The 72,089-nt window shown below is 43.9% G+C and overlaps 3 long non-coding RNA genes across 3 annotated transcripts; 1 reads left to right on the forward strand and 2 right to left on the reverse strand.

Annotated features, from left to right (window-relative positions):
* Window positions 1-31,048: 31,048 nt before the first annotated feature.
* LOC141108627 (uncharacterized) lies at window positions 31,049-34,676 on the reverse strand. Its single transcript, XR_012236095.1, has 5 exons — window positions 34,218-34,676; window positions 33,600-33,847; window positions 32,227-33,491; window positions 31,612-31,859; window positions 31,049-31,503 (listed from the first exon to the last, which is right to left on the reverse strand). It is a non-coding gene; the product is annotated as an uncharacterized lncRNA (long non-coding RNA).
* Window positions 34,677-34,742: 66 nt separating this feature from the next.
* On the reverse strand, window positions 34,743-36,649 carry LOC141108632 (uncharacterized). The gene is made up of 3 exons (XR_012236098.1): window positions 36,195-36,649; window positions 35,591-35,838; window positions 34,743-35,482 (listed from the first exon to the last, which is right to left on the reverse strand). It is a non-coding gene; the product is annotated as an uncharacterized lncRNA (long non-coding RNA).
* A 1,433-nt stretch (window positions 36,650-38,082) lies between these two features.
* On the forward strand, window positions 38,083-40,467 carry LOC141109143 (uncharacterized). Its single transcript, XR_012236179.1, has 3 exons — window positions 38,083-39,199; window positions 39,565-39,812; window positions 39,921-40,467. It is a non-coding gene; the product is annotated as an uncharacterized lncRNA (long non-coding RNA).
* The last annotated feature ends 31,622 nt before the right edge of the window (window positions 40,468-72,089 follow it).

Below are 72,089 nucleotides of genomic sequence, written 5' to 3' on the forward strand. Positions count from 1 at the left end.
TCATCTCTGGAAAAAAGGATAAGCTTGTATGTATATATATATATATATATATATATATATATATATATATATATATGGAAGAAACCTACTTTCCCAAATCGCTCCCGTTAGCATCCTCCTAAAAAATGGGTCAGTTTTTCTTACTTGGAAAATGACAGTATGAACGACACCATGGCGGCTACTGCTTCCGATTCTTCTCCCGATTCAGCTGGTCGGCCGATCAGCGCTAACCATCACTTGAATGCACCAAATACCTCAAGTACACAGGGCTCCAGCAAAAAGAAAAAGGAAAAGTTCAGAAGAAAACAAGAAGGGGCGGCCAGAGACACAGACGGGGGCCAACGAGGATTGCTATTCATTGAGAGATCGGACACGGAAATAACATCGAATGTAGTGAATTTATCAAACAGAATTATCACTACTATCAAAGGGTTTGAATTTCTGCCCAGATCGGCATTTTGATTTATTTGGCACCATTTTGGATATTAACAAATTTGTGCATACTCTTACCTTGAAAAAACATTATTTTGGTGACTCTGATGATGGATTGGCTACAGATGCTGGAGATCACGATGCTGTGGCCGCCGCTATCTTGGGTGAGTCCTGTCCCCCTCCCCTTAGCTTCTCTGAGCTATGTGCTCTTTGCGATTTAGAGGAACTTGCTATTGAGCCTGCACCTGCCCCTATGGAGGTGTCGGGTGGTCGCACGACCATCCCTTTTCGGTTGAGGTCGGACTTCTACCCGATTAACTCCAGGGGTAAAAATATGGACCTTTTCCAGAGGTTAGTAGAGAGGGACTTGACTCAACTGGCGCGCTGCTGCAGGGATCGCTCCAGATCTGACAATTTAACTAGTTTGGAGAAGGAGGCTCTTATTCATCTCAGTAAAGATAAAAGTATTGTGCTAAAAAAATGCAGACAAAGGGGGCTCTGTAGTAGTGCTAGATTCTGATACATATAGGAATGAAGCAATTCGTCAGTTGTCGGATGACAACACTTACTTGAAGTTAAGGGGGATCCTACGTCCACTTTCAAGAAGGATCTGAATGCACTTTTAGACAGAGCAGCGACAGCAGGCATTTTTTTCCAAAGTGAGAGAGAGATGTTCATCCCTGATGCCCCAATTATGCCCATTTTTCATCACTTACCGAAGCTACATAAAGGATGTCAACCACTGCTAGGTAGACCCATAGTGGCAGGCATTGGGTCATTAAATGAGCGATTGGGTGAATGGGTCGATCACCAGCTACAGCCGCTGGTTTCTGCTTTACCTGGTTTTCTTAGGGACACCAAGCAGCTTCTATCAGATATCCAGGGCCTTAAATGGGACCCAGATTATGTCTGGGTTACCTGTGATGTAGCTAGTCTATACTCCTCCATCCCCCACTCCCTGGGACTCCAGGCTGTTGCCTTTTTTCTTAAACATCATAGCCACTACTCCTTGGTACATCAAGAGTTCGTTTTATGTTGTTTAGAGTATTTATTAACCCACAATTTCTTTATGTTCGATGGGGACCACTACCTCCAGAAATGTGGGGCCTCAATGGGTGCCAAATTTTCCCCCTCCCTTGCCAATCTATACATGGGATCATGGGAGAGGTCCTGCATTTTTGGTGCTGGTTGTCCCCATCATTCAAAGGTTAAGTGTTTTTGTTGTTACATAGATGATTTGATCTTTATATGTACCAAGGATGTGGGTGGTATTGATGAATAGCTCCTATACCTTAATGACAACGGTCTTAATCTTAAATTTACAGGTATTATGGACCATAAACAGATAGAATTTTTGGACGTTGTTCTAGTAGGTGAAGGAGAGTGTATCTCCTCTAAACTTTATGGGAAGCCATCAGCTGGCAACTCCCTGCTGAGGGCAGACTCAGGCCACCCTAAACACACCATTAAAGGCATCCCAGTGGGTCAATTTTTAAGGCTGAGGCGTGTGTGTAGTGACGAGTCAGTTTTCCTGGAAGAAGCTTAACCCATGAGGACACAGTTCATGGAGAGGGGATACACAGCCTCTGCTCTTGATAGGGCGTTCTATATAGCCTATAAGACTGAAAGAAGTCACCTTCTTCGTGACAATATCAAGAACAGAGATGGAGGAAAACACAGAGTTGATAAATCCATCAATGTTCCTGTTTTCTCCACCCCCTATAGTCTAGAGTTTAATAAGATCAGAAGTACGATAGAAAAATATTTGCCAATCTTGTATAATGAATAAATTAAGGGACGGGTTTCCGCGCTCACGGACTTGAAGGCTTGCAGCCTCCCCTTACACTTACCCCCGAGGGGGTGAGTTAATTAGTAAAAGAAAATTAATTAGGGGTAGATGGCGCTACCTTACCAGGGTACCTTGATTTATAATATAATGAACCTCAAAAGAATATTAAAATCAGAAAAGATAATAATAATAATAATAAATGCAACCCCTTAATCACTCATTGAGTAGTGAATCTAAGTGTCCAGCATTACCTGAATGGACTGTACTAGCAAGTCAGTCTCATACCTTCATGCAGGTATACACCGTGTGGCTAATCATCATAAATTCATTAGGTGACAACTTATAAAAATTAATATATGACACTACAAGAAAAATAATAAATAAAACACCACGGTCAAAACCTATGCTGATCCCCAATTGTGTCCAAATGTGCTTTTATGCATAAGGTGAATTAACATATATCATAAATAGTCCCAACATTAAGCATACAGTGCAGGACTGCACATTGAAATATATAAAAAATAATAAAATGGTGAAAAAAATATATTAAAAAATTTGGTGAAAGAGTTATATATTGACTTGTAAAAAATTTAAAGTGTATCAAAGTCCAACATCAGAAAGTAAAAAACGTCTGTGGTAAGTGACTTTCGTGAAAAACAGCTGATCAGGTCCAGTGACTTGCGGTGCTCCCCCTCAAAGATCCCCACTCACCAGCTCCCTGCACCCCTGCAGGGGTAGTAGGCATGTTGTACCAGGCAGCAATAGGCGCCTTTGATAACGTCGATGACGAAACGCGCAAGGCGGAGCTACGCACTGACGTCACATGCGGAAGTAGGAGAGTGTGGAACGCAGCTGAGGCGCACGCCGCGCAGCTGATGGTTCTAGATGCACGAGCTCTCTCCATACGAAACAGATTACACGCTGTGTGACTATTTGGCTGTTTTAGAAAGAGCCTGGATTTTAATCTATTTATTTTAGTTATTTTTATTTGCCTTATTTTATGTGCTGTTATGATAGCTAAATAAACTATTTAAAACGTATCACACTATGGAGCCCTGTTTCTTCTATATGAGGATATACTGAAGGATACTTCACAGTTGGAGCGGAGGACCCCGAGGACCCATACACATCATATTGCTGCCTGGTACTACATGCCTACTACCCCTGCAGGGGTGCAGGGAGCTGGTGAGTGGGGATCTTTGAGGGGGAGTACCGCAAGTCACTGGACCTGATCAGCTGTTTTTCACGAAAGTCACTTACCACAGACGTTTTTTACTTTCTGATGTTGGACTTTGATACACTTTAAATTTTTTACAAGTCAATATATAACTCTTTCACCAATTTTTTAATATATTTTTTTCACCATTTTATTATTTTTTATATATTTCAATGTGCAGTCCTGCACTGTATGTTTAATGTTGGGACTATTTATGATATATGTTAATTCACCTTATGCATAAAAGCACATTTGGACACAATTGGGGATCAGCATAGGTTTTGACCGTGGTGTTTTATTTATTATTTTTCTTGTAGTGTCATATATTAATTTTTATAAGTTGTCACCTAATGAATTTATGATGATTAGCCACACAGTGTATACCTGCATGAAGGTATGAGACTGACTTGCTAGTACAGTCCATTCAGGTAATGCTGGACACTTAGATTCACTACTCAATGAGTGATTAAGGGGTTGCATTTATTATTATTATTATCTTTTCTGATTTTAATATTCTTTTGAGGTTCATTATATTATAAATCAAGGTACCCTGGTAAGGTAGCGCCATCTACCCCTAATTAATTTTCTTTTATTAATCTTGTATAATGATCCTACATATGCTCAAATTTTGTCTAAAGGCATTAGAGCCCTTGCACACTGGGGCGGTTTGCAGGCGCTATTGCGCTAATAATAGCGCCTGCAAACCGCCCCGAAAGTGCCGCTACTTTCATTCGAGTGTGCAAGCCCCGAGGGCTTGCACACTGGAACGATGCGCTGGCAGGATGGTAAAAAAAGTCCTGCTAGCAGCATCTTCGGAGCGGTGAAGGAGCGGTGTGTATACCGCTCCTTTACCGCTCCTGCCCATTGAAATCAATGCAGAGGCGCTTTGCGGTGGTATTTAACCCTTTCTCGGCCGCTAGCGGGGGGTAAAACCGCCCCGATAGTGGCCGCATACCGACGGTAAAACGCCGCTAATAATAGCGGCCTTTTTCCGCCGACGCCGCCCCCCGCCCCAGTGTGCAAGGGCTCTAAAAGCAGTGTCACGTAGGGCCCCCACTATTGGTGGAACACTGTCCCCTAGCCTTTATACAAGTAGGTCCCAATGTTCACATTGGTTACAGTTTAAAGGATTGTTTCGATGTGGGGGCAGTTCTTGCCCGTGTTGCCCCCACATTTTACGAGGCAAAATGATTCACTCTAGATCCTTAAATAGAGATTTTAAGGCAACTTCATTCATCAATTGTAACACTAGATATGTAGTGTATGTAGTCACTTGTGAACAATGTTCCATTCAATACGTGGGACGCACGACTCGTAGGCTAGGGGGTAGGCTATATGATCATCTTTATGATATACCGTATTTATCTGCGTATAACATGCACAGGCGTATAACACGCACATTCATTTTAAGAGGGAAGTTTCAGGAAAAAACTTAAATTTTAAATAAGGAACTTTGAAGCAAAATAAGGGTCAGTGCCCATCTGCAGCCTCACAAGTGCCATCAATGCAGCCTGATTGATGCCCACCTGCAGCCTCACAAGTGCCATCAATGTAGCTTTATTAGTCCACATCAATGCAACAGCCTCACCATTGCCATCAATGCAGCAGCCTCACTATTGCCATCATTGCAGCAGCCCCGCCATTGCCATAAATGCAGCAGCCTCGCCATTGCCATCTATTGACTTCCTATTACAGAGGCCGCCAAGTAAACAGGAGATTCTCACTGTATGTAATCTGACGGCACTCGCCCCCCCCCCCCCCCCCACCCCCCTACCGTTGCCTCCGAGGCAGCTGAAATTGAAGTATTGGCATATAACACGCACACGCTATTTGCACCCGATTTTCATGGTGAAAAAGTGAGTGTTATACGCCAATAAATACAGTATCTAGAAACCATTCCACCAACATAGCCAGGCATTGGAATTTATGCCACGATAAAGATGTCAGTAGCCTACGCATCCAGGGGGTTGAAAAAGTTATGTCATCAAAAAAGGGGAGGTGATAAGTTCATTTTACTCTGCAAGAGAGAGGTTTACTGGATACTCCATATCCATACGAGGCAGCCCACGACCTCAATTTTGAGAGGGATGTCTCACACTTCTATGAGTGACTTTCATACCCTCGTACACTAGTTGTTCTATACTTGCTTTGACATGTTAGCGTTGTTGGTAAATATATATTTTTTGTTTGAGATTTCCCTATCTTGGTATGTTCATGTATTTTGATTTTGATTTTTATGATGCTTTTTGATAGGGGGTCATGGTTGTCCGTTGTGTGCTAGTATATTCCATCTTAGTTCTGCTTGGCTTATCTTTTTTCTTTTCCTGCTATGTTCCCTCTTTTCTTTCTTACTTTTTTTAGCAGGGAATAGAAAAATAGAAGAATTTTAGTAATCTAAACTTTGTCACTGTACAATTATATGGATATGAACTAATATTGAGGAGGGATTGTATCATCTTTTAGCGGATTAGATATCTTTGAGCTACATGCACCAGTATTAATACATGGGGGATGGGCGTTTTGGTCTTTTCCCTCGTTGTATATTTGTTGGTGCATGATACAGTATATTTTTTATTACATACATTATTATTTTATATGTTATGTCTTTCTTTTTTAGGTTGCACCGGTGTCTCTTTTCTCTAAGTGTGGGATTGTTCATGTCCTTTATTATTACATATATCTTTGATATGTGGAATCTCCAGGATGGAGAATTTTTCCATCTGTTTAATGGTTAAACTTTGGATTTTAGATGTTCACAGGTGCTTCCCATTACATTACTTATGGTATACACGTCTTGTCTATTTGTTTAAAGCGGTTGTAAAGGTGTTTTTTTTTTTTTTTTAAAATAACAAACATGTTATACTTACCTTCACTGTGCAGCTCGTTCTGCACAGAGTGGCCCCGAACCTCGTCTTCTGGGGTCCCTCGGCGGCTGTTTCAGCTCCTCCCCGCAAGCATTCACCACCTTCATGCGAGCTCCCTCGCACGGTGGTGAGTGCTTGCGGGCGCGCTCCCGTGATACAGCCGGCGGCTATAGCCGCTCGCTGTATCACTCGGCCCCGCCCCCCGGCGCGTCGCGTCATCGGATGTGATTGACAGCAGCGCGAGCCAATGGCTGCGCTGCTTTCAATCCATCCACTGCAGCCAATCAGCGGCCAGGGTGAGCGGAGGAACAGATGTCGGGAACGCGAAGCTGACTTTCGAGGCGTCAGGTAAGTAAAACGGGGGGCCTGGGGGCGGCGGTTCTGTCAGAAGTTTTTTCACCTTAATGCATAGAATGCATTAAGGTGAAAAAATTTTTACCTTTACAACCCCTTTAATTACTCAGGTGTATATAATGTCTGTATGTAAACTCAGCACTCTAGCTATGACTAAGCACCGTGCCTGGTGTGAAACATGTCAGCAGCAGTGCAGTTAGTCTGTACTTACCTTTGATGCCTTGATTTTACTTTTCAATAAAGGTGAATATTTGGAGTGCGGCTATCCAGCCTTTCATTTTTTCCATTATCTCTGTTGCAAACAGAGCCAGCACCCTGTTTAACTGTGGAGACAGCTGACCTCAGGAGAGGTAATCATCCTGGAGCGGTGAACACCCACAGATCGAGGGTAGTAATTCTAGCAGTAGATCTCCTCTGTAAAGTGGTAACTTGTAAAGGCATTTAAAGGCTTTTAAAAAATGTATGTACTTTGTTGCCGCTGCTCGGGCGTGCGCAATTTAAAAAAATGCTGTGTTTGGTATCTATGTACTTGACATAAGATCATCTTTTATATTTTACCAAACATTTGGGCAGTATAGTGTGTTTTTGTGCATTAACATTCAAAAAAGTGTTTTTTTTCCAAAAAAATGCGTTTGAAAATCGATGTGCAAATACTGTGTGAAAAAAAAATTGCAACACCCACCATTTTAATCTGTAGGACCTCTGCTCAAAAAAACATATATAATGTTTGGGGAGTTCAAAGTAATTTTCTAGCAAAAAAAAAAAACAAAAAAAGTTTGTTGTTCAACTGAGTTGTACAGTTTATAGGTCACATTAAAGGTGGAAAAAGTTCTGAAATCATTTATCTTTGTCTCATTTTTATACATCACAGAAACCTGACATTTTAACAGGGATGTGTAGACTTTTTATATCCACTGTAGGTGCACCAGCGCAGGATGGTGCTGCGTGTGTACAAAATTAGCAAAGTGCCACATCCTAATATACTATGAATTTCCCTCCCGATGCCCTGCTCGTGACTTTGGATGCTCGAGTATAAAGCCTCGACATCCAAAGTCACGAGCAGGGTGTCGGGAGGAACCACCATACCCTCTATATCAGTGGTCATCAACCCTGTCCTCAGGGCCCACTAACAGGCCAGGTTTGCAAGATAACTGAAATGCATCACAGGTGAAAACATTTGCTGCTCGGTAATTGCAGTATTCTAGTCTGCATCTCCCCAAGGTAATACATAAAACCTGGCCTGTTAGTGGGCCCTGAGGACAGGGTTGATGACCACTGCTCTATATGTTTAAACATCTTATCTTATTTGTGATACTATCTATGCTGCACTGATGTGCATCTCAGATACTGCTTGGAGCTGAGAGCCCTGTTAATACCTACCATCCAACCTATAGCTTTATAGATTTTTCTACTTGCTTCGATGATGTTTGAATTTTTAATTTGGCTGTGTATATGGCATGTCCCATCTATGCCCCTATTGATTATCCACATAAGAGAGTTCTGGACAACTATATTTTCAATGCTGTGGAAGAATTTAGCTGTTTTGGTTTGATCATCTATAACAGTGTCAGAGGTGAGTCTGCATGCAATTAGGTGATATTGTCTATCACTACTGCGGGTGTAAAAAAAACCCTAGTGGTGAAGTAGCTGTCCTACCCCCCTTTTTTCTCACTATCTTTCTTTTTCCCTAAAGAGGCATTACAGGTTTTATGATGAAGCTTTTCTAACCTAATATACCCTATGATACATGGCATGTCCCACATTCATCCATAGCTCACTTGCATGTGCATGTATGGGGTGCTGCTTTATAGACACAATATTTGTTAGGCTTGTATGTCACACCGGTGGATGAGTATGTAATCTCATGCATGTTCTGTTGAACTTTATCTTTACATATATGTAGCGCTGGTAGATTTAAGATCTACCATTTGATAGGTAAATTTAGTGAATTGTTCGTCATAGGAAGTTAGATTTGCCTCTGTTCCAGCTTGGCTGACGTTGCGTGTGGTTCCGCATTGTGCCGGTGGGTGTCGTTGTCACCATCGGCGGGTGTTGGAAAAGCAACGTGTTGAAGCGGATGAGTGCTCCTCTGTCCTGGAGACAACTCGGTGGAGGTGGTCCTCCGAGTTGCATTCTGGGAGAGGGTATTTATGGGACAGACGCCATGTTTGGGGGTTCATTTTCAACCACCTGCTGGCCCTCCTGGCCGACAGGTATGTGTTAGAGTACCACCTCGTGGTCCTCCGTTCCGGAGGCCCGCGTCACTGCGGCGCGTGGGTGGGCCCAGAAGCCTGTCTGGAGCCTACCACAGCAGCCGAGGAATGGTCCTGAGCTGTCTATCCAGAGGGAAGAAGCTGGACAACTGAGAAGATCCTAGGGGAGGACCCGTCATGGAAGGATCATGCAGATTGCTGGTCTGGAGAGGGGCCCAGTTGGAGGACGTATCCTGAAGTAGTTTTATTACATGGTACTGCCGGGTTGGCTTAGAGGTCCAAGTACTGTGTCTGACATTCACCGTGAACCAATACATCCTGTGGCAGAGGATCATACGGGTTTATTTCAAGCAAGTCTGTAGCAGAGACTTTTGTTCGTGCTACGTACTGGCTGCTAGGCAAATGAGAGAGGCCTATCCAGGCGAGCAAAGATCGTGTCCCACAAAGGGGGATTGCATTCAATTACAGTATTCAACTTTAAAGGATGTTCTAAAGAAACCTAAAGAAAGGTATTTGAGCTTCCCTGCCGTTTTCCTCCTGCCTCTTTTCTGCTACTTCCTTTGTTACTTGGTTCAATAAAGCATTGAAAACGTACTCAAGTGTTGGTGCTTATATCGTCCAGAGGTAAACTCAACGGAACCCTAGACCCGGTGCCGGTGAAACAGAGGTATCGAGAGTGAAGGTAACAGCCCGCTTAAACCAGCAGCTCCACCGAGAGTTAGTGCTACATATATGTTTAATGAATGTCTCTTCATTTCCATTTAGAAATTATATATAAGCTCCCGAAGAAGCGGTTCCCCGCGAAACATGTCGAGCTTCCTGTAATTATTACCTTGTAACTAGCCGTAATGCAACTATTGGGGCTGTCAGCTGGGCATCCCTAATTTAGGCGGCTGTTTTTGGAGACATATATTTCACTACTGTGTGTTTTTCTATTGCTGTTTTTAACCTGTGATTTTATATTCTACGTGGTGTGTTTCAATAAAATGTAATATTTTTTTTATCAGTGGTGCCTTTAAAGTCCATTTTTCCAGTTATCCTCTCTTCCAAATACAAATTTCGTTTGGGTACAGCATTGCATGACTACGCAATTTCCAGTTAAAACAGCGCAGTGCCAAATTGCAAAAAGTGCCCTGGTCATTAAGGGGGTAAAACCTTCCGGGGCTGAAGTGGTTAATAAAAAATATTGAAAGAAAATAACAGGCATGCATATCATTTAACCACTTGACGACCGCCTCACGCCGATGTACGTCGGCAAAGTGGCACGGACAGGCAAAATCACGTACATGTACGTGATTTGCCTTCCGCGGGTGGGGGGTCCGATCGGACCCCCCCCCGGTGCCCGAGGCGGTCGTCTTTTGTCCAGCGGCGATCCGTGATGAGGGGGAGACCATCCGTTCGTGGCCCCCCCCTCGCGATCGCCGCCGGCCAATGAGAACACTCCTTTGCTGCTGTATGCTAAACAGCAGCAAAGGAAGTGATGTCATCTCCCCTCGGGTCGGTATTTTCCGTTCCGGCCCGAGGAGAGAAGACATCTATGTGAGTGCACAACACACACACACACAGTAGAACATGCCAGGCACACAAAACACCCCGATCCCCCCCCCGATCGCCCCCCGATCCCCCCCCAATCACCCCCCCCCCTGTCACAAACTGACACCAGCAGTTTTTTTTTTTTTTTTTTTTTTTTTTTTTTCTGATTACTGCATAGTGTCAGTTTGTGACAGTTACAGTGTTGGGACAGTGAGTATTACCCCCCTTTAGGTCTAGGGTACCCCCCTAACCCCCCCTAATAAAGTTTTAACCCCTTGATCACCCCCTGTCACCAGTGTCACTAAGCGATCATTTTTCTGATCGCTGTATTAGTGTCGCTGGTGATGCTAGTTAGTGAGGTAAATATTTAGGTTCGCCGTCAGCGTTTTATAGCGTCAGGGACCCCCATATACTACCTAATAAATGTTTTAACCCCTTGATTGCCCCCTAGTTAACCCTTTCACCACTGATCACTGTATAACTGTTACGGGTGACGCTGGTTAGTTCGTTTATTTTTTATAGTGTCAGGGCACCCGCCGTTTATTACCGAATAAAGGTTTAGCCCCCTGATCGCCCGGCGGTGATATGCGTCGCCCCAGGCAGCGTCAGATTAGCGCCAGTACCGCTAACACCCACGCACGCAGCATACGCCTCCCTTAGTGGTATAGTATCTGATCGGATCAATATCTGATCCGATCAGATCTATACTAGCGTCCCCAGCAGTTTAGGGTTCCCAAAAACGCAGTGTTAGCGGGATCAGCCCAGATACCTGCTAGCACCTGCGTTTTGTGCCTCCGCCCAGCCCACCCAAGTGCAGTATCGATCGATCACTGTCACTTACAAAACACTAAACGCATAACTGCAGCGTTCGCAGAGTCAGGCCTGATCCCTGCGATCGCTAACAGTTTTTTTGGTAGCATTTTGGTGAACTGGCAAGCACCAGCCCCAGGCGTCAGGTTAGCGCCAGTACCGCTAACACCCATGCACGCAGCGTACACCTCCCTTAGTGGTATAGTATCTGATCGCATCAATATCTGATCCGATCAGATCTATACTAGCGTCCCCAGCAGTTTAGGGTTCCCAAAAACGCAGTGTTAGCGGAATCAGCCCAGATACCTGCTAGCACCTGCGTTTTGCCCCTCCGCCCGGCCCAGCCCACCCAAGTGCAGTATCGATCGATCACTGACACTTACAAAACACTAAACGCATAACTGCAGCGTTCGCAGAGTCAGGCCTGATCCCTGCGATCGCTAACAGTTTTTTTTGTAGCGTTTTGGTGAACTGGCAAGCACCAGCCCCAGGCAGCGTCAGATTAGCGCCAGTACCGCTAACACCCACGCACGCACCGTACACCTCCCTTAGTGGTATAGTATCTGATCGCATCAATATCTGATCCGATCAGATCTATACTAGCGTCACCAGCAGTTTAGGGTTCCCAAAAACGCAGTGTTAGCGGGATCAGCCCAGATACCTGCTAGCACCTGCGTTTTGCCCCTCCGCCCGGCCCGGCACAGCCCACCCAAGTGCAGTATCGATCGATCACTGACACTTACAAAACACTAAACGCATAACTGCAGCGTTCGCAGAGTCAGGCCTGATCCCTGCGATCGCTAACGTTTTTTGGTAGCGTTTTGGTGAACTGGCAAGCGCCAGTGGCCTAGTACACCCCGGTCGTAGTCAAACCAGCACTGCAGTAACACTTGGTGACGTGGCGAGTCCCATAAGTGCAGTTCAAGCTGGTGAGGTGGCAAGCACAAGTAGTGTCCCGCTGCCACCAAAAAGACAAACACAGGCCCATCGTGCCCATAGTGCCCTTCCTGCTGCATTCGCCAATCCTAATTGGGAACCCACCGCTTCTGCAGCGCCCGTACTTCCCCCATTCACATCCCCAACCAAATGCAGTCGGCTGCATGAGAGGCATTTTTATGTCCTCCCGAGTACCCCTACCCAACGAACCCCCCAAAAAGATGTCGTGTCTGCAGCAAGCGCGGATATAGGCGTGACACCCGCTATTATTGTCCCTCCTGTCCTGACAATCCTGGTCTTGCATTGGTGAATGTTTTGAACGCTACCATTCACTAGTTGAGTATTAGCGTAGGGTACAGCATTGCACAGACTAGGCACACTTTCACAGGGTCTCCCAAGATGCCATCGCATTTTGAGAGACCCGAACCTGGAACCGGTTACAGTTATAAAAGTTAGTTACAAAAAAAGTGTAAAAAAAAAAAAAAATATGAAATAAAAAAAAATAGTTGTTGTTTTATTGTTCTCTCTCTCTCTATTCTCTCTCTCTATTGTTCTGCTCTTTTTTACTGTATTCTATTCTGCAATGTTTTATTGTTATTGTTATTGTTATTGTTATTATGTTTTATCATGTTTGTTTTTCAGGTGTGTAATTATTTACACTTTACTGTGCTTTATTGTTAACCATTGTTAACCAATTTTTTGTCTTCAGGTACGCCATTCACGACTTTGAGTGGTTATACCAGAATGATGCCTGCAGGTTTAGGTATCATCTTGGTATCATTCTTTTCAGCCAGCGGTCGGCTTTCATGTAAAAGCAATCCTAGCGGCTAATTAGCCTCTAGACTGCTTTTACAAGCCGTGGGAGGGAATGCCCCCCCCCCCCCACCGTCTTCCGTGTTTTTCTCTGGCTCTCCTGTCTCAACAGGGAACCTGAGAATGCAGCCGGTGATTCAGCCAGCTGACCATAGAGCTGATCAGAGACCAGAGTGGCTCCAAACATCTCTATGGCCTAAGAAACCGGAAGCTACGAGTATTTCATGACTTAGATTTCGCCGGATGTAAATAGCGCCATTGGGAAATTGGGGAAGCATTTTATCACACCGATCTTGGTGTGGTCAGATGCTTTGAGGGCAGAGGAGAGATCTAGGGTCTAATAGACCACAATTTTTTCAAAAAAGAGTACCTGTCACTACCTATTGCTATCATAGGGGATATTTACATTCCCCGAGATAACAATAAAAATGATTAAAAAAAAAAATATGAAAGGAACAGTTTAAAAGTAAGATTAAAAAAGCAAAAAAATAATAAAGAAAAAAAAAACAAAAAAAAAACACCCCTGTCGCCCCCTGCTCTCGCGCTAAGGCGAACGCAAGCGGCGGTCTGTCGTCAAACATAAACAGCAATTGCACCATGCATGTGAGGTATCACCGCGAAGGCCAGATTGAGTGCAGTAATTTTTCCAGTAGACCTCCTCTGTAGATCTAAAGTGGTAACCTGTAAAGGCTTTTGAAGGCTTTTAAACATGTATTTATTTTGTTGCCACTGCACGTTTGTGCGCAATTTTAAAGCATGTCATGTTTGGTATCCATGTACTCGGCCTAAGATCATCTTTTTTATTTCATCAAACATTTGGGCAATATAGCGTGTTTTAGTGCATTAAAATTAAAAAAAGTGTGTTTTTTCCCCAAAAAATGCGTTTGAAAAATCGCTGCGCAATTACTGTGTGAAAAAAAAAAATGAAACACCCACCATTTTAATCTGTAGGGCATTTGCTTTAAAAAAATATATAATGTTTGGGGGTTCAAAGTAATTTTTTTGCAAAAAAAAAAAAACTTTTTCATGTAAACAATAAGTGTCAGAAAGGGCTTTGTCTTCAAGTGGTTAGAAGAGTGGGTGATGTGTGACATAAGCTTCTAAATGTTGTGCATAAAATGCCAGGACAGTTCAAAACCCCCCCAAATGACCCCATTTTGGAAAGTAGACACCCCAAGCTATTTGCTGAGAGGCATGTCGAGTCCATGGAATATTTTATATTGCGACACAAGTTGCGGGAAAGAGACAAATTTTTTTTTTTTTTTTTTTTTTTTTGCACAAAGTTGTCACTAAATGATATATTGCTCAAACATGCCATGGAAATATGTGAAATTACACCCCAAAATACATTCTGCTGCTTCTCCTGAGTACAGGGATACCACATGTGTGAGACTTTTTGGGAGCCTAGCCGCGTACGGGACCCCGAAAACCAAGCACCGCCTTCAGGCTTTCTAAGGGCGTGAATTTTTGATTTCACTCTTCACTGCCTATCACAGTTTCGGAGGCCATGGAATGCCCAGGTGGCACAAAACCCCCCCAAATGACCCCATTTTGGAAAGTAGACACCCCAAGCTATTTGCTGAGAGGTATAGTGAGTATTTTGCAGACCTCACTTTTTGTCACAAAGTTTTGAAAATTGAAAAAAGAAAAAAAAAAATGTTTTTTCTTGTCTTTCTTCATTTTCAAAAACAAATGAGAGCTGCAAAATACTCACCATGCCTTTCAGCAAATAGCTTGGGGTGTCTACTTTCCAAAATGGGGTCATTTGGGGGGGTTTTGTGCCACCTGGGCATTCCATGGCCTCCGAAACTGTGATAGGCAGTAAAGAGTGAAATCAAAAATTTTCACCCTTAGAAATCCTGAAGGCAGTGATTGGTTTTCGGGGTCCAGTACGCGGCTAGGCTCCCAAAAAGTCCCACACATGTGGTATCCCCGTACTCAGGAGAAGCAGCTAAATGTATTTTGGGGTGCAATTCCACATATGCCCATGGCCTGTGTGAGCAATATATCATTTAGTGACAACTTTATGAAAAAAAAAAAAAAAAGTGTCACTTTCCCGCAACTTGTGTCAAAATATAAAATATTCCATGGACTCAATATGCCTCTCAGCAAATAGCTTGGGGTGTCTACTTTCCAAAATGGGGTCATTTTGGGGGGTTTTGTGCCACCTGGGCATTCCATGGCCTCCGAAACTGTGATAGGCAGTGAAGAGTGAAAGCAAAAATTTACACCCTTAGAAATCCTGAAGGCGGTGATTGGTTTTCGGGGCCCCGTACGCGGCTAGGCTCCCAAAAAGTCCCACACATGTGGTATCCCCGTACTCAGGAGAAGCAGCTAAATGTATTTTGGGGTGCAATTCCACATATGCCCATGGCCTGTGTGAGCAATATATCATTTAGTGACAACTTTATGAAAAAAAAAAAAAAAAAAGTGTCACTTTCCCGCAACTTGTGTCAAAATATAAAATATTCCATGGACTCAATATGCCTCTCAGCAAATAGCTTGGGGTGTCTACTTTCCAAAATGGGGTCATTTTGGGGGGTTTTGTGCCACCTGGGCATTCCATGGCCTCCGAAACTGTGATAGGCAGTGAAGAGTGAAAGCAAAAATTTACACCCTTAGAAATCCTGAAGGCGGTGATTGGTTTTCGGGGCCCCGTACGCGGCTAGGCTCCCAAAAAGTCCCACACATGTGGTATCCCCATACTCAGGAGAAGCAGCTAAATGTATTTTGGGGTGCAATTCCACATAGGCCCATGGCCTGTGTGAGCAATATATCATTTAGTGACGACTTTTTGTAAATATTTTTTTTTTTTTTTGTCATTTTTCAATCACTTGGGACAAAAAAAATAAATATTCAATGGGTTCAACATGCCTCTCAGCAATTTCCTTGGGGTGTCTACTTTCCAAAATGGGGTCATTTGGGGGGGTTTTGTACTGCCCTGCCATTTTAGCACCTCAAGAAATGACATAGGCAGTCATAAACTAAAAGCTGTGTAAATTCCAGAAAATGTACCCTAGTTTGTAGACGCTATAACTTTTGCGCAAACCAATAAATATACGCTTATTGACATTTTTTTTACCAAAGACATGTGGCCGAATACATTTTGGCCTAAATGTATGACTAAAATTGAGTTTATTGGATTTTTTTTATAACAAAAAGTAGAAAATATCATTTTTTTTCAAAATTTTCGGTCTTTTTCCGTTTATAGCGCAAAAAATAAAAACCGCAGAGGTGATCAAATACCATCAAAAGAAAGCTCTATTTGTGGGAAGAAAAGGACGCAAATTTCGTTTGGGTACAGCATTGCATGACCGCGCAATTAGCAGTTAAAGCAACGCAGTGCCAAATTGGAAAAAGACCTCTGGTCCTTAGGCAGCATAATGGTCCGGGGCTCAAGTGGTTAAACACTTCACTACTGCCATACATTTTAAAAGGGGCCGAATAGCGGATCGTGTCTACGGCAGCTAGTCTGGCTTCTGTCGAGGGAGCATGCCCGAAAAAGCTCTGCTGATCGGAATCCGATCAGCTTTCTCAGCCAACGGCTGAGAGCACTAACCGGTGTGTTAGCGGGGTAGATCACTGCACCAACATCGAATAGTTAGTACACAATCTCCTCCTCATCTGTCAGTTTTTTTTTTCATTCAGCCCACTGGGTTGAATGAAAAAAAAAAACAGATATTGTGTACCAGGCTATAGATAGCTTAGATCACAGACAAAATGTACAGAGCCAAAGCAAATGCCTTGCATTATGATCACTGTGATGACTGATCACAACAATCTCAAACGTAAACACTCCAGTGATTGAATTTGAGAGCCCTACCCTTCTTCTTACAGCTGACTTAAGGGGAATGACTGAAGTGATGATAAGGAGCAGCAGATCACAGTGAGAAGTTTATCTAATTGTGGGAATGCTTTTTTTATTAAAGCATAAGTTTAGCACACTTTTGGGGAACACAGCACCAAACACATGTGTAATGGTGTGTATCCCATTACCTGCAGGCAGCTGTTTCTGGTAAGAAAATCCCTCCAGTGCCCCCTTCGTAGCTCCAGGAGGCTGTCCAGAGAGGCTGTCCTCCAGTGCTGTGATAGTCAACTGCCATCAATGCTGCAGAGAAACGTTGCTCCGCTCGCCAGTCCCCAGGTAATACATCATATTCCTATCGCACACATTCCTGGATGAGCTCACGAGTGTGGGTGCTGCAGCAACAACCAGCTCGCCAGTCCCCTTCTGTTCTCTCCACCATTCATACTGCGTGTATTACTATTCTCACACAATGCATTGCGTTTTGTGAATAGATGGTGGAGATGCTGTCATTCAGCTGCTATTCCTCTTTTCCTCTATTCCTTTCCTGTACACCTCCCCTCTCCATCCTGTCTTTACATTAAAGTGACACTAAACAATATTCTTTTTCTCCACACATAATCCACACACATCTGCTACTTAAAGTGGTTCGAAAAGGTTTGTTTTAAGGTAAAAAACCTTCAATATGCAGCTCCCCCAATACTTACCCGAGCCTGATCGAGTGATGTGCACGACAGACGCTCCTGTCAATCACAGTAAGTAAGGAGGGAGCAGGGGCAGTCCAAGCCCTGTTCTGTGTGTCTTATGGACACACACATCAGCACTCAGGAGCGAGCACGCATGAGTGCCTTCATAGCAAGCCGCAAGCACTCGAAGAAGATGAGTAGCCAGGAGTGCTGGTGGGGGACCCATTACACAGAGCAGGTAAGTATGACGTTTGTTATTTAAAAAAAAAAAATTTACCTTTAATTTCATCACTTTAATGGCTCTGTAATCTACAGTATTTTTCGTTAAATCATTTTTTAACTGTGTTTTTCTGCATCCCTGTAATGTCCTCTGTGAGCTCCTGAACCTCTCCTTTTCCTTCTTCTTTAGAATGAGAAGTGCACATTTGTTATGGTCATGTGCAATGCTCTATATTATTATTTAGGATTTACAGTATATAGCGCCAGCAGCATAGTACTTTAGAACATGGGCAGACAGTACAGTTAAAATACAATTAAATACAGGAGGAATCAGAGGGCCCTGCTCATTAGAGCTTACAATCGTAAAGGGAGCATATACACTACACATCCCATAGTACCTAGTCTATTCTGAGAGTGAGCAAGAGAGGATACATGCCTACATACAGTGGGGTCATGGAGAATGAATGTAGCTACTCTTTAACAGGTAGTCAGATCACAGCAGCAAAAGAACTTTTTTGAGTTAAGAATACATACTTCAATACAATATATTTTTTAATCACTTAAAGACCCACCACATATATACTGCAACATATACCTGTACGTCGTTTCATGCAATAGATAGTGTGGGCGTGCGCCTGCTGCACGGAGGAGCCAATGCGTGTGCCCGGCGAACCTGATGTCTGACGACCACCCGCGATCACTTCAGAGAGGCAGAACGGGGATCTGCCTATGTAAACAAGGCAGATCCTCATTCTGACAGGGGACAACATGGAGATCTGCTGTTCCTAGTGATTAGGAACAGCGATCTCTGTGTTGTTCCTGTCAGCACTTCCCCCACACAGTAAGAAAGCAGAACACATTTAACCCTTTGATCACCCCTGATGTTAACCCCTCCCTGCCAAAGTCATTTATACAGTAATCAGTGAATTTTTTTACCACTGTATTGGTATCACTGGTCCCCAAAAAGTGTCACTTAGGGTCAGATTTGTCCACCGCAATGTCGCAGTCCTGCTAAAAATCGCTGATTACCGCCATTACTAGTAAAAAAAAAAAAAAAAAAAATTTAAAGTCTATAAATCTATCCTGTAGTTTGTACATGTTATAACTTTTGCGCAAACCAATCAATATATGCTCTATTTGTGGGGAAAAAAGTACATCAATTTTATTTGGGTACAGCGTCACACACCCACACAATTGTCAGTTAAAGTAACGCAGTGCAGTATCCCAAAAAATGGCCTGGTCATTGAGGGGGTAAATCCTTCCGGGGCTGAAGTGGTTAAACCAGAGTTTACTGTCTTGTAAAGATGTGCAGAGCTAAAATAATGAAGACAGGATATATGGGAACCCTATCAAAAAAGCACCCTCAAAGAGCCTATTATAAGTCACAAAAACATCTTGTGCACTAATGTTAAATCAAATGAAATGACAAAACAAATAAGTTAAAAAACATATTATATGGACTATGTAGACTCTATAATATGTCCAAATATATATAAATCAATAGGATGTAAACAGACCTCCACTGTTTGGTGCCTATAACAATCCTATTGTAAATTTCTCACACATAATAGTTAACAAGATAACAAAAACAAGCACACATGAAACATAATGTGATTTAACACAATACCTAGTGCACTAAAATATAATCAACACATATTGTAAAAATGTAATGTGTCAATGGCATATCAAATTTGTCACTATACAATGTTTGAGGAAAGCTGTAAAGAAGTCCGAGGTGGTGTAACAAAAGGATTTCAAGGATAATAATGCAATAGAAATGTTTGGCTGTCCCAGCAATAGCAGAAAGGAGTCACCACCGTGCGGGGTATCTACCACCAACAAGAATTAAGGAGGCTTACCAGAGCTTATGGACCCAATCAGCATATAGGTCAAACAGGCAGAGGTGAATATACACCGATTAAGGGATGTTTTCACAGCCATTCTCTGTGGAACACTCCTTGTAGCAACTCTAGGGAACCCTCAGCTCCACCACTTTTTTAGGGGTGACCAGCTCCATAAACAAACTCAAACAATTTCTTCTTGATAACTCTCAAAAGATATTTCATCCGAAAAGAGAAACAGAACACCTTCACATAGTGTAAAACCGTATGGTTAAGATTTATTAAAAGTCAGAACACCCCAGATGATGTCTAAGTAGACAAAATGCGTTGGGTTGAGTCCTGTCCAAGCCATTGTGTTCTCCATACTGTTTGCCAAGAGATAATATGATAAGCACTTTTTTATCTGCTGAATGTAAGTGTTTTGACTTTTAATAAATCTTCTTAACCAAACGGTTTTATACTATGTGTAGGTGTTCTGTTTCTCTTTTTGGATGAAATATCTTTTAAGAGTTATCAAGAAGAAATATTTGAGTTTGTTTGTGGAGCTGGTGGCCTTCTATAGTCGCCCCTAAAAAAGTGGTGGAGCTGGTGGAGGAGCTGAGTCACTACAAGGAGTGTCCCACGGAGAATGGCTACGAAAACATCCCTTCATCTGTATATTTATTTCTTCCTATTTGACCCATTAGGCATATGCCGATTGGGTACATAAGCTCTGGTAAGCCTCCTTAATTCTTGTTGGTGGTGGATACCCCTTCACAGTGGTGACTCCTTTCTGCGATTGCTGGGACAGCCAAACATTTTGATTGGATTATTATCCTTGGGATCCTTTTGTTACATCAGCTCAGACTTCTTTACAGCTTTCCTCAAACATTGTATAGTGAGAAATTTGACACATGACATTTTTACAATATGTGTTGATTATATTTTAGTGCACTAGGTATTGTGTTAAATCACATTATGGTTTATGTGTGTTTGTTCTTGTTATATTGTTCACTATTATGTGTGAGACATTTACCATAGGATTGTTCAGGGCACCAAACAGTGGAGGTCTCTTTACACCTTATTGATTTATATATATTTGGACATATTATAGAGTCCACATAGTCCATATAATATGTTTTTTTAGATTTTTTGTTTTGTCATTTGACTTAACATTAGTGCAATAATAGGATAGGATAGGATCATCAAGGGTACTTTTTTCCCATATATTCCCATATATCCTATCTTCATTATATTAGCGCTTCACATCTTTGTAAGTTTTCACACACAAATCTGTTTGTCCTTTGTGTTGCTGGCTGTTTTTTTTTTCACATTGGGACATAAGGGCAGTATTCTACACTTTACAGAGTTTACTGTCACTTTGGCTGCTTGTGGTGCTGACAGGGCTGGAGAAGATGCATAGGCATGTATAGGCAGTCTTCCCTCAAGCTGACATAATTTCTGCCCTATATCCATGTGCGCGCTCCAAGCTGGCTTACAGGGGTCCCAGAACTTCCTACATTTCCTCCAACTCTGTGAGCACTGCAAGCAGCCATGGTTTTTCATCACATATTACAGATACAGTATGTAGTTTTAACATGTCAGTTGCTATAACATTTTCTTAATAAACTCTTTGCCCGTTGCTGCACTTAGATGGCACTTCTGTCTTTCACACAATAAAAGACAGGTAATTGGGTGTGGGGGGGTGCAGTGAAGTGTCCTCAGGGCCGGCGCGACCGCTAGGCAAACGAGGCACTGCCGCCTAGGTCACAGCCATGGCCGCTGGCTTCTCTATTCTCCGCCAGATGACATCTCCCGAGCAGATCGGACTGACCATAATAAACATCTGTGCAGAGTGTGCAGTGGCACCGCCCCGGCCAGGATGCAGCTCAGAGTCAGTGCAGCTAATCAGAGCACTCAAGGAAGGGAGGTGGGATCAGGACACCAATGGGCGGTTATGATCCTTCTCCCTTCCCCTCCTGGCTGCTTGATGTCATTTCGCTCCTCCCCAGGGGTTACTCCGCCACCTCCGCCCCTCCCTTCCCGTCCAGCTCCGATTCTGTAGCTCGCCCCCAAGTATTCCTTGCTCCTCCCTCAGCTCACCCGGGCACCTTGGCTCCGCCCCTCCCCGGTCCGGCTCAGAGAATGGAGCTCGCTCCCGGGTATTCCTGACTCCTCCTCCGGCTCACCCCTGCGCCTCAGCTTTGCCCCTCCCTCCCCAGCTCGGCACCTGAGTATGGAGCTCGCGCCCAGGTATTAATGGCTCCTCCCCCGGCACCTCAGCTCTGCCCCTCTCTCCCTGGGTTGGCTCCCGAGTGTTCCTGAGTGTGCTCTCCCGCCCCAGCAGCGCATCTGACCCGGGGTCCCATCAATCTCCAAGTCCTCCTCCTCCTCTCCAGGGAAGGATGCTGGGGGTGTCAGGACCAATCAGGCTCTGCCAGGATCTGCCTTCTTCTCTAGTACCCAGGATGAAGAAGAACCAGGAGCTGCTCCAGGCTGTCAAGACTGAGGACCTGGGCACCATGGTGCAGAAGCTGCTGTAGTGACCCAAGGCAGGTAAAGCCTACAGACATACCTACCTACTCTGATGATGAGTTTAATGGGATCAGTCATTAGATGAGATTAGAGCGAGGGGGGGGTGCTCAGGACAGGCTGGGGGCAGGGGTGGACTAACCATTTGGGCACTTGAACACTGCTCTGGGTCCCCATTACCACTGGAGTCCCAGAGCCCAGTGCCGGAACAAGGCACTTGGCTCCACTAATTCACCTCCTACTGCAGGGAAGAATACACTGCAAGGGATTACATTGGGGGATTTATATGGGGGGGGATTACACTGCAGGGAGTACACTAGGGGGATTTACATGGTGAGGGTGGGATTATACTGGGGGGGGGGGATTTACCACTTGTGTTAACCTCTTCAGCTCCAGAAGATTTTACCCCTTTAATGATCAGGCTATTTTTTGCAATACCGCGCCGCGCTGCTTTAACTGACAATTGCGGGGTCATGCGACGCTGTACCCAAATACAATTTATGTCCTTTTTTCCCACAAATAGAGCTTTATTTTGGTGGTATTTGATCACCTCTGCGGTTTTTATTTTTTACGCTATAAACAAAAAATAGCGACAATTTTTCCATTATTATTTCAAAGTGCCTCCAATAAATATAATTAAAATGTGTGCGTGAACTCTGTTTCTATTGCATTAAACCTAATTGAATTTGTATTGTTTTAAGTATATTCTTGTTTTGAAATGACATTGATTCTTTCTTAAAAACGGGGGGGGGGCGCAGTTTGCCATCTTCGCGCTGGGCACCAAATGGCCTTGTCCTAGCACTGCCGATGCCCATATATACCTGTCACTGTATGGTGGGGGAAGTCATCTCCTACACATGTGGCTTTTATTGATACTGGAGCTGAAGTTACACTTTTGCAAGGAAATCCTTCCCATCACAAAGGAAAATTTATTTATGTAGAAGGTTTGGGAGGACAAACCACACCAGCAGTTATGACACGTGTCAAATTGGCTTTTGGCAAGCGACCAGGATGTTGGACAAATGTTTTGGTATCAGAGTTACCCGAAAATATTCTTGTGGTGGATGTACTTCAAGGTCAGTCAGTTCAGACTGAAAGGGGTACATTCACATTCTGGTATCCTGATAAAGCGTATTTGGTTAGGGCGGTGAAGGCTGTGGTCAGAGGTCATGCGAAACGGACCCCTGTTTACATTCCTCCACCAGAGAAGCCAGCCTGTCTCAAGCTGTACAGACTTCCTGGAGGCCACAAAGAAATTGGGGAGACTATTCAAGAACTGTTGAGAGTAGGGATCCTTAGACCTGTTGTAAGTCCTTTCTCATCTCCGGTGTTCCTAGTAAAGAAACCTGATGGGACATATAGAATGACTATGGATTACAGAGGTCTAAACAAAGTGGCTCCTCCATTGAAGTCAGCTATACCTGATATGATCTCAATTGTTGAGAAAATTGCTAAAGAGGCAGGAGAATATCATGCTGTGATAGACCTGGCTAATGCTTTCTTTTCAATTTTGATAGACCCAGAGTGTCAAGACCAGTTTGCTATGGTGTGGGACGGCTGCCAGTACACTTCCACTGTGCTTCCTGAAGACTATGTTCATTCTCTAATAATTTGTCATGGACTGATTGCCCGAGATTTAAGTACCCTGAATTTGAAAGTCGCTGTGTTTCACTACATTGATGACATCATGATCTCTGGGACATAAGAAGATGTAACTGAAGCACTGCACCTGCTGATACAGCACATGGAGAACAGAGGGTGTTCTATCAACAGAGACAAAGGCCAACTACCTGCCACAGAGGAGAAATTCCTAGGAATGATGTGGACTGGGCCACAGTGGAAAATTCCAGAGACAGTTGTGCAAACTATCCAGGCGCTGTTGCCCCCTACTACCAAAAAGGAGGCACAGAAGTTCATTGGAGTTGTGGGATTCTGGAGATCATTCATCCCACATCTTGGACTGATTCTGAGACCTATATACAATGTTACCAGAAAAAAAGACTGAGTTCTCATGGAGTTCAGAGCAGCGGACCGCATTCCTTGCTACTAAAGAAGCCATTTTGCAGCATCAGGGATTGGGACCCTTAAGACAAGTACCATTTCAGCTGGATGTAGTGGAGCAGGATGGTACCATATCTTGGAGTCTGTGACAGCCAAATGAAAAGAAAGGACTGAAAGCAATACTCATTGGATTTTGGTCCAAACAACTGACAGGGGCACAGAAGAGATACAAGCCCCTAGAGAAGTACCTGTTTGGGGCCTACACAGCACTTCAACAAGTAGAGACCATTACAAGAAAAGACACAGTCACCATCCATACTGCATTGCCAATAGCAGGATGGGTGACAGAACCAGACAGCCATACACTGATGAAATGGAAGTGGTACCTTCAAGAAAGAGGGGGTATTGCAGCTGGGGATGTTAGAGACATTTCAAAACAGTTGGCAGGGCTTGTTACTTTTACCAGCACCCAGCCAGAAGAAGAAATTCCTGTGCTGCAGTCATCCCCCATTCATGAGGCTCCACCCTTTGAGTCTCTGTCAGAAGAAAGGAAGGAGTCAGCGTGGTTCACTGATGGTTCAGCCATAGTCGCCTCGTCTGGGTGTAAATGGACAGCAGCAGCCTACAACCCAAGTACAGACACAGTCCTGGAGGAGACCAGAATTGGGGGGTCCAGCCAGTATGCAGAGTTGAAAGCTGTAGTGATGACTCTTCAGGAGGATCCTTCTTCCCATTTCACTATCTACACTGACAGCTGCGCGTTTTTTTAAGGACTGACAACTTGGATGCTCACGTGGAAGTCCAATGAATAAATGATTCATGGAAAGATGGTGTGGGGAGGCAAGGAAGTCTGGGACTATATCTAGAAGGAAGCTCACTTCCGCACCATAAAAATTAGGGCATGTTGATGCACATGTGCCCCTAGTCCCAGACTTTGAGAACTATAACAGAGTTGCAGATGAAATCGCCAAAGTGAAGGCAGTTTTGCCAATTGATCCTGTCTTGATGAACTTGGCCAACTGGGCCCACAAGCAATCTGGATATTTGGGGCAGAAAGCAACATATGACTAGGCACAGCAGAGAGGATTGCCTATATCCATGGACATGATAAAGACTGTAATAGGGAATTGTACAGTGTGTGGAGAAGTGCGACAAAGACCATTGCAAAAGTACTCCAGGGGGGTCAATTAAAAGGGGTGAGAGGGCTGCTGAGATTTGGCAGATTTACTTCATCGGTCCCCTGCCCCAGGGGAAACAATGGACTGAGATATTGTTTTACTGTAGTGGATACATATTCAGGACTTTTGCTTGTTCATCCTTGCAAAGGTGCAGATCAAGCCGCAACGTTTCAACTGCTCCAGAAACTTGTCATTGCTTATGGTTGTCCCAAACAAGTTCAAAGTGATAATGGCTCACACTTCACCGGATCAACAGTACAGCAGTGGGCCAATGATTCTGGAGTGTACTGATTGTGCCACATCCGATACCATACACAAGCAGCTGGTTTAATTGAAAGATACAACAGGCTATTGAAGGACCAGATACGCAAACTTACACCCACACATACACTAAGGGGGTGGGATCGGGGACACACACAGGCAGTCATGTTGTTAAATTCTAGGCCAATAGCCAAGAGCACACCATATGAGAGGATGGTTGGGGCTGAGGTGCAGGTTCCACAGCTTGAGTGCAGAGTTCAGTATTTACATAAGGGTCCTGAAAGAACAGGGCTTAACAGGTACCATGTTACTGCTTCCCATGACATAGAAACCATGTCTGAAGCTGAAGCCTATCTAGGAATGAGAGGGAATCTGGCAGAAAGGTTTGAAGTTATATTTGCATTGGCAGATAAGCTTCAGGATAGTGGCTGGGACTCTGAATGGTTAGTGGATACTTCTCAGCAAGAATAGAAAGCGAGGTTGTATAACCTCAAACTTTCCAAAATAAACAGCAGTGATCTTCTGGGAAATATTAGTATATTTCCTATCCCCCCTATTCATGGTTTTTGGGAGGGTCAGAAGTGGATACAGGCAGGTGGCAAAGTGTTGGTCAGAGATCCATGCAAGAAGCTAGTTAGAGGAGAGATTGTAGCTGAAGGGCCGGGGTCTACTGTTTATGTATTATTAGAAGGAACAGATAATCCGCTTTGTTTTCCACTCCACAGGCTGTCTCCTATTTGATCCATAGGAAGACCAGAGAAAAGTGGTTACATGATGGACAGAAAGATGGAAGACCGCAAGAGCTGTGGAGAGCAACGCCTTTGATGTATTACAAGCCTGGACTTGTTTCTAAAGAACTTTAGAATGGACTTTCTAATGAACTTTAAGCCAAAGACTGAAACACCTTCTCAGTAACAGAAATATGGGAGGGGGTTGCATTCAAGGAAAATAATGTGTAGAATGAGTTCTTAGTAATGAACACATTTTTTGTGTGTGTGTGTGTGTAGTCTGAGAGAAAAATCAAGGGCGGAATTTGTTGCGTTTGATATAAAATATACAATTTTTATATAAGACTGATAGAATAGCAATCAGACTAGTTTTTAACAGAGATTCAGGTTTGTCTAAGGATGTTTCTCAAATGAATGCCTTTTTTAAAAAAAAGATATTTTTATTAGGTTTAAGACAAACCAACAAACATATAAAAAAATACAGACACAAACAAAGAAAAAAAAAAAAAAAACAACAATAGCACCAGGCAATCTGGTCATACAGAGGTAAGAACCGATATGCAACATGTTCAAGCATAGAAAAATAGACAGAAATCAATGCAAAGGCATAAAATAGATACAATAGTAAGGGGTACAGGTATACTATCAGGGCATAGCAGTAGTGGAGGACCAAATATTAGAGATCACTGGGGCATGGCCCATCAGTGGTCAATCAAGGGTAGTAAAATCAGTGTTGAGAGGGGGTTAACAGACTAGCCAACCATTTACCCCAAATTTAGTGAAAGGTTTTGCTCCGTTTCCGGAGTTCGAAAGTCAGTTTATATAAGGGGATAGAATCATTAAAAAGTTTTAACCAGAGGGATTTCAGAGAGGTCTGTGCACCCTTCCAGGACAGTAAGATAGTCTTTTTAACATAGAAATAAAGTATGTGGAGCAGTCTCTTAGCATGGGACAATATGAGTAAGTCACCAAAAACGCCTAACAGGCAATTCTTGGGGTGAATTATGTTAGGGAAGCCTAACGCTGATGAGATGAAAGCACCCACTTCCTCCCAGAAGTCCCGGACTATTGTGCACGACCAGAAGCAATGTAGGAAGTCAGCCTCCTGGCCACAGCCGCGGAAACAGACAGCCGAGGGCAAGAGACCCATCTAATGCAGCCTAGCCGGAGTAAGGTGAGTCTGATGAAAAAATCTTTACCTGTATGATGCGGTCTCGGGAAGCAATAACAGAAGTTTTATACATGTCACTAAATTCTGACCAGTCCTTGTCTACCATGGAAATGTCCATCGAGGTCCATTTTACTTGAGCTTTATGAAACCTAGGGTTAAAGTCAGTCATTAGGGCTGCATAGTAGGTGGAGACTAGTTTAGTGGGAACTTGCTGTCTGAGCATTTTTTCCAACGGGGACAGGTCAGTGGGATCATCTAGGGAGCCAAATTGGGCATGGATAGCATGTCTGAGCTGGTAGTAATAAAATAAGTACGATCTTGGTAGGTCAAAGTCCAAACGTAGCTGAAAGAAAGTTTTAAAGCCCTGTGCATTGTACAGGTGGCATAAATATTTAACCCCTTTGGAGTACCGACTGGTATCTGGAAGGGAGTACAATTCCTGCAGATTAAGGTTAAACCACAGGGGGTTGTTGGGGGACTTCAGCCAGGTATGTTTAGATATCTTCATGACAATATATCTGAATGATGAAAGGGAAGTGGCGAGTATGGAGGCCCGGCCCCTGTATATTATATTATGTAGGGTTTCCAGGGAAGATGCCATGGCCCCCTCCGTGGATGTACAGGCATTAGCCGGGACTGGGCACAGCCAGCCGTGTATGTGCACCAGCTGGGATGCCAAATAGTATAGGAAGAAGTTGGGAAAAGCTAGGCCCACCAAATGCGCTGGTAAACTCAGCGTTTCATGTGCCACCTTGGGGGATCCACCCCTCCACAGGAAAGTAGTACATATCGTGTCTATGCGCTTGAAAATAGATTTAGGTATTTTACATGGGGAGTTAGTAAGGATATAGAGCAATCTTGGTAGATATATCATCTTAAGAATATTGGCCCTCCCCATGAGGTCCAGAGGCAAATCCATCCACTGTATGGTCTGTTCCTGAAGGCGGACCAACAGAGGATCTAAATTATTGGTGACATATAAAGATAAAGGGGTCTGCACCAAAACTCCGAGGTATCTAAAGGAGGACACCACCTGGAGTTTGGAGTTCGGGTGAATCTGGAGGGGGGCTCAAATGAATGCCTTGGTAACAACGGGAACTGTTGACAGTTGGCAGTTTGGTTGTTAAGGTAAACAAGTTTGTAACCATTGTCAACAAACTGGTAAACAAAACCCCAAATAAAAGGAGCAGGAGAGACTGATAGTGAGGGTCACTCATCATGCTTTAACACCAGAAGCCACTCATCATGCAAGAAGATGCCAGAGCTCAAGAAGAATCATTGTCAATGGAGATCATCGTTTTGGATCCAGACAAATGTCTGTACAATTACCTGCACCTGCCCTAATTTCAAATGTAAATATATACGTGCACGTAGAAGAAACACATCTGACACCTTTGTTCAGTTTGAATAAATCTTCCTTTTATTGCTTTGGGTGTATGGTGGCTTTATAGTAAAACATAAGCCATTGTTTGCAAAAGCATCATGGTCTAGTTGTGCTGTCATCTGTGGATTGGACGACCCTTATCTAAGGCTCTCCTGGCCAGTTTCATCCAGGTTTTCTGCTGATGTGAGGCTTGTGGACTCCTGGACTCACTCAATGGGAGGGGGTCTCTAGTTACCTAAGGAGTAAGGAGATTCAGCATTTATATGTATACATAATAGAAATAGTAATTTTATCAAAGCATTAATCAATCCATAACAGTCCCCCCTTGAAATGTCTATTTCCTATTCTGTCCCTAGTAGGTGGTCTAATGCCCCGTACACATGGTCGGACTTTGTTCGGACATTCCGACAACAAAATCCTAGGATTTTTTCCGACGGATGTTGGCTCAAACTTGTTTTGCCTACACACGGTCGCACAAAGTTGTCGGAATTTCCGATCGCCAACCACGCGGTCACGTACACCACGTACGACGAGACTAGAAAAGGCCGGTTCAGAACCAAGCGCGGCACCCTTTGGGCTCCTTTTGCTAATCTCGTGTTAGTAAAAGTTTGGTGAGAGACGATTCGCGCTTTTTCAGACTCGTGGCTTTCAGAACGTTTTCTGCCATTCAGTTTGTGCTTGTGGGTTTGTATCTGCTCTTCAGTGCGTGCAGTCAGTTCGTATCAGAGTTTTCTGTGTGATCTTGCCTGCTCGTTGCTGTTTTTCAGGTCGCTCTTCACAGGCCTTGCTGTTCTTCAGTGCGTTCTGTTACTTCGTTCTGAGCAGCCGACCGTTTTCTAGCCATGTTTCGTATGCGTACTCCTCGTAGAGTTCGTGCTGTGCGGGGGCTTGGTGTTTGGGTCCTGGCCTTGACACAAGTCCAGTCCATGAACAGGGTGGGGAGGAGTTCATGGACCAAGAATTGGTTGCTTCAGCGTGACCAGTTGCTCCGTGAGATCCGTGAGAATAATCCTGATGATTTCAGGAACTTTCTCAGGATGACGGACCCCGTGTTTCACCGTCTGTTGGCTTCGCTGACCCCCTATATCAGCAGGCAGGATACCTGCATGAGGCAAGCCATCACTCCGGAGCAGAGGTTGGTCGCTACCTTGCGGTATTTGGCGACAGGGAGAAGTCTGCAGGACTTGAAGTTCTCGACAGGCATCTCCCCCCAGGCTCTGGGGATCATTATCCCAGAGACCTGTTCTGCCATCATCCAGGTCCTACAGAAGGAGTATATGAAGGTAAGATTTTTATCCTTTTATATCACATTTTATTGTCTTTAATGTTTGATAATATATTGTATTTCTTTCCTCATTCCCTAATTACCATGCTTGTAATATGCTGTGAATGTCCCCTTTGTCCTCATGCATGCTGGATTTTTATGTAATTATTATTTTAGGTCCTTCATACATATTTGCCCTTCAATAACCTCCCCAGCATGGTGTCTCCTGCCCCTATATTCACCTCATGTAGTCACTTAACAATGTATTTTATCAGCTCCATAGTAGTGCTTTACCCCAAACACCCCTAAAATGTTTGGTAATGTTATTTTTTATTTAAATTCAGGCAGAGTGCCAGAGGCTTTTTTTTGTGGTGTCCCCAAATAATTTTTAGTAACCCTCCCTCCCCCAACTGCTAAGTCAGCTGATCCCAATTCTCTATCTATCCTCAATCATCTATCTGCTGACTTTGCCAAACCCATACACACTATACCCACCTCTTTACTGGTCAGATTTATGGCTGAATTACCAAAAGCATGTAGTGCAAGGGCCTGCCTGTATACTTTACAATGTTACTGTTTAAAGTTTTTGTATCCTATTATTATCTTGATAGGTAATAGCAGAATGTCCAAATGTTCTCAAATGTGTATAATGTGTATTTATATCTTTGTATTATGACACTTCTTACCTGTCCAGTGGGCTGCCAATAGTGTAACTAAGGAGGGGCTGTTCCAAGTAATACCCATTATTTAGGCATTCATCTCTCAATGAAGTGAAGAGGGTTACCTGTCCAAGATTTCCACACATCCCATAATGTTAGAAATGGCCCATGAGAGGGGGGGGGGGGGGAATATGATAGGGGTACCTTATACTTTGGCCTTGTTAAATTCCCCTTAATAAATGCTATCTGGAGGTTGCCCCATAATGTTGGTGTCTAATCTGCTTGCCATGTTTCAGAGTAAAAATAGTAATGTTTATTGTTTTTTCAATAAAAAGCAAAAGAGAGGGGCAATGGGACTTTAAATGAGGCATGGGTAGGTCTTTGAAAAAGTCTAGGATACCTTATGTTAAATTAACTATCACCACCCCATTAAGGGGCTTAAAAGCTGTATAGCCATAGAGAAATGCTAATCAAAGAAATGCATAGACATCAATTCATGAGTAATATAATAATCATAGTATAATGCATCATAATATACAATACATAAATCATGCACATCGAGGCACAATAAAAATAGTAAAAATAGTAGTCATGTTGATAGAAACGTTGTTTATAAACGCTGTTTGAAAATAATTGATACAAGCAATCACAGTTCTACAATGGGTATACAAAAAAGGTGAACAAGGTACTCCGAATAACAATGTTAATAAGTATAAATGGTATACGATAGAATTCATAGATGAACCAAACTTGAAATGGCAACCCTGAGTGTAGACTCTACGCGTTTCATGGCGTTTAAAGCCAATCATCAGGAGTGGGATGCATCAAGAGATGACTAGAAAAATAAATAAAACAAATCAATAAGTAGATCATTGGAGTCTCGATTAAAATCATGCTTACACAAGGTAAAGCAGGTATTTTAGAATATATAAATGCACATTACCTTTTGGCAACAACCCAGTACATAACCCAAACAGTCCAATTGTGGAATAATGAAGGTGGCCCTGAGAGAGCTGTCTCCCCCGGGGTTGAGGCCAAGGACACACAAGGCTAACCCCCAAACCGAAACTCCACATGGGGGCTGGAGAATCAGAGAGGGGGTAGAGAGGAACAGCAGCCAGGGAGAAAGACAGACAGCCAAAACACACTTCCCAAGTAGGAGGCATACATGTATGGGCCACAGATGAAGTTCTGCAATAAATGAAAGAAAAAGAATAATAATGAGGAGATGTGTAACAAAGAGATGGGGATGAGTGTGTCAAAAAAAAAAAAAAAAAAAAAAAAAATATGGAACAATGTTATGAATAAAGAAAAGTAAAATGTAAAACCAAGCAGGCGCTAGAGTGTGTCTGACACCTGCCCCAAAAAAATAACTGGGTGGTGAGAACCAACAAACAAAAGATATATATAAATGAAGTATACTAGCAATGTTGCCAATGTATTGGTATTTAAATGAGAGGCATAAAAATAAAATAAATAAATAATGCACACCTGTGTACAGAGAAATCAAGCATGATGTGAATAGGTGTGTAATAATGAAGAGAAACAGCCTGATTACCTGAGGTGTGGATGAAGACCCATATATCCTCTCCTCCTGAGAGAAAAGTGTGGAATGAACTGCCAGCTCATCCCGACCTTTGTATCCTCAGCCTAAGGGCGTGTCCCAGCCAACGTCATGCAATCACGTTTGGCCAAAGAAATAGACGGGGCAAACAACCAACTGAGGCACAGAGATCTCAGCAGCAGTTCATCCCCGCCCATCAAGCCTGAGTGAGATGGAGGGAGCATAAACGCAGGTCGGCGTCGGAAGGACACCGCACCAGCGGCATGCTGGGCATGACGCCGATGCGCCAAGATCCAGCCCCGCCCCCATCGCTGAAGAGATGGGTGGGGGGAGAAGGAGCTGGGCGCATCGCAACCCCGGGGGAAGAGAGATCAATCAGAAAGGACCACCCACCCTGTGGGTGGGGCGTGCCAAACAGGCAATGGAAAAAACAACAACAAAAGGAAGAGATAAAGAGTGGACTGTATCTCTAAACTAACAGAGGGTAGAGACTAAATAGAAATAGCCAGTGATCCAAAGAACGAGTAGGTTACTGAATGGACCAAATGAAGAGGAAGTAAGAAAACGGATGCCAGCGTAAAAATAGCTCTTGGGACTAAAAGCCCAGATTAAGTAGTTGCGTTAGTGAAGTGGGGCATGACAGGTCAAAGAGGGAAACGGGTGTCTTCCACCCAAATAAACATATTGTAAAGCAATTGACCTGATTGGGCTCCACAGTTACCATAACCATGTCTCCATCCCTGTATATACATTAAAAAGCAAAAGAGAGGGGCAATGGGACTTTAAATGAGGCATGGGTAGGTCTTTGAAAAAGTCTAGGATACCTTATGTTAAATTAACTATCACCACCCCATTAAGGGGCTTAAAAGCTGTATAGCCATAGAGAAATGCTAATCAAAGAAATGCATAGACATCAATTCATGAGTAATATAATAATCATAGTATAATGCATCATAATATACAATACATAAATCATGCACATCGAGGCACAATAAAAATAGTAAAAATAGTAGTCATGTTGATAGAAACGTTGTTTATAAACGCTGTTTGAAAATAATTGATACAAGCAATCACAGTTCTACAATGGGTATACAAAAAAGGTGAACAAGGTACTCCGAATAACAATGTTAATAAGTATAAATGGTATACGATAGAATTCATAGATGAACCAAACTTGAAATGGCAACCCTGAGTGTAGACTCTACGCGTTTCATGGCGTTTAAAGCCAATCATCAGGAGTGGGATGCATCAAGAGATGACTAGAAAAATAAATAAAACAAATCAATAAGTAGATCATTGGAGTCTCGATTAAAATCATGCTTACACAAGGTAAAGCAGGTATTTTAGAATATATAAATGCACATTACCTTTTGGCAACAACCCAGTACATAACCCAAACAGTCCAATTGTGGAATAATGAAGGTGGCCCTGAGAGAGCTGTCTCCCCCGGGGTTGAGGCCAAGGACACACAAGGCTAACCCCCAAACCGAAACTCCACATGGGGGCTGGAGAATCAGAGAGGGGGTAGAGAGGAACAGCAGCCAGGGAGAAAGACAGACAGCCAAAACACACTTCCCAAGTAGGAGGCATACATGTATGGGCCACAGATGAAGTTCTGCAATAAATGAAAGAAAAAGAATAATAATGAGGAGATGTGTAACAAAGAGATGGGGATGAGTGTGTCAAAAAAAAAAAAAAAAAAAAAAAAAAAAAAATGGAACAATGTTATGAATAAAGAAAAGTAAAATGTAAAACCAAGCAGGCGCTAGAGTGTGTCTGACACCTGCCCCAAAAAAATAACTGGGTGGTGAGAACCAACAAACAAAAGATATATATAAATAACGTATACTAGCAATGTTGCCAATGTATTGGTATTTAAATGAGAGGCATAAAAATAAAATAAATAAATAATGCACACCTGTGTACAGAGAAATCAAGCATGATGTGAATAGGTGTGTAATAATGAAGAGAAACAGCCTGATTACCTGAGGTGTGGATGAAGACCCATATATCCTCTCCTCCTGAGAGAAAAGTGTGGAATGAACTGCCAGCTCATCCCGACCTTTGTATCCTCAGCCTAAGGGCGTGTCCCAGCCAACGTCATGCAATCACGTTTGGCCAAAGAAATAGACGGGGCAAACAACCAACTGAGGCACAGAGATCTCAGCAGCAGTTCATCCCCGCCCATCAAGCCTGAGTGAGATGGAGGGAGCATAAACGCAGGTCGGCGTCGGAAGGACACCGCACCAGCGGCATGCTGGGCATGACGCCGATGCGCCAAGATCCAGCCCCGCCCCCATCGCTGAAGAGATGGGTGGGGGGAGAAGGAGCTGGGCGCATCGCAACCCCGGGGGAAGAGAGATCAATCAGAAAGGACCACCCACCCTGTGGGTGGGGCGTGCCAAACAGGCAATGGAAAAAACAACAACAAAAGGAAGAGATAAAGAGTGGACTGTATCTCTAAACTAAACGAGGGTAGAGACTAAATAGAAATAGCCAGTGATCCAAAGAACGAGTAGGTTACTGAATGGACCAAATGAAGAGGAAGTAAGAAAACGGATGCCAGCGTAAAAATAGCTCTTGGGACTAAAAGCCCAGATTAAGTAGTTGCGTTAGTGAAGTGGGGCATGACAGGTCAAAGAGGGAAACGGGTGTCTTCCACCCAAATAAACATATTGTAAAGCAATTGACCTGATTGGGCTCCACAGTTACCATAACCATGTCTCCATCCCTGTATATACATTAAAAAGCAAAAGAGAGGGGCAATGGGACTTTAAATGAGGCATGGGTAGGTCTTTGAAAAAGTCTAGGATACCTTATGTTAAATTAACTATCACCACCCCATTAAGGGGCTTAAAAGCTGTATAGCCATAGAGAAATGCTAATCAAAGAAATGCATAGACATCAATTCATGAGTAATATAATAATCATAGTATAATGCATCATAATATACAATACATAAATCATGCACATCGAGGCACAATAAAAATAGTAAAAATAGTAGTCATGTTGATAGAAACGTTGTTTATAAACGCTGTTTGAAAATAATTGATACAAGCAATCACAGTTCTACAATGGGTATACAAAAAAGGTGAACAAGGTACTCCGAATAACAATGTTAATAAGTATAAATGGTATACGATAGAATTCATAGATGAACCAAACTTGAAATGGCAACCCTGAGTGTAGACTCTACGCGTTTCATGGCGTTTAAAGCCAATCATCAGGAGTGGGATGCATCAAGAGATGACTAGAAAAATAAATAAAACAAATCAATAAGTAGATCATTGGAGTCTCGATTAAAATCATGCTTACACAAGGTAAAGCAGGTATTTTAGAATATATAAATGCACATTACCTTTTGGCAACAACCCAGTACATAACCCAAACAGTCCAATTGTGGAATAATGAAGGTGGCCCTGAGAGAGCTGTCTCCCCCGGGGTTGAGGCCAAGGACACACAAGGCTAACCCCCAAACCGAAACTCCACATGGGGGCTGGAGAATCAGAGAGGGGGTAGAGAGGAACAGCAGCCAGGGAGAAAGACAGACAGCCAAAACACACTTCCCAAGTAGGAGGCATACATGTATGGGCCACAGATGAAGTTCTGCAATAAATGAAAGAAAAAGAATAATAATGAGGAGATGTGTAACAAAGAGATGGGGATGAGTGTGTCAAAAAAAAAAAAAAAAATGGAACAATGTTATGAATAAAGAAAAGTAAAATGTAAAACCAAGCAGGCGCTAGAGTGTGTCTGACACCTGCCCCAAAAAAATAACTGGGTGGTGAGAACCAACAAACAAAAGATATATATAAATAACGTATACTAGCAATGTTGCCAATGTATTGGTATTTAAATGAGAGGCATAAAAATAAAATAAATAAATAATGCACACCTGTGTACAGAGAAATCAAGCATGATGTGAATAGGTGTGTAATAATGAAGAGAAACAGCCTGATTACCTGAGGTGTGGATGAAGACCCATATATCCTCTCCTCCTGAGAGAAAAGTGTGGAATGAACTGCCAGCTCATCCCGACCTTTGTATCCTCAGCCTAAGGGCGTGTCCCAGCCAACGTCATGCAATCACGTTTGGCCAAAGAAATAGACGGGGCAAACAACCAACTGAGGCACAGAGATCTCAGCAGCAGTTCATCCCCGCCCATCAAGCCTGAGTGAGATGGAGGGAGCATAAACGCAGGTCGGCGTCGGAAGGACACCGCACCAGCGGCATGCTGGGCATGACGCCGATGCGCCAAGATCCAGCCCCGCCCCCATCGCTGAAGAGATGGGTGGGGGGAGAAGGAGCTGGGCGCATCGCAACCCCGGGGGAAGAGAGATCAATCAGAAAGGACCACCCACCCTGTGGGTGGGGCGTGCCAAACAGGCAATGGAAAAAACAACAACAAAAGGAAGAGATAAAGAGTGGACTGTATCTCTAAACTAAACGAGGGTAGAGACTAAATAGAAATAGCCAGTGATCCAAAGAACGAGTAGGTTACTGAATGGACCAAATGAAGAGGAAGTAAGAAAACGGATGCCAGCGTAAAAATAGCTCTTGGGACTAAAAGCCCAGATTAAGTAGTTGCGTTAGTGAAGTGGGGCATGACAGGTCAAAGAGGGAAACGGGTGTCTTCCACCCAAATAAACATATTGTAAAGCAATTGACCTGATTGGGCTCCACAGTTACCATAACCATGTCTCCATCCCTGTATATACATTAAAAAGCAAAAGAGAGGGGCAATGGGACTTTAAATGAGGCATGGGTAGGTCTTTGAAAAAGTCTAGGATACCTTATGTTAAATTAACTATCACCACCCCATTAAGGGGCTTAAAAGCTGTATAGCCATAGAGAAATGCTAATCAAAGAAATGCATAGACATCAATTCATGAGTAATATAATAATCATAGTATAATGCATCATAATATACAATACATAAATCATGCACATCGAGGCACAATAAAAATAGTAAAAATAGTAGTCATGTTGATAGAAACGTTGTTTATAAACGCTGTTTGAAAATAATTGATACAAGCAATCACAGTTCTACAATGGGTATACAAAAAAGGTGAACAAGGTACTCCGAATAACAATGTTAATAAGTATAAATGGTATACGATAGAATTCATAGATGAACCAAACTTGAAATGGCAACCCTGAGTGTAGACTCTACGCGTTTCATGGCGTTTAAAGCCAATCATCAGGAGTGGGATGCATCAAGAGATGACTAGAAAAATAAATAAAACAAATCAATAAGTAGATCATTGGAGTCTCGATTAAAATCATGCTTACACAAGATTGTTACACATCTCCTCATTATTATTCTTTTTCTTTCATTTATTGCAGAACTTCATCTGTGGCCCATACATGTATGCCTCCTACTTGGGAAGTGTGTTTTGGCTGTCTGTCTTTCTCCCTGGCTGCTGTTCCTCTCTACCCCCTCTCTGATTCTCCAGCCCCCATGTGGAGTTTCGGTTTGGGGGTTAGCCTTGTGTGTCCTTGGCCTCAACCCCGGGGGAGACAGCTCTCTCAGGGCCACCTTCATTATTCCACAATTGGACTGTTTGGGTTATGTACTGGGTTGTTGCCAAAAGGTAATGTGCATTTATATATTCTAAAATACCTGCTTTACCTTGTGTAAGCATGATTTTAATCGAGACTCCAATGATCTACTTATTGATTTGTTTTATTTATTTTTCTAGTCATCTCTTGATGCATCCCACTCCTGATGATTGGCTTTAAACGCCATGAAACGTGTAGAGTCTACACTCAGGGTTGCCATTTCAAGTTTGGTTCATCTATGAATTCTATCGTATACCATTTATACTTATTAACATTGTTATTCGGAGTACCTTGTTCACCTTTTTTGTATACCCATTGTAGAACTGTGATTGCTTGTATCAATTATTTTCAAACAGCGTTTATAAACAACGTTTCTATCAACATGACTACTATTTTTACTATTTTTATTGTGCCTCGATGTGCATGATTTATGTATTGTATATTATGATGCATTATACTATGATTATTATATTACTCATGAATTGATGTCTATGCATTTCTTTGATTAGCATTTCTCTATGGCTATACAGCTTTTAAGCCCCTTAATGGGGTGGTGATAGTTAATTTAACATAAGGTATCCTAGACTTTTTCAAAGACCTACCCATGCCTCATTTAAAGTCCCATTGCCCCTCTCTTTTGCTTTTTAATGTATATACAGGGATGGAGACATGGTTATGGTAACTGTGGAGCCCAATCAGGTCAATTGCTTTACAATATGTTTATTTGGGTGGAAGACACCCGTTTCCCTCTTTGACCTGTCATGCCCCACTTCACTAACGCAACTACTTAATCTGGGCTTTTAGTCCCAAGAGCTATTTTTACGCTGGCATCCGTTTTCTTACTTCCTCTTCATTTGGTCCATTCAGTAACCTACTCGTTCTTTGGATCACTGGCTATTTCTATTTAGTCTCTACCCTCTGTTAGTTTAGAGATACAGTCCACTCTTTATCTCTTCCTTTTGTTGTTGTTTTTTCCATTGCCTGTTTGGCACGCCCCACCCACAGGGTGGGTGGTCCTTTCTGATTGATCTCTCTTCCCCCGGGGTTGCGATGCGCCCAGCTCCTTCTCCCCCCACCCATCTCTTCAGCGATGGGGGCGGGGCTGGATCTTGGCGCATCGGCGTCATGCCCAGCATGCCGCTGGTGCGGTGTCCTTCCGACGCCGACCTGCGTTTATGCTCCCTCCATCTCACTCAGGCTTGATGGGCGGGGATGAACTGCTGCTGAGATCTCTGTGCCTCAGTTGGTTGTTTGCCCCGTCTATTTCTTTGGCCAAACGTGATTGCATGACGTTGGCTGGGACACGCCCTTAGGCTGAGGATACAAAGGTCGGGATGAGCTGGCAGTTCATTCCACACTTTTCTCTCAGGAGGAGAGGATATATGGGTCTTCATCCACACCTCAGGTAATCAGGCTGTTTCTCTTCATTATTACACACCTATTCACATCATGCTTGATTTCTCTGTACACAGGTGTGCATTATTTATTTATTTTATTTTTATGCCTCTCATTTAAATACCAATACATTGGCAACATTGCTAGTATACGTTATTTATATATATCTTTTGTTTGTTGGTTCTCACCACCCAGTTATTTTTTTGGGGCAGGTGTCAGACACACTCTAGCGCCTGCTTGGTTTTACATTTTACTTTTCTTTATTCATAACATTGTTCCATTTTTTTTTTTTTTTTTTTTTTTTTTGACACACTCATCCCCATCTCTTTGTTACACATCTCCTCATTATTATTCTTTTTCTTTCATTTATTGCAGAACTTCATCTGTGGCCCATACATGTATGCCTCCTACTTGGGAAGTGTGTTTTGGCTGTCTGTCTTTCTCCCTGGCTGCTGTTCCTCTCTACCCCCTCTCTGATTCTCCAGCCCCCATGTGGAGTTTCGGTTTGGGGGTTAGCCTTGTGTGTCCTTGGCCTCAACCCCGGGGGAGACAGCTCTCTCAGGGCCACCTTCATTATTCCACAATTGGACTGTTTGGGTTATGTACTGGGTTGTTGCCAAAAGGTAATGTGCATTTATATATTCTAAAATACCTGCTTTACCTTGTGTAAGCATGATTTTAATCGAGACTCCAATGATCTACTTATTGATTTGTTTTATTTATTTTTCTAGTCATCTCTTGATGCATCCCACTCCTGATGATTGGCTTTAAACGCCATGAAACGCGTAGAGTCTACACTCAGGGTTGCCATTTCAAGTTTGGTTCATCTATGAATTCTATCGTATACCATTTATACTTATTAACATTGTTATTCGGAGTACCTTGTTCACCTTTTTTGTATACCCATTGTAGAACTGTGATTGCTTGTATCAATTATTTTCAAACAGCGTTTATAAACAACGTTTCTATCAACATGACTACTATTTTTACTATTTTTATTGTGCCTCGATGTGCATGATTTATGTATTGTATATTATGATGCATTATACTATGATTATTATATTACTCATGAATTGATGTCTATGCATTTCTTTGATTAGCATTTCTCTATGGCTATACAGCTTTTAAGCCCCTTAATGGGGTGGTGATAGTTAATTTAACATAAGGTATCCTAGACTTTTTCAAAGACCTACCCATGCCTCATTTAAAGTCCCATTGCCCCTCTCTTTTGCTTTTTAATGTATATACAGGGATGGAGACATGGTTATGGTAACTGTGGAGCCCAATCAGGTCAATTGCTTTACAATTTATTGTTTTTTCCTCAACAGTTTCCTTCCACGCCACAGGAATGGCAGACTGTGGCCTCCCACTTTGCCCAGCAGTGGGACTTTCCTAACTGCGGAGGGGCAATTGACGGGAAACACGTCCACATCATCCCACCACCCAACTCGGGGTCGTACTATTATAATTACAAGGGGTTTAATAGTATAGTGATGTTGGCGGTGGTGTCGGCTAATTACGACTTCTTGTATGTGGACGTGGGGAAGAATGGCCGGATGTCCAATGGTGGAGTCATCACCCAGACGGAGTTCTACAGGTGTCTCCAGAATGGCAGCTTGGACTTGCCAGCTCCAGAGGACAATGTTGAAGGACTCCCATTTGTGTTCGTTGCTGATGAAGCATTTGCGCTGGGGGACCACCTGATGCGGCCATTCCCGATGAGGACCCTCACCCCGGAACAGAGGGTTTTTAATTACCGGCTTGCCAGAGCCCGAAGAGTGGTGGAGAACACATTTGGAATCCTGGCCAGCCGATTCCGCCTATTTCTGACACCTATCCATATGGCGGAGTATAAACTGAACCATATAATACTTGCGTGCTGTGTTCTCCATAACTTTTTACGGAAACATTCGGCCAACTATGCTGGCTCAGTTGGGCCTGAGGCCGGAATCCTACATCAAACCACACTGACGGCGCTTGAAAGTGGCCGTCCTGGCTTGCCCTCCCTGAGTGCCCGTGATGTCCGGTTACGCTACCTGGAGTTCTTTGCGGGTAGGGGGGCTATCAATATGCCAGACAATATGTGAAGCCTTTTTAAAATTAAAAAAAAAAAGAAAATCTTTGTTGACATTTACTGCTTGTGTTTGTTTTAGCTGACCCTGACATAAATGTTTTGAGTGCAGAAAATGTCGTGATTGTGTAACCTTATACAAAGCACTGTTGGCTGTTATTTACTAAATGCAAAAACACATTTCACTACAAGTGCACTTGCAACTGCACTGAAACTGCACTTGTAGTGCAAAGAGGATTTGCCCTTAGGAAATAACCCCCACTTTTGCATAAAACAGCTATTACATCACCCCAAAAGTGTTGTAGTGTTGAGACAATAATCCACACATTCTTGAGTAAGCCACTTTTTTATACCTGCACAATCACATGTGCATTTACCAAAGGTTTTTAAAACAAACCAACATGTTTGTTGTATAACAATTTTTGCAGTAGCATTAGCAAAATTTGAAATGTCCATTTCAGATAAAACAGGCCTGTGTAAAACCAACAAGAAAGCCAAAAAACTTGAACTTACAAAGTTCACATTAGGTAAAACCTGAAGGCTATATCAGACATCAGTATTTAGGAACTGGGTTTGATATAGCGTTCAGTGGGGGGAAATCACCCCTGGAAAAGCCAAATTTGGAAGATGCACACAAATTTCCCAATGTCAACATGTGCTATCTGCCATCAGGGGGGATCAAGGGACGTGTTTTGGGGGAGCAAGCCCTTCCTCAACGCGACTTTATAATTGAGGAAGGGGTTGCACCCCCAAAACGCGTCCATTGATCTCCCGTGATGGCAGATAGCACATGTTGGCACACTGTGTGCATCCTCCAAATTTGGCTTTTCAAAACATTGCAAAAAAATTTAAAAGATTGGACCACAATACAAAAAGTGATTTTGTGGGGTTTTAAATTCGCCCCAAAACATCAATGATGTTATTATTTTTTTTAATAACATCATGGATTTTTTGCTGGATGTTTTGCAGTTCGGCATTACACCCCATGATCTCCCCGATCAGGATCTGGGCACTTTCTGAAGTAAAGCGTTCTCTATCCCTCACATCACGATCACCTAAAAAGAGATAAAGAAAAAAAAAAAAGGTCTCAAAAATCTGCCACCATCCATCTCTTTTACCTGAGCCTGTGGTCGCAGACATTCACCTGTTGTGGTGCCAATCTCCACCACATCTTCTTCTTCCTCCTGCTCTTCTTCGTTTGGGGGTATTTCACCTTCTTCCATAGGTGGGGGGTCTGTGGTCTCCTCGGATGAGGGGTGTCCTCCGAGTCTTTTCTCCCCTATGTAAAACAAAAATGGTATAATTAGCACACAGATATTTGATGGCAGAACTAGAAATAGGAAACATTGCTTGGAAGTGGGGTACAATTGTCTATTTTAGCCGAGTTCCAAGATGTATTTTTTTTATTGCCCTTTGTCAAGCTGCAATACTTTACCGGTTTAGTACAAGCTTCACAGATGGAGACCCCCCTATAGTATACACTGGAGCACCTGTGTGGGACCCCCTAATAAAAATGGTGTTCTTTTGTCCCACACTAGTGCTCCAGTGTCCAGATGTGAAAACAGCTGCTGAGTGTCCTCTCCTTACACAGAATCTAGTTTGCATTTCATTCTAGTAACAAACCCATCTACACAAACAAATATTTGGCATCCAAGTAGGCCCCAAAAAAATGTGGGAAAATGCATATGGCCTAAACAATGGTGTTTTAGAGGCCGAAAGAAAAATGTTTGATACGAACGAATAATGGGCCCATGAACATTAAAGTTACCCTTTTAAACGTTACAATTAATAAAAGCACATGGAGCAGCATGAACGTAATAAAGACAGAAAGAATAGGAACACAGCACAACTACTTACTTTTTTGCAGCACTCTCCGGATCTTTCGGTACTGCTCTGGCTCTCTTAACTTCAGGTCCGACCACCGCTTCCTGAGCTGATCTTTCGATCTTCGTACCCCGAAATTCCTGTGAAGGCTTTTGACCACTTTCGCCGTGATCTTTGCCTTTCTGATGTTGGGGTTGGGGTAAGGCCCATACTTTCCGTCATAGTCGGACTTCTTCATGATGTCGACCATCTCCAACATCTCCCCAAAGGACATATTTGTGGCCTTAAAACGTCTCCTTCTGGATCGGGATGTGTCCGGATCCGGGCTTTCCTCCTCCTCCTCCTCGTTGCTAGAATTAGCATGCACCTGCTGTAACTCCGCCATGTGCTCTTCACCCACTGCGCCGAACGAAAAGGGGCGGGGAATAGACTAGAAAGAACGTCAGGGGCGGGCGGAGTTACACGCATGCGCAGTGTGTATAAAGCGTAACACGCGTGCGTATTACGTACGATCTGTGAGCGGAGGAAGGAGCATTGGACGCGCCGATCGTAAGAACGAAGGTAAGAGACAAACTTGTGCCTATACTGCTTCTAGATTGAGGCCTATATTGTAACAAGATTAGGAGAGTTTTGTCTGACATTAGGCTTTGTCTTGTGTTGTGTCTTGCAGTGAACATGGATATGCTACTCAAAGATAATGACTTCATGTCAGTATTCCTAGAGATGCTAAGGGAGCTGCCCTGTCTGTGGGAGATTAAACACCCCCATTTCAAGAACCAAGCAAAGAGGAAGGCAGCACTGGAGCAATTGTGAAGCAGGTGATCCCCACGGCAGACATCACCTATTTAAAGATATTAATTGGTTGCCTGAGGAGCACATATCTAAGGGAGCGCAAGAAGGTCCAGGATTCACAGAGATCCGGAGCAGCAGATGACATCTATGTCCCCAGGATGTTGTACTACGACAGGCTGCACTTTCTGGCAGGCCAGACTGAACCCAGGCCATCCCTCTCCAGTCTTCCTTCCACGCTTCCTTCCCCCCCGGCTGAGGCTTCTGACGCCCAACCTGGGCCTTCCAGGCCACATGTGGAGGAGCCCAGATTGAGCCAGGTATAGCATTCCTCTAAATATTTCTGCTTGTCCAATCAATGATGTTAACTAGATGTTAGTTGGGAGTACTAATTTAGGATTGTGATTGATGATGCAAAACATTACAACCATGTCCCTTTTTCATACACAGGGAAGTCTCAGCCAGGAGGTGGCCGAGCCGGCTGGCTGATCTGCAGGTCCCTCCACACCCCCTGAAAAGAGAAAGTGGCAGTAGGAGGAGTGCCCTAGAGGAGGCTGCTATAGGATTCTTTTGGAGGGCTACAGAGGTCCTGGGAGCACCCCACACCATGGAGGAGAACATTGCTGCCTTCATTGCATATAAAATGCAGAGGATGGAGGAGGGACAACAAGTCATGTGTGAGGCCCTCATATTGGTGGCTCTTGAGAAAGGTATGAGGGGCCAAATGACACCTCAGACACTCAGTCCTACTCCTCCTCCTGCCACATCTCCAACTGCACAGCCACAGCCCGGAAGGAAGACCAGACAGTGATTTCCCTGGGTTCAGTCTGGTCGGCCAAAAGATGCAGCCTCTTGTGGTACCACAGCCTGGGGACACAGATGTCATCTGCTGCTATCCGGATCTCTGCGAATTCTGGACCAGACTGCCCTCCCTTACATATGGACTCCTCAGGCCACCAATTTTGAGGTTCACGAATTGATGTCTGCCGTGGGGGTCCCAGGCTTCGCTAATTTCTCATGTTGATCCAGTGTTGCCTCCCTCTTTGTTTGGTTCTGATCCCTTAATAAAGGAATTTTTGTTTTGAATTATACTCTCCTATGTGTTTTACTTCAAAAAGGACACCAACACCAAACAATCTCCTTGAGATTAAATAATAAAAGATATCAATGGTGTTGGGGTAACTTGACACACAAAACACACCCAAAAATATTCTGGAGTAAAAATAAAAATAACATTGAACAAAGATCAGCCTTGGAAAAAATCCAAACATTAAAGAAAAAAAAAGGCTGAAAATCCAAAAAAAAAAAAAAAATAATATAAAACTGTCAGATGTGACAACTAATAACAATATATTCAGGGAATCCCACTAAAAAAACACAAATAAAAGTTTGTGAGAAGTGTGTGTGAATATGAGCAGCAAAACTACTTAATTCTTGTCACATTATAAAGAAGAAGAGAGTGCGCTGTATTAAACCATTTTTAACATTGCAGCGTGACGAAAGTGCTGTATCCATTGCGAATGATAAGTTTACCAGAACGAGCTGTCCCGTCTCGGAATTTCTTCTAAGCATGCGTGGCACTTTGTGTGTCGGAACAGGCCACACACGGTTGGAATTGACGCGACCGGATTTTGTTGTCGGAAAATTTTATCTCCTGCTGTCCAACTTTGTGTGTCGGAAAATCCGATGGAAAATGTCCGATGGAGCCCACACACGGTCGGAATTTCCGACAACACGCTCCGATCGGACATTTTCCATCGGAAAATCCGACCGTGTGTACGAGGCATAACTCATCTGTCCTCATGTGCCTTGGAACTTTTTTCTTGCTGTACGTTAGACAGGTGATGGCTGGCCCATCACCCCCCCTTGCCACAGTCTTTGCAGATGTGGAAGTCAGATGCTATCCCTATGGCTGAATGATCTTATAATTTGTAGATATGTAGAGGGACTGTAATGGGGTATAGGGCTTCTCATAGTCCTCATCTTCTGTGTCCTGGTGTATCATCACTGGGGTCTCTTGGTTGATTGTTTTGCCTAGGAATTTCTTTACACAGGGGATAACACAACATACTATAATAGCTAGAAAGATCAGAATAACTAGTGTTACAGTATCTATCCGAGCCAAGGTCTCCTGCCAACCACTCAACCACCCAAACCACTGGTCCCATGGCTGATCTATGCCCAAATTCTTCTTCAGTTCTACTGATAGGCTTTCCAACTTTTTTATGGCTAGGGTGACCTTACCATTTGGACCGGTGTTGTCAGGGATTTATGTAGAGCATGTCCCTGTACCTTCTATCATTTTACAAACACCCCCCTTCTCCGCTAAAATCATGTCCAAAGCCATCCTATTCTGAAATGTCATGTAAGATGTGGGGGCTAATTGGTCAGCAATCCCCTGTAGGGCATATCTGGTGTAATTTACAAACTGCTGCTGGTTGTAGTATATGTAATTTATCCAGTCTACATTTTTGTTGATAGCAATTATGGGAATCAGAGACTCAAAACCTGCCTTAACTTGGTCTCGGGCTTTAAACTCATCTGGGACCCCCCTTGGGACCCCTATGGCATCTATATACACATGTGGGTCAAAACTTCCCTCAGGAGCGCTCCTCTTTCCCCTCCGTTTGGGTGACGGTTCAGGGTGTGGGGGAGATGGGTCATATGGGGGGGTGTGGAGGGGCATAATGACCTTTGCTAGGACACACTCTCCATTCCAGATCCCTCCTAGTCTTGTCCTAACTTTAAGATCCCCACAGATCCAATACACATCACCAAGGGACTGGACCTGGTTTTGTACCTGGCTCCCCGAAACATTACTGTAGGTAGAGCAGTAACCTTTTGTGAAATTACCCAGGAACCTCCCCTTTCCTTGATAATTTGAGTAACAGGTATAGTTTCCTGGGTAAATGGTGATGCCTTCGCTTGGCCTTGGGGTTTTGGTAACTATGGGGTACTTCTTTTTCCACTCTTCACAGAATGAGTGGTTTGTTGTTGCATTAGTGAACAGGCTAAGGAAGCACTCCTCGCTTTCTTTGGGTATCGACAGTGGAACAGTACCCAGGTGTGGCCTAGCACTACCACAAACATAGCAGTTGATCTTATTATGTCTGTCTGTGCTGTACTTCATCCATTCTAGCCACAGACTGGTGTCAGAAAAGCCAGTCTCTGCAGCTATGGTGTCCTCAAAGGTGGGATTTGCCACCGCTACCATATTACCTAGGGTGCGGATGGAGGGTCTGAAAGGGTTAGCGATTGGCTGGGTCGATTGCCCGTCTGTTGAATTATACATGTCCTTTAGTTGGAACTTTCCCAGCGCCCCTCCCATAACCCCTGACATCCATGTTCCTAACACATATATACCATCGTCACCGGGGCTAGGGTTCTCTATAGTCAGGGTAAGGGGCATGTTGTAGCCTGTTCTCCCAGTGGATAGGCATGTACCTGGTTTCAACAGGGTCATTCTTTTTAACAAGGATTTCCCATTCTTATCTGTTCTATTCAGTGCACTTTGTGGTATGTACCACCAGTCTGCTCCTGTATTCCACCCCACTGACCCCCAATAGTCACAATTCTGTTGCCAGTAACTATCTGTGACACATATATATATGGATGAAAACTGAGGTCCGCGTCCAAGGGTGTTATACCAGTGACATTGGCAGAAAACATCTAAGGGACAGGAGGCTATATTGCAGTAATCAAAGGCAAAAGTGGCCACGTGTGTGTTGGATGAGTTGTACCAAAATTGTGTGATACCCTCTTTCTTTATGATGGCCACTTGTTGAGCTCCCACCAACCCCACCAAAAAAAGGATATGTAGCACTGTCATCATGGTGTGGGCTGGGACTTGTCTTCAGGGGTTGGAACCTTCTTGCAGTGGGAAGCGTGGATCCAGGAGTTCTTTCCTGCGACCTTAACGGAGGTGGCAGTAGTTATCAGAACTCTGGAATGGTCCGTCAAACCTTGGTTCCAGTGAGTGCTTTCTAATAAACTTTTTTTATTAGTACCCAGTCTCCGGGCAGCATCTTGTGGGTTCCTGTTTCGGAGTCTGGGTCTGGAATGGAAGAAGATACTTGTGCATGGATATAGGTTAATTCATGAGACAATGCGGTCACATAATTAGTCAATATATCAGACTGTAGTTGTAACTGTTGTGGGAAATAACACCCAAGCCTGGGGGCTGACCCGAACAATCTTTGTCGTATGGGGATAGAGAGTGTTCCCCCTTGGGGTATATCTGACACTGAACAGGGCAATAGGTAAACTCTCTGGCCAGCTCATGTCTGTTTCCTCGGACATTTTTAGCATTCTAGATTTAATGATACCGTTTAACCTTTCTACCTTACCACTACACTGGGGGTGATAGGGCGTGTGGAATGCTAAAGTGACTCCTAGGGCAGACTAGATATCTTTCGTGATTGAGGCTGTGAAAGCCGGACCTTGGTCGCTCTCTATGACCTCTGGGACCCCATACCTGCATACTATCTCGGTCAGAAATTTCTTGGCTGTTGTCTTGGCTGTCATGTTGGTGACTGGGAATGCTTCTGGCCATCCCAAGAACATGTCTACGATCACCAAAGCATATTCGAATCTTCCGCTCTTTGGCATTTGAATGTGGTTAATCTGGATCCTCTGAAATGGATACAAAGGTTTCGCGAGATGTTTCTGTGGGACCTTCTCCATCCGTCTGGGGTTGCATTTGGCGCAGATGGTACAAGACTTGCAATAATTATTGGTGAAGGCTGTTATGCCAGGTGCCATGTAATATTTACTGATAAGTGAGTTCATGAGATTTTTAGAAAAATGCGCTGCTCCATGGGCCCCCTGGACTACTGCTGGATATCGATTCCAGGGTAGAAATGTTTTTTTATTAACTTCGAACAGTCCATCTTTCTGTGCTGCTCCTTTCTTTATCCAGGTTTCCCGTTCTTCTTGACTGGCAGCGTCTTGCTGCTCCTTCAGGTGGGTTTTATCGACAGGGAGACTTTGACTTCTAGTTTGCACTGCGAGTATGGGATTGTTCACTACTTCTACCACTTCCTGTTGTTTGCTGCTGGCTGCTTGTTTGGCTGCCAAGTCTGCCAGGTGATTTCCTTTAGCCTCATCGGTTGTCAGTTTACCATGTGCCTTAACCTTTAGGATGGCCACTTGGGTGGGTAGGAGGAGGGCATCCATAAGATCTTTGATTGCAGTGCTGTGTTTCACCGGTGTGCCAGCTGCAGTGAGGAAGCCTCTAGCCTTCCAGATAACTCCAAAATCATGAGCCACCCCGAATGCATACCTTAAATCTGTGTGGATGTTGGCTGTCTTTCCTATGGCTAGTTCACATGCTGTGGTGAGGGCTTGAAGTTCTGCTTCTTGGACCGACATAGAGGAGGGTAGTGCTTCAGCTTGCAAAACCATGTCTGTTGTCGTTACTGCATACCTGGTGTGGTATCTTCCGCCATCATCAGCATACCGTGAGCCATTCACAAAGATGATCATATCCAGATTAGGCAATGGTGTCTCGGAGACCGTGGGGAGGTGTGAAGTTTCCATTTTCATGATTTCAAAACAGTTATGGTCTTCGTCATTAGGGTTGGGGTCCACTGTTATCCCCTCTGGAAGTGGGAGAAGTATGGAGGGATTGAGAATTGCACAGCTCATGAGGGTGATGTTATCTGGCAAGAGGAGGGAGCACTGTAAGCGAAGGTGTCTTGCAGATGAGAGGTGTTTGGGTTGTACTTGGTTCAGTATAGCAGCTATGTCATGGGGGGATGAGTAGAATCAGGTGGTGACCCAGGACGATGTCTGCAGTTTTGTCCAGAAGTGCTTGAGCTGCGAACATTGCACGCAGACAGGAGGGTCCTCCTTTTGCCACTGGGTCCATTTGGCAAGAGTAGGAGCTGATGGGACGGGGGCACAAGCCATGTGATTGTGTTAGCACTCCTGTTGAGTGGCCTAGTCTTTCAGATACAAACAATTTGAATGTTTGCTCATAGTCGGGTAACCCAAGTCCTGGAGCACTGGATATCGCATCCTTCAGTTTATTAAAGTTCTCGGTTGCCAGTGAAGTCATCTCAAAAGGTTCCGTTTTCAATGTGTCGTAGAGGGGTTGCATCAACAGAGATGCAGATAGGATCCATGCTCTACAATAGGATATTAGGCCCAGAAATGCATGTAGGGATTTGGAACCTTGGGTTAGGGGTATGTTCTTTACAGCTTGTACTCTGTTACTGGTCAGGTGTCGGGAGCCCTGAGATAGACAATGCCCCAAGAATACTACCTTCGTGGAGCACCACTGCAACTTCTGCTTGGACGCCTTGCACCCATGGCCGGCCAGAAACACGAGTAGGCTTTCTGACTTGCCCTCTGCGGTGGGGAGGTCGTCTGCACACAGAAGGTCATCCACATATTGCAGCAGCGTTATGTCGGTGTTCACTTCTTGCCATGCACTCAGGATTGTAGCCATTGCTTTGGTAAATTGGGTGGGGGAGTTCTGTGCCCCTTGGGGCATAACTGTCCAGTTGTACTGTTGATTGTTGTGGGTGAAGGCAAGAAGGTTCTGACAGGAAGGATGTAGGGGTACACTGAAGAATGTGTTTGCAAGGTCTACCACCGTGAAGAATTTTGCTGAAGGTGGCACACCAGCCAGCAGTGTGTGTGGATTGGGGACAATGGGTGTTTCCAAAATGGTTGCCTCGTTTACAGCCCTCAGGTCCTAGACCATCCTGTACTTGATTGGTTCCCCTTTTTGACTTTTCTTTTTGACTGGGAATAGGGGTGTATTGCACGGGCTAGTAAAAGGGATTAGGGCTCCGTTCTTGACCAAGGCTTCTATTTGAGAGGAAAAACCCTTGGTTTGTGAGGGCTTTAGTGGGTATTGGGGTTTCCTGGGCAGGGGTGTTCCTGGTTACTAGGGATGAGCTTCGTGTTCAAGTCGAATGCAAGTTCGACTCGAACATCGTGTGTTCGGTCGTTCGTCAAATTATGAACGATATGGGCCTTCGCGCCAAATTTGAGTGGCGCGTCACGGCCCATAATTCACTGCGGCATCGCAGTGCATTGCTGGCTAATGATTGGCCAAGCATGCACTATGACCTGCATGCTTGGCCAATCACAGCGCTGTGTGTACAGAGAGCCATAATTGGACAAAGCCAAGAAGGCTTTGGCCAATTATGGCTCAGGGGGTTTAGTACACGCCCCACACTATATAAGGCCGCCTCCTTGGCGGCCTTGTGTAAGGTGTTGCGGTGGAGACTGGAGAGAGATAGATAGAGAGACAGTGTCATTTGATTTAAGTTACATAGAGTAGGCAGGTCGAGTCAGTTAGCTGCACTTATAGTGTATTGTGTGTATATACAGTGGGGACGGAAAGTATTCAGACCCCCTTAAATTTTTCACTTTGTTATATTGCAGCCATTTCATTTAAGTTCATTTTTTTTCCTCATTAATGTACACACAGCACCCCATATTGACAGAAAAACACAGAATTGTTGACATTTTTGCAGATTTATTTAAAAAGAAAAACTGAAATATCACATGGTCTTAAGTATTCAGACCCTTTGCTCAGTATTTAGTAGAAGCACCCTTTTGATCTAATACAGCCATGAGTCTTTTTGGGAAAGATGCAACAAGTTTTTCACACCTGGATTTGCGGAGCCTCTGCCATTCCTCTTTGCAGATCCTCTCAAGTTCTGTCAGGTTGGATGGTAAACGTTGGTGGACAGCCATTTTTAGGTCTCTCCAGAGATGCTCATTGGGTTTAAGTCAGGGCTCTGGCTGGGCCATTCAAGAACAGTCAAGGAGTTGTTGTGAAGCCACTTCATTATTTTAGCTGTGTGCTTAGGGTCATTGTCTTGTTGGAAGGTAAACCTTCGGCCCAGTCTGAGGTCCTGAGCACTCTGGAGAAGGTTTTCATCCAGGATATCCCTGTACTTGGCAGCATTCATCTTTCCCTCCATTGCAACCAGCCGTCCTGTCCCTGCAGCTGAAAAACACCCCCACAGCATGATGCTGCCACCACCATGCTTCACTGTTGGGACTGTATTGGACAGGTGATGAGCAGTGCCTGGTTTTCTCCACTCAGAATGAAGGCCAAAAGTTCTATCTTGGTCTCATCAGACCAGAGAATCTTATTTCCCACCATCTTGGAGTCCTTCAGGTGTTTTTTTTTTTTAATTCAAAAATAACTTTTATTGAGCATAAAATAAAGTTTATAAACACACGGGTGAACAGTGCAACATGCACTACATTTACGAATCAATCCAATTGACATGCACATATGGTGTTACATTTATGACATTGTACAGCTGGCATCTGCAGTATAGTGATGCAGGAGCTGGAGGGGAGGCATCAATACATTGGAGCAGAGTGAGTAACAAGGTTGTTTGAATACAGGGGGAGGAGGGAAGAGATTCAATAAGAGAGTCATGAGGGAATTGCACAATCTTTCCCCTTCCCATGTACACAGGGAGACAGTAAGCTTAACTTCTAGTTTCACAGGTGGAGGTATCCTCGAGCCATCTATTCCAGATTTTGTAATATTTGTCGGGGAAGCCCCTATGGATATATAGCACCTTTTTGTTGGGAAGAGCATTATTAACAGACCTGATCCATTTCCGCAGTGTGGGGGGGGGGGTCTCCCTCAGCCATGTTCTAGCAATCAGCAACATGGCAAGGAACAATGTCTCCTGCAGAAGAATGTTTAAATATTTGTCGCTCTCTGAGAGTGAAAGGAGACCCAGCACACACTGACGGGGGCAAAGGGACAGCGGGAATCCCATGCGGTCGTGTAGAAATTTCACCACCTGTGTCCAAAACCCCTGTATGGATGGGCAGGCCCACAGCAAGTGAAAAAAAGGGGCCATGTAGTGGCCACACTCTGGGCAGTTGGGGTTGTGGTCATGTTTATATTTGGATATGCGAACCGGAGTCAAGTATGATCTGTGAAGGACATAAAGATGGGATAAGCGGTCAGAGAGTTTTGGGGAGACAATTTTGCAATTGCCGAGGGCTTCCTCCCAGTCCTCGTCCATCAGGTCGCCAAGGTCCGATTCCCATCGCAACCTCAGCTGTTGTGTAATGGTATCGGCTGCAGGCCGCATAAGATATGGGTATATTTGGGAAATCAGTTTCTTGGGGTCTTCTCCCAGAACTATGTCCACCAATAGTGGGACCTCAAGGGCGGGGATGGGGCCACCAAACTGTGTATTGAGTGCGTGCCGCAGTTGGAGGTAACGAAAGAACATGTGATTTGGTAAAGCAAAGTTGTCTAAGTGTCTGAAATGATTTGACCGACCCGTTGGCTACAACTTGTGACAGGTATATCACACCTCTAGCAACCCATAAACTGTGATCAGGAATTGTGGCAAGTTAGGGCAAACCTTCAGGTGTTTTTTTAGCAAACTCCATGCGGCTTTCATGCACTGAGGAGAAGCTTCCGTCTGGCCACTCTGCCATAAAGCCCTGACTGGTGGAGGGCTGCAGTGATGGTTGAATTTCTACAACTTTATCCCATCTCCCGACTGCATCTTTGGAGCTCAGCCACAGTGATCTTTGGGTTCTTCTTTACCTCTCTCACCAAGGCTCTTCTCCCCCGATAGCTCAGTTTGGCTGGACGGCCAGCTCTAGGAAGGGTTCTGGTCATCCCAAACATCTTCCATTTAAGGATTATGAAGGCCACTGTGCTCTTAGGAACCTTAAGTGCAGCAGAAATTTTTTTGTAACCTTGGCCAGATCTGTGCCTTGCCACAATTCTGTCTCTGAGCTCTTCAGGCAGTTCCTTTGACCTCATGATTCTCATTTGCTCTGACATGCACTGTGAGCTGTAAGGTCTTAAATAGACAGGTGTGTGGCTTTCCTAATCAAGTCCAATCAGTATAATCAAACACAGTTGGACTGAAATGAAGATGTAGAACCATCTCAAGGATGATCAGAAGAAATGGACAGCACCTGAGTTAAATATATGAGTGTCACAGCAAAGGGTCTGAATACTTAGGACCATTTGATATTTCAGTTTTTCTTTTTTAATAAATCAGCAAAAATGTCAACAATTCTGTGTTTCTCTGTCAATATGGGGTGCTGTGTGTACAATGAGGAAAAAAATGAACTTAAATGATTTTAGCAAATGGCTGCAATATAACAAAGAGTGAAAAATTTAAGGGGTCTGAATACTTTCCGTCCCCACTGTATATATGCATCCCAGGTGTTGTGTGTATATATATATATACACATATACACACACACACACACACATATATATATATATATATATATATATATATATATATATATATATATATATATATACACACACACATACATATACATACATACATACATACACATACACTGTATTCAGTTTAGCTAGATCCTGTTCTTATATTCCTAATATACTGACAGGCAGGCAGGTGTTTTTACAGTATTTCCAGTTAGTGTACTGTGTACCCTGCAGAGTTGCACCTACAGTATAGCTACCTGAAGCCAGGTACTTGTGTGGGCTCTTGATGTATTTCCAGTTACTGTACTGTGTACCCTGCACAGTTGCACCTACAGTATAGCTACCTGAAGCCAGGTGCTTGTGTAGGCTCTTGAAGTATTTCCAGTTACTGTACTGTGTACCCTGCACAGTTGCACCTACAGTATAACTACCTGAAGACAAGTGCAGGTGTTCTCATACTAATAATACTACAGGCAGGCAGTTGATTCTGCTAGCTGCAGTATAATCGGTATATATATATATATATATATATATATATATATATATATATATATATATATATATATATATATATATATATAAATACATGCCAGTTTTGTGCAGCTACATCTCACTGCAAGCCAATAGTATGTCTGGAAGGCCAACAAGAAGAGGCAGACAGTCACAAGCCAATAAAAGAGGGCAAGCAGACTCTGCGTCTAGAGGCAACAGTGCTGGTCGTGGACACGGTGCATCCTCATCAGCACGTGGCCGTGGGACATGCTTGGCCTTTTTTTCGGCAGCTGGCCGCGTTGAGCCGCAACATGCGGAAGACTTGGTCGAGTGGATGACCAAGCCGTCCTCATCCTCCTCATCCTCTCTCACCCAGGCTTAGGGTACTTTGTCTGGCAAAGCAGCTGCCAACGCGGCATCTTCCCTCGGCTCAATGGCATCAGTGACTCCTTCCCTAGCCCCACCATATCCTCCTGAGGAGTCCCCCAAACTGTTTGACCACAGTGTTGGGTACATGCTCCAGGAGGATGCCCAGCGTTTTGAAGGCTCCGATGATGGTACTCAGCTAGAGGAAGGCAGTAACATGAGCCCAGGCAGAGGGGGTGCCCAAGAAGGACAGCAATCTGGTAGTCATATTTCCCCTGCTGCAGCATACTGCCAGGTTTGCTCCAGTGATGAGGAGGGAGGGGATGATGAGGTCACTGACTCCACGTGGGTGCCTGATAGGAGAGAGGAGGAGGAGGCACATCACCGAGGCAGGATGCCCTCCAGTGGCCAGCCTAAAGGCAGCACACTGACTGCCACACACCGCAGAGCTCCGCATGTGTAGGGCGCTGCTGTCTCTGCGCATTATTCCAAAAGTTCTTTGGTGTGGGCCTTTTTTGAGACGAGTGCATCAGATCCCACCGCTGCTATTTGCAACATATGTCAAAAGCGTATCTCGCATAGCCAAAACATCTCCCGCTTGGGCACCACATGCTTGACCAGGCATATGTTGACCTGCCATGCAGTTCGTTGGCAAGCATACCTAAAAGACCCACACCAAAGAACAAAGAGGACCTCTCCTTGCTCCTCACAGCTGGGATCTCCAACCCCACTGAAGTAATCGGTGCAATATTATACAATCTAATATATCCTATATAACTATTGCACCCATGTATTAATTTGTCTAGTCCCTATAATTAATTGGTCTATTAAACTCTGAACACGTTATTGTTAATATACCAATAATACAAGGTTAGCTATGAAACCAAAAACACAATTTATAACTAATAAAGTCTTATTTATTTCCCAAAGAAATAAGAAGCTAACATGAAATACTAGAGAAAGATATTACAAACACAGACCAACAATCAGAACATATAATACAAGAACATTAAGGATACTTATCACAAGGCTCTCTGCGAGGCTTTGTGATAGCTGGAAGATATCTGGAAGACTGAGGCATAGTCCCAAGCCATGATCCAATGGGAAAGGGGCTATTTCTCTTCCTTGCTCAGTCTTTTATACTTCGATCATATTCAAACCCTACCCCATTGCCATACCATCTAGACTTTTGACGAATCACAGTATTTATGGGGCAGTCCTTCTCAATAGTACTGTCTGTCCTGCTGTACTTTGGCATTGTCCGTGTCAATCTTTAGGTGTCTGTTGATCCTTTGATCTTTGTCACCCACCGTCATCAATCATCCTGTCAGCCATGGCCCCTTTCAAGTTTGTGTTCTAGCAATAGAGGGTCCGGAGCCAAGAGCTAAGAAACGACATTCCAGACTGCCCCCAGGAAAGCAAATGCTATCCAACATATGCCACTTTGCGCCTAAAGGGCGCATACCACCCTTCTTCAGACACGGCTCCCATTGAACAGTCCATAAATGTCTTAACACGTGTCGTTTCCCATCCTGTGTTTCCGAACCAGTACCTATGGAACAGTCCTTAACCCATAACTGTATTACTGTGTTGCGTCTTTCAACATGAACATCTCCTATGGAACAGTCCATAACTGTCTTACTGTGTTGCGGTTTTCAACATGTGCTTCAGAAACAGCTCCTATGGAACAGTCCATACTGGTCTTACCGTGTTTCGCTTCCCAACACGTGCCGCTTTGTTACTGGGTGACCCACCAACATCACTCTTCAGCGGCAACTTCCATGTCACCAATCTGTATCTTCTCCTTTCCAGTATCTTCAGGACGGGGTGCAGTACAGGCAAGGGGCGTCCATTCACTCACCTTTCACCAGCACACACTCAAAGCAGCACATTAACCAGCTTTCAGATATAGAGTCTCGAGGAGGGCCTTTTACCTATATTACTGGCCTAAAATACACCTTTATCACACTATACCATAACATAAATCAACTCCTTATCATAACATATACATATATGTGTCCCATCCAATTATGCATCCAGCTCCCAACCTCCTATAACTCTTCACTGTAGATACGGGTCGGGATTAGGCAGGCTTGCTCACAATGGCCTTTCCTACTGCACTTTTGGCATGTCAGCGGTATTGCAGGGCTCTGACTTGGCAGCAAAGAGACCCTACCGTCAATTCGTCCCTCAGCTTGCATAGATAACTGGGCGACCCTTCTATATAAATATCGAGTCTAACAACACATATAAATCTGCAACAATGACAAAACCCACATAATTCCATCCCTGTGCCTGGATTTCAGAGACCATGCCCAGGGTATACCATGCACCCCTACCTATTGTTAGGTTCAAAGAACCATCTAGTTCCATGACTAACGTTACATCGGCATTCTTTAGGACAAGGAAACAAACTCGTCTATGTCCCAAATAATACCCAGGTGCTTCCTTCCCAGCAATGATCCTTCCATCCCGAATACAGAATGAAATATCTTCCCAACATTTTTCGTTCATCACCATGTATTGACCTGCCATACAACGGACATCATGGTCATGCTTCCGTTAGAGGGAAGTATCATCCTGCCTCCAGCTTCCATCTTCTCTGATCATATGTGGGCAATTAGCCTCAAGCGCAACAAGATAGAATCCCCAGTCAGTAAGCCCATCAATGCCACCAAATATACAGACCGAGTCTGCACTTCTGTATATGAGATCATACAGCATAACACCTTTCACAATCCAAACTGGTACAGCCCATCCAGGCATTCGACCACCACTTTGGATCAGTGTAAGCGACGTGCTTGGCAAAGTCTTACTGAGCAGTGATGCTAACTCATAAGACCTCTGTCCCTCATATGGAGACTGTACAATCAGCTCAATGCTGGTTGACACTTCCACCTGCCACTTCATGCACGCAAGAGCCAATGACAGATTCCTGTCCTATACCATCACATTCTCTACCAACCTCTCAACATGGTTGACAACATCTTGAACCACTTTAACCTGGGTATTTATGTGACTTTGTTGAATGTTATTAAGGATGCCACCAATCTCTCTGAGTAACAAAGCCCCGCTTATTCTCTGAAGCTATGCCTGCGAGTTTGTTCCTCAGGAGGCCGATGTCCACCCCATTAACACCACCCATCCCAGCTCCTATCCCCCCAATATAGTGCTGAATACATCCCTCCTCTTCCGGTTACTCCTCAGACATACACGCTCTGCATGAACCTTATTCCGTGTCCGCACGTCTCTGGGAGCAAGTCACTGGTACAATGATTGCACTTGATTCAGTGTATACTCAGCACATATAGGGTAATAGGTTTTTATCAACCACTGTGAGATGTTGCAGCGCCATGTGGTGAAGGCATGTACCCTGGTAGCCAGTGTTTTGTTCCCTTTATCTAACGGAGCATGCTCCTGTGTGTATTCACCGGCCTTCCCTGTGCCGGGTTTCAACCTCTCAGGTGAGACATCAACCAGACGTATCTCCCCATACAAGGAAATTTTCACCCCATTGATGTGTGACCTGGCCAACCTCTAGTCTGGCCAACCGACACCTTATTATGTATAAGCGCCAGTCTCCTGGGTACCTGCACCATATTACTTCCGTTACGTCAATACATGTCATACATTAAAAACCTTTTCTTCTTTCAATTCCTCCCTCCAACAAAAAAACATATATTTCACATTTCATGTTCTGACAGATTGGATGTGTATATTCCTTCCCCAACCTCCAACCCATTGCACATGTATTAATAGCATGTTTGCATTCTTCAGGAGAGACTCCGGAAAAAATGTTTCACAAGTCTTGTTGATGGGCACAGTCCTTCAGATTTAGCATTAGCCCTAAATTGTCCATAAGCAAAAACAAGTATTAAACTGAATCTTTTCGTTTGTCCCTTCACTCCTGATGTTTATCAGAACAAATTTGTGGTGTAGTGTGGCACAAACAAACTGCCAACCAGATGAACATCTGTCATCCATGTTCCAGAGACATCTCCAATCTCGCTCCACCAGGACTCTGGAATTGGAACACAAGCGCAGAATCAAATTCTTATCCATAATATCTGCTCGCTTGCTACGTTTATTTACAGTTCCTTCCTTAGAACCCAGGAACTTAGTATTCCTGGCTTCTGCAACTCTGACCAAACTATAAAAACAACCATGACCTCTTTACGCTGAACCCACTCTAAAATGGATCCCCATGGTGTGATCAAAATTAAAAAAAAAAAAAAAAAAAAAAAAAAATGAATGTAAACGTTGCTTCTCAAAAATTCAAAATTTCAAGCCTCAAAAAGACAATGCCTTATCTGTACTTTCAGACCTATGCACTAACTCCCCTTTCAGGTGGACAAAGCGTACACCTTGTAACTTTTTCCACCTGAATGAACATAAAACAAAGAGAAAAAAACGAACTCCAGAGACTAGAATGGCTTCCTACCAACAACTCTTGTCTTAAATCAACAAATTAAATCAACAATTACCCCCCTTTCAGGTGGACTAAACAATAATTTCTCCACCTGAACAAACAAAAATAAAATGGGATGACTAAACAAATACCAAAAATATTTCAAAAATTAAAAAAACTTAATAACAAAAGAAATTAAAATTCTGGCCATTATCACACAAAAACAACATGACAAGACAACCACCATAAGACAATGACAAACACTCAACTTTTAACTAAGGACATCCATGGATTTTCCTCCTGAGAAGAGTAAGTGCTCATTTCCATCTGAAAGACAATTAGTTAATGGGAAAAACAAAAAAACAAAACATCTGTACCTCATCACAACATTTGTAACTTCACTTGTAACACTTGAAACCCTTAATGCCTGACTATTGTTTACAGTATCTTCTTATTTTTTCATTGTTTGCAAACAATTACTAATTAATGAGCTCATGGTACCATTTGATAATCGATTATGCCTTTACCATAACCTAACCCCTGTTTTGCTAAATGTGCCCACTGTTGTTCTCTCTTTGAAGAACCTGCAAACAAACACAGACATTAGTATCCAAACCAGTTTTATCTTCTTCCAAGGTCTCTGAAAAAGGAACACAAAGACGGTGATTACACACAATTATCATGACAACTGACTTTTTAAGTCCCCCAAGCCTTTTCCCACTAATTGTAATGTAGGGGAACATTTGCTATGTATAAGGTTTAGATGTGCGCGTCGTATTTAAATAAAATATGGCAAGGAGCATCCATGCAGCTCACTAAGTGCTGCTAACATTGTTTCCCTCAGTGCTACATTTGAATAACCATGCGCTTACCTCCATTTTGACTTTACGTAACTGTTCTACATACTGATGATTTTCAGTCTGTAGTCTCCGCATTTGGGTCTTTAAAGGGAAATGGGTTTGATTACTATGGCCTCCATGCTTTGGGTTGCTACCCCATCGGGCAGAATATACTTCATAATGCCTTGGGGTCGTTTTGGGGTACTGCAATCTTCTTTTGTTATCATTATTCGCCTCCCAACAATACTTAGCGATGTGACCCCCCTTTTACACAAAAAACATTTGAGGGCTGGTCTCTCTGTATAGGCCCTTTCTTGAGCATACGGCATTGGAAACTCACATTGCTGGACATTATTACTACGATTACTATGCTTGGAATAACCAGACTTTACACTTTGAGGAATCGTCAGAGGTTTCATCTCCTGAATCACGTTCAAGCACAGTTATCACATTTTTATTTACATTTCCACCATTGATTTCTGTCATAGCAACATCACTTGCAGCAATAAGAGCGTCTGGTTTTTCTGCATGTTTCAATTCTATCTTTGCTGAGCACTGCGCATGTGCGGAGGGTACCTCCGCCATTGTACATTCAGCTTTTGCATGTTTGGAGGATAGCGCCATTATGGCTGCCTGTGCACCCTGTAATTCTGGAGTTTCCTGCTCCATGCTAGCAATGTTAAGGACTTTACAAAATCTATGTCCATGCCTGTTCCATTTAGAACGTTTAAACTGTTTCTGCCTTCCTGTACCTCTGCTTATTACGGATACACCTGCCTTTGACCCATATTCCCTATCACTGGACTCTTGACAGAAGTCTCGCAGGATATTGACAAAATTTTGGTAGGATCTAGCATTCCTCAGAGCCATTCTAGTGGGATAGCTTACATAACACTTATTGGCCATTGAGTATATGAAACTTGTATCATCCTCCAATAAGTCAGGACAGTTGAACACTTTCGTATACAATGCAAGATACTCACTGCAGAACAAAATTGGGTCATCTCCTCTCCTAAATTTCATTCATTGTAAATCACTCATACCATTATCACAACTGTCCACAACACGCTGCAACTCTTTCCTCCGCACCTCTGCATCTGCTAAGTTATCATTAACCTGTGCAGACAACTGGCCTGCCAAAGGTCCTGGTAGCCATGCTTTCAGAAAAGAACATGCATCCTCATTACTCAAATGAAATTTAAGGACTAGAGCCTCAAATTTATTGGACAGACTCACTGGTGATTCCAGAGCATTAAATTCACCCAGAATCTGGTACAAAGTAAGTCTCTCTGGGATTGTAATCAAACTGTTATTCTGCTTCGAAGCTATGGGTGCAATAGCAGACTGTGTTTCATCACAGCCCTTCTCCTCATTGACTGTGCAGATATTGGCCAATTGGCATGTTCCTTTGTGCTCATTGAGCGATACTATACATTGTTCTTTAGTAAGAAGCTGGGAGTGTGCATTTGCTAACTTTCTTTCTAAAGACATAACCAACTCTTCCATCTATGACAACTTTATTCGCAAGTTTGCTCTTCATATCACAGTCCATGCTGCACCTCTGAAGCTGTTCTTGTAGCTCACTGTTTCTTTCTGACAAATTGCCTGCTGTAGCCCACAAGTCATACATTTCAGTACTGAAGGCTGTTGCAATCTTTAGAAGGTTTTCACTGATTTCCTCTATGTCCTCCCCGAGACGTCTCCTCTCTGCTTCCCACTTCCCCTCCATTTGCTCAGATATAAATTTAATTCTGAGCAACACTGCAATTTCATTTGCCAACCTTTCTTTTTTAACTTTCTTTTTTAGCTGTTTACCCAATAATCTGCTATAATTATGTTGCTGACACTGAGACAATAGTACCTTACACTGGCTTTTAAGAGGTTCATCTGCACATGAATGATAATTGGCAGAAGCGTACTTTTTAACATATGTATACACCAGTTCCATTTCACAACCATACAATCCACACCATACACAATTCAATTTGTACTAATGTTCCAACACTGCACTGAGTAATAAACCAAACTCAATTATCATTAACTCTTACAACTCACGAAAAAAAATGAATCGCTCTTCTAGCATTCAATATTCTTCATTCATTACCACTTTTACCTGATATCCTCCAAAACCATTAAACTTTTGCATATCCATAGAAAAGACTCACCGCACTTACTGTGGCATTATCGGCTGCCTTATATCTGAGCACTTCTGTCCTGTAGTTTCTATATGGCTTTTAGGATTACCACACATGCTTTCTGGGGAATATCCATTGATATGCTAATTTGCATCTTAGTCTACACTGAAGCTCGTCTAACCGGTTTTTACCAGAGTTGCTTACAATGCAAAGACAAACAAACAAAAAAAAAACTGATACAAAGCCATTTAAACCTAACACTGACTTGTAGTTCTACAAGCTACAAGACACAGGGCACATTCTAAGACACAAGGCAGACTCTCAATCAATGCCTTCCCGTTAGGTTGCAGGCCACATTGATCTCCTATTGGAACAAAGCTATTTCACGCTCACATAGGTAAAAAAAAAAAAAAAAAATTTAAAATAATCTATATTTCTCCCACTTTTTCCTCAAAGATGTATGGTAATTCCTGTCAATCTCTAACCAAGGGTGATCAGTCCTTTTACTCGCCAGCACCTTTGGCTGGTTACAGGCCTAAAGCATATTAATGATACAAACGTTTAAAATATATACATATATCAGCCAAAGATCTCACCAGGTTCTACGTTTCCCTGACAAAATATTTCACAGAATCTTCATGACCATCCAAGCGTGGTTTCAGAATTCGCGAGCCAGCGACAATCTTGTCCACACTAGAGATGATTTTGAGTTCTGGGTGTAGTTGAGGATTTATGCTTACAGGGACTCAAGACAAAAATACATTTAGGTTTTTGTGGATTCTGTGTAAAAATAAAATTCACACGCTTTTCTGGGTGCCAAATGAAGTAATCGGTGCAATATTATACAATCTAATATATCCTATATAACTATTGCACCCATGTATTAATTTGTCTAGTCCCTATAATTAATTGGTCTATTAAACTGAGCACATGTTATTGTTAATATCCCAATAATACAAGGTTAGCTATGAAACCAAACACACAATTTATAACTAATAAAGTCTTATTTCCCAAGGAAATAAGAAGCTAACATGAAATACTAGAGAAAGATATTACAAACACAGACCAACAATCAGAACATATAATACAAGAACATCAAGAATACTTATCACAAGGCTCTCTGCGAGGCTTTGTTTCTTTCAGCTATGTGATAGCTGGAAGATATCTGGAAGACTGAGGCATAGTCCCAAGCCATGATCCAAAGGGGAAGGGGCTATTTCTCTTCCTTGCTCAGTCTTTTATACTTCGATCATACACCATTCAAACCCAACCCCATTGCCATACCATCTAGACTTTTGACGAATCACAGTATTTATGGGGCAGTCCTTCTCAACAGTACTGCCTGTCCTGCTGTACTTTGGCATTGTCCATGTCAATCTTTAGGTGTCTGTTGATCCTTTGATCTTTGTCACCCACCGTCATCAATCATCCTGTCAGCCATGGCCCCTTTCAAGTTTGCGTTCTAGCAATAGACGGTCCGGAGCCAAGAGCTGAGAAACGACATTCCAGACTACCCCCAGGAAAGCAAATGCTTGGTTGTATCCACCAGAATGAAACCCCTTTAAAACCATGGAATTGCAAGGATTAGCCTGGGTGATCTTTGGGAATACACCCACTCAACACCCACTATACCTTCAGTCCACTCTGAGACCTGCACTGAGAGGAATGAAGGTGTAGAATTAGGTGTGTCATAGCCAAGTACTTGCGGGCAATCTGCTATCGGTACACCGACGTCAGATTGTACCAGGCAAATTTCCCTGCCCCAACTGCTGCACCGCAGAAAGAAGTTCGCTCCCAGCCATCCACATGCCCAGCGGTTGAATGCTAGCTTGGCAAAATTGCTAGCACTTCAACTGCTACCTTTTCAGTTGGTAGACTCTGCCCCCTTCCGTGGCAGGTTCCCAAACGCCACTTTTTCTCACGGAAGGCGATTTCGGCTCTCTACAGGCATGTGGAAGGCAATGTCTTGGCCTCGCTGGACAGGGCGGTCAGCGGTAAGGTGCATATTACCGCTGACTCATGGTCCACCAGGCATGGACAGGGACATTACCTAAGTTTCACGGCACATTGGGTGACTCTGCTGGCAGCTGGGAAGAATGCAGGACAAGGTGCAGTAGTGTTGGAGGTTGTTCCGCCACAACGCCTCCAAAATGCCACTACTAGTAAATCTGACACACCTCTATCCTCCACCCCCTCCTCTTCTTCCTCCATGGCCTCTTCCTGTGCTTTGTCCTTGGAACCAGCGGTGCTCCGTAGGCGTTCAAGGGGCTACGCAAGTACGCAGGCCAAAAGATGCCATGCGGTGCTTGAGCTGGTGTGCTTGGGGGACAGGAGCCACACTGGGGCAGAGATTCTGTCAGCTCTGCAGGGGCAGGTTCAGAGGTGGTTGATGCCATGCCAGCTTAAGCCAGGATCCTCGTATTCGTGGTATCAAGGAGAGGGATCGTTACTGGTTGGCAACCCTACTTTAACCACGTTACAAGAGTAAGGTTGCAGACCTTATCTTGCCATCGCAGAGGGAGCAGAAGATGAAACATCTTTGGGAGGCCTTGCAGAAAGGTCTTTGCAATGCGTTCCCAGAGACTGGGAGGTTACAAACTCCTGTTTCTAGGCAACGTGTTGCTGAGGCTTCGGTTAGTCAAAGAAGGAGCCGTGGAGAAGGTGGCCGCCTGACCGATGCGTTCAGACAATTTTTTAGTCCACAGCCCCAAGGTATGATCGGTTCCAGCAACCATCGCCAGCGTCTGTTTTACATGCTGCAGGAATACCTACGGGCGAGATCTGACTTGGACACCTTTCCCACCGAAAATCCTCTGGGTTACTGGGTCTTGAGGATGGATCACTGGCCAGAGCTTGCACAGTATGCAATTGAGCTACTGGCCTGTCCTGCATCCAGCACATTCAGTGCTGCTGGAGGCTTTGTAACCAATCACAGGGTGCGCCTGTCCGACTCGGTCGATTGACTGACCTTCATAAAAATGAATCAGTCTCGGATCACCACCAGATACCAAGCACCTGATGCTGATGTAACCGAATAAATTTTTTTGAAATGTCAGATTCCTTCAAGACTGGCTATGCTGATGCTGAGTGACTATCCTCTTCCTCCTCAATGATCATGCTGATAGCTTGTTAGAATATTTTTGTTTCTGGGCGCCGCCACCAGTGGCTAAGGCCCAATTTTTCAGCCCCTGTTTAACAGGGGCATGTAATTACAATTTTTGATGCAATTCTTTGCAGCAGGGCTTGTTCCTGCACTCCAACTAGAGTATCTGTGAGGGGTTGCAGTGTTGTGGCACCAGCACCAGTGCCTAAGGCCCAATTTTTCAGCCCCTGTTTAACAAGGGCGTGTAATTACAATTTTTGATGCAATTCTTTGCAGCAGGGCTCGTTCCTGCGCTCCAACTAGAGTATCTGTGAGGGGTTGCAGTGTTGTGGCACCAGTGCCTAAGGCCCAATTTTTCTGCCCCTGTTAAACAGGGACATGTAATTACAATTCTTGATCTAATGTTTCACAGCAGGGCCCGTTGCAGCACCCACCAAGAGTAACTGTGAGGACTTACAGTGTTGTGGCACCAGCACCACCACCATCACCAAAGGCCCAATTTTTCTGCCCCTGTTCAAGAGGTGCATGTAATTACAATTCTTGATCTAATATTTCACAGCAGGGCCCGTTCCAGCACCCACCAAGAGTAACTGTGAGGACTTACAGTGTTGTGGCATCAGCACCACCACCATCACCAAAGGCCCAATTTTTCTGCCCCTGTTCAACAGGGGCATGTAATTACAATTCTTGATCTAATATTTCACAGCAGGGCCCTGTGAGGGCTTACAGTGTTGTGGCAACACCAACACCTAAGGCCACAATTTCTGCAGAGTATATAGGGCAGGCCCCTACTTTCAAACATCCAACTTACAAATGACTCCTACTTGCAAACGGAAGGAGACAACAGGAAGTGAGATGAAATCTACCCCTAGGAAGGGAAATTCTCTCCTGTAAGAGTTAATATGGGAAAAATGTTTCTCCTTTCCACTGATGCTTTATCACCAATCCTTGTTTCACTAAAAAACCCAAATTTTCTAAAAACATTTGTCATTGTGACAGAAAGTGAGGTGAAATCTTCTGAAGAGGAGCACAGACAGCTAAACAAAAGTCACAGGGGTAATAACCCTTCCCTATGTTTTCCAAAAAGCTTAAAAGTAGATTTTTTGGCTGGCGCTACACTTACAAAATGTACTAGTTCAAAATTACAAACAGATTCTACTTAACAACAAACCTACAGTCCCTGTCTTGTTTGCACCGCCTGTATACTGCTGTTCAGAGTATATAGGGCCTGGGGGCCCCACGCCTTTTCTTTTTTTAATTTGGGTGCAGGGTTCCCCTTAATATCTATACAAGATCCAAAGGGCCTGGTAATGGACTGGGGGAGGTACCCATGCCGTTTGTCTCACTGATTTTCATCCATATTGTCGGGACCCGACATTACATTAAAGCCGCAAGCAGTTTTAAATTACTTTTATTCCTTTAAAAATGTCATTTTGTGCAGGGACTGTTCTAAGCACGGGTTACAGCGTGATGTACACTGGCGGGACATTTAGATGTCCGATGTCTTCCACCCCTTTTGACCAGAGTTTGTCTGGGATTCTTCTTAGGACTTCTGGGGGTATTTGGCTGGTGGCTAGGGGGGTAGTCTGTAGGGTCATCAGGAGTGGGATGGAGCACAGGGCTGATTGATCCTCAGTAGTAAGGGGGGTAGAGATGCTGATCGTACCTTCTGTTGTGAAGGTGATGGAGGCATGGAAGCGGGACAGGACATCTGCTCCTAAGGCCTCCATAAAAAGGGGGTGTACATCAAAACCTAGGTCAGTGAATGTCTGCACTAGCCTGGCGTGGTATTTCTCAACAGTTTCTGTTTTATACTGTGTTATGGCTTGTAAAGTTGTGGCCTGGTCTGCCAACTTATCCTTAGCCCAATCGTGTAATTGGTCGCAGAATTCTAGGCCTGATTCATAGTGTTGCTAAATGTTCTACCTTCTTTCAAATTTTTCTCCATGATAGGCCAGTAGGCGTCACCTGCTTTCATGCGGTAGAGGTTGTACAGGTCCCTCCAAGCCGCAGCATAGGTATGCTGTATTTGTATTATGCTGCGATAAAAGGGCATTGGCTGCTTTTCCGGGTCTGGGATTCTTCTTAGGACTTCTGGGGGTATTTGGCTGGTGGCTAGGGGGGTAGTCTGTAGGGTCATCAGGAGTGGGATGGAGCACAGGGCTGATTGATCCTCAGTAGTAAGGGGGGTAGAGATGCTGATCGTACCTTCTGTTGTGAAGGTGATGGAGGCATGGAAGCGGGACAGGACATCTGCTCCTAAAAGATTCAGGGGGCACATGGGGGAGACCACGAACCTGGCAAGCAGGTCCTTGTAAGTGCTGACTTGTAGGGGTTTGGTTAATGGGTGGGATTTAGGCGAGCCGTCCACACCCACGCATGAAATGTCTATGTCTGACAAGCAGGAAGTGTCTGGTAGATCTTGAGCCCCTATCACGCTTCTGGCTGCACCTGTGTCAATTAAGAAGGTGGTGGGGTGACCTTCAATTGGGATGGTCACCTTTGCCAATGGGCTGTGTGTGTTTGAGGACACTGTCATTAGGTGGGATGACACAGGTTTGCCCATATCCTAGCGGAGGAGGTTCAGATGGTCTTCTGTAGGGGGCAAGATTTCTTGGGATTGGGGTAGACTGATCACCTTCTGGACCCCATTGGGGCCTTTGTCATCTGGGTGCTCTGCAATCTTTCCTAAAGTGGCCCTGGCGTCCACAGTTAAAGCAGAGGCACGGGGGTCTCTGCTGGGGAGGCGGGTATTGGGTGTCAGAGGCCATCATGAGAAGAGTTACTTTCTTTTCCTATTTATTCTGACTGGATTCTAGCCCCTTTGCTACCAATAAAAGTCTAGGGCAATCATAGGATATTCGGGTCGAGATACCAGCAACCCCTTTTTATGGAGGCCTGTGACAAATGCTGCTGAGGGCATTTGTGCATGTGCCTTCATGTGTACATCAAAACCTAGGTCAGTGAATGTCTGCACTAGCCTGGCGTGGTATTTCTCAACAGTTTCTGTTTTATACTGTGTTATGGCTTGTAAAGTTGTGGCCTGGTCTGCCAACTTATCCTTAGCCCAATTGTGTAATTGGTCGCAGAATTCTAGGCCTGATTCATAGTGTTGCTAAATGTTCTACCTTCTTTCAAATTTTTCTCCATGATAGGCCAGTAGGCGTCACCTGCTTTCATGCGGCAGAGGTTGTACAGGTCCCTCCAAGCCGCAGCATAGGTATGCTGTATTTGTATTATGCTGCGATAAAAGGGCATTGGCTGCTTTTCCGGGTCAGGCAGGTTATTTACCAATGACATTACTTGGTGCGGGGTAAAGGTAACGTACATTAGTGGGGCACCTTCTGCTGCTGGCGGGTGTTGAGCTTGGGGGTCGGGCTCATCTGGGTATCCTGACTACTGGGATTTATGTGTGTGTTTTGGTAATAGTGGGCACTGGGAGCTCGGTTACTGTTATGGCGAGTATTCTGAGTAATGTGTCGAGCCAGGTCTTGGGCTAAAGGTATGGGCTGCTGCCCAGGCCCTGGCGTATAGGGGAATAGCTGTTGGGGTATCAGGACAGGCGGGGAAGGTGTCTCGAGGGGACCTGCCTGGTTGGGGATGTTAGCAGCCAATAGTGTGCCAATGAATGGGTTCTGTGTTGTGGGCAAGACACAAATTGCACTGACTAGGAGCTGGGCAGTGGGAGGCAGCGCAGTGGCTTGGCTGCTGCCAGCTGCAGATCCCCACGTCACAGACCCGTTCAAACTTGGCATTAAAGTTACGGGGGTGTTTGGGCTAAAATACGAACCGTTAGCATTCAACACAGGGTACAGGGGTGTTGGTGTGTTTTTAGGCTCAGCCCTCTTCCCCTCGTATGGGGGTGGTTCAGCTAGGGCATCAGGGACACTTTTTCCTTCATGGTACACATATACAACATTACTCCCCTGCTGGGTTTCCTGTTCCACCCAGTTCTCCCTTTGGGTTGCTCTTGCCACATTGAACCAAGCCTCTGCAGTATTTAGTAGACCATTGTCAGATAACACTCCCCCGTTTATCCTTCAGTATTTTCCGCCATTCCTCCGGCTGCAATCTACCCCCTGGAGGAATGGTGATGCTACAAATCTTCGACAATTTTTTTTTCTTTCTTGACATAATTCCCTCCCATTCTCTTCGTGACTAAGTCACATGCGAGTTTTCCTTTCTCTGGCCTAACCAATTTCTGCCCCATTAATTTTCTGTCTTGATGACTGGGATATTTATGTGTCTGCTCAGGATTTTAGACGGGTCGCGAGGTTGCCTTGGATTCTGAAAGGGTCTGGCAATTCCTCTATTCGTCACCTAGTACCGGTTCACACTATATACCAATCTCAAGTTAATGCGGACAAAACAGATAGTAAGACAAGGAGAGGTTTTTGTCTACAGTGCTCGACTGACACCTGGGTCGCCCCTGGTGCGTCTTCCCAAAACGTAGACTCAGTCACGGGGTCTGCCCGTGCGAGACGGCCACAGAATAAGGGTCGGGTAGTGTGTGACCACTCACTTCCCTCAACAAGGAGAGGATTTGTCTACAGTGCCTGACTGCCACCTGGGTTGCCCCTGGTGCGTCTTCCCAAAACGTAGACTCAGTCACAGGGTCTGCCCATCCAAGACGGCCACAGAATACAGGTCGGGTAGTGTGTGACCACTCACTTCCCTCAACAAGACATTTAACAGACAGATAAGAAGTACAGCAGTTAATATTCAATCATCAGTTTCTCCCCACCATATATTCAACAATGAGATCCTCAACTTTTCACTTTCCTCCGTTCCTTCTAAATCTCCCACTTGTTCAGGACACCTTATCGGTTCCTGTCCACTCTCCCTATATTCATTCTCTGTAGACCCAATTGACCGTCCAACCTCCTTCAAAAATGCTGAACATCAATCCACAAACACAGTTATGACATGACATTTGCACGAATTGTAATAGATGTGTATGTTTGAATTATAATGACCACACAGAATATTTTCCTTCCACGATATCTGTGTCTCTGACGACCACTTCTGGGTGATGTTAAGTAACTTTTAAGTGTTTTTCTACTGTTATGCCCTGTACACATGGTCGGATTTTCCGACGGAAAATGTGCGATCAGAGCTTGTTGTCGGAAATTCCGACCGTGTGTGGGCTCCATCGGACTTTTTCCATCAGATTTTCTGACACACAAAGTTTGAGAGCAGGCTATAAAATTTTCAGACAACAAAATCTAAACGCGTCAATTCTGACCGCGTGTGGACAATTCCGACGCACAATTGCCACGCATTCTCAGAATAAATTCCGAGACGGAACTGCTCAGTCTGGTAAAATTAGCGTTCGGAATGGATATAGCACTTTCGTCACGCTGCAATGTTTTAAATAGTTTAATGCAGCGCACTCTCTTCTTCTTTATAATGCTAGAAGAATGAAGTTGTTTTTCTGCTCATATTCACACAGACTTCTCACAAACATCTTTCTTTATTATTTATCGTGATATCATCACTATATTTTGATTTGTCACATCTGACTAAAAAATTTTTTTTTTTTTGGTTTGTATTTTTTTCAAGCCTGATCTTGTGTTTTTGTTTTCATTTTTAACTCCAGAATAGTTTTGGGTGTGTTTTGTGTGTCAAGTTACCACAACACCATTATTATCTTGTATTATTTAATCTCAAGGAGGTTGCTTGGTATCTCTTGTTAATTTCACATTGTCTTTTTAAAAATGTACCTGCCTCCTCACAAACTGTCCTTTTTGAAGGAAAACACACATAGGCGAGTATAATTGAAACAAAAAATTCCTGAATGAACAGCTGCAGATGACATGTCCCCAGGCTGTGGTCATACAAGAGCCTGCATCTTTTGCCAGACCAGACTGAACCCAGGTCATCACTCTCTGATCTTCCTTACACGCTTCCTTCCCAGCTGTGGCTCTGGTGTTGGAGGTGTGGCAGGAAGAGGAGGAGGAGGACCATGGGTGAGCTCACAAATGTGGCTTTCGCATGTGAGTTGGCCCCTCAACCCCTTATTTAGTGCTTCTAAAATGAGAAACTCACATAAGAGTCGTTGGCCCTCCTCTATTTGCATGCTGTAAGGTCAGCAAAATCCTCTTCCACGCTGTGGGGGGTTCTGAGGGCCTCAGTAGCCTTCCAAAATAGGCCTATTGCAGCCTCCTCCAGGTTACTCCTCTTCCTGCCACTTTTTCTTTGAAGGCGGAGGGGAGGGACCTGGGTATTGGGCAGGCTACTTGGCCTGGCCACCTCCTGGCTGAGATTTTCCGGTGTATGAAAAAGGGAAATGGTTTTAGTTTTTGGTTCATAAATCACAATCAGAAAATAGGAATACAAACTAACATTTAACATCATTAATTTGACAACCAGAAATATTTTGAAGAATGCTATAAATGGCTCAAGCTGGGCTCCTCCACATGTTGCTGCCTGGAACGCCCAAGTTGGACGTCAGAAGCCTCAGCTATGGGGGGAACGAAGGATGGAAGGAAGAGTGGAGAGTGCTGGCCTGGGTTCAGTCTGACCTGACAGAAAATGCAGTCTGTCATAGTACCACAGCCTGGGAAGATAAATGTAGTCTGCTGCTCCTGATCTCAGGGAATCCTGGACCTTCTTGCGCTCCCTTAGATAAGTGCTCCTCATGCCACCAATTAGGATCTGCAAATAGGTGAT

The sequence above is a fragment of the Aquarana catesbeiana genome, linkage group LG01, assembly GCF_042186555.1.
Source record: "Aquarana catesbeiana isolate 2022-GZ linkage group LG01, ASM4218655v1, whole genome shotgun sequence".
Lineage (NCBI taxonomy): Eukaryota > Metazoa > Chordata > Amphibia > Anura > Ranidae > Aquarana > Aquarana catesbeiana.